This window comes from Nannobrachium achirus, assembly GCF_963921795.1.
Source record: "Nannobrachium achirus genome assembly, chromosome: 2".
Lineage (NCBI taxonomy): Eukaryota > Metazoa > Chordata > Actinopteri > Myctophiformes > Myctophidae > Nannobrachium > Nannobrachium achirus.
Window position 1 is genome coordinate 35,750,398 of NC_137811.1, and position 57,268 is coordinate 35,807,665.

Below are 57,268 nucleotides of genomic sequence, written 5' to 3' on the forward strand. Positions count from 1 at the left end.
GCTTTGTGCGTGTGCACGTGAGTGTCCACTGAAGATTGAGGAAGAGAATCCATTTGTTTACAAACGCCCGCGAAACTAAAATCCAAACCGGGGCCGACCATCGCGGTAAAGTGTCGCCGTGAAAACAATCAGATCTCTGCTTCCCTGGCGTTCTTTGCACCTCATTCATAGATAAAGCCCTTTTTATGTTTCAGCCTAGAATGGAAATCAATGCAGCCTAGTCGCGCCATTTTCTCTCTCTCTGCGAGCCGTGGTGTGACGTATGGACTAGGGCAGGGGTGCCCACACTTCTTTAACTGGAGAGCTACTTTAAAAATGACCAACTCAACATGATCTACCCACCCCAAAGAAATGTACCTGGGGGGGCTTTGGAATAGTAGCGGCACTGGCGTTACATTTAAGACAAACGCACTTGAAATGGGAAATGGAAGTGATACAAACGCACCTGACATGGAAAATGGAAGTGATACAAACGCACCTGACATGGAAAATAGAAGTGATACAAAGCACTTGATGGGTATTTTTTTATATCCCATGTAAATAAGACAAGAATAAATCCAGTTTGGACTGGTGTAGACTTGAACTTGAACTAATGGTTTACTATCAGCCAAATATTAAATTAAAACTTTTCGATAGGAGAGTCAAAGAACTGTATTTCCAAAGGTATTTAAATCAGAACATAATACTATATGAACAACATAAGTAAAAACATTTCAATCACTTTTCAAAGTAGAGCTAAAAGACAAATGACTGTATTTCTAATATATTTTAATTATTATTACCCTTATTATTATTATTATTATTATTATTACCCTTATAAAAAGATTTTTTACAAAGGGTCAATGTGTTCAAGGTTGATTGAAATTCCCCATGCCATGCAAGACGAAACACATCAACACGTTCCCAGGTTATTAAAATTTGGGGCCGATTATAGTCCAAACAAGACCAACTTGACTTTATCTTATTTGTTTACTTTAACGTTTACTTTAGCATAATTTCTATTAAAGACAAAAGCATTCAAAATGTAACTAGACAGCATCCGAAGATCAGGCGTTTGGAGGTCCGAGGTTACCTTACGTAATGAGTGGTTGTCCCTGCAGGTTGGAGGGGACATTGAGGGAGATGTCAAACCGGAACCCTCAAGTGACAGATGCCAAAATGAGGGGTTTTGTGATTTTTGTTTATTATTTCACTTTATATTAGGGGCATGTTATGGTCTACCTGCACAGCCTTTGTGATCTACTGGTAGATCACGATCTACCTTTTGGGCACCCCTGGACTAGGGTCATTCACAGGGCACACAGCATGCGCGCAGAGCTGTACAGTTAACCCTTTGTTGTCTCGTTGAGGAACGAGATAACTCCTTTTGGCAGAGTGACCCCTAGTGGCCTTATCTCGTTACTGAACGAGTTTGGCCCCTTGGGTGTTAATATTTTAAACTTTTTTGTTTTTAGTAGGACAGCACTTAAACACAACAGCAATGAAACAATATAATTTAAAGCAAACACATAATCTTATTAAAACAACAATAGGTAACAACTAGGGCTTCAAAGGATATCAGTGATAAAAAGGATATCAACAATCAAGTGTAGCCGTGAAAAAGAGCGGGTCTCGGCCTTCTCTGCATGTTTGGAAGTAGATTCTGTGACAAAGCCGTTTCTTTGCATCAGCAATGAATGGAGAATACATGCTCTATGATGCTGGCAGCCGAGTTGCATGATGGGATATGTAGTGTTTTCACTCACCAGCCGCTACCACTGCACCTGTTCACCTGGTAACCATGGCAACCAGGTAAGACGTCCCCACACGTCTTCACAGGGAGTCAGCGTCCATTAACCTTTGACCCTAAGACTCCTGTGGACGTCTCAAGGAAAAAGTGGCTTCCATTGTGTGGTAAAAGGCTGGAGCGGGATTTGCGCCCTTGCCAATCAGTAATTATCACTATGTTATTATACCCACCAACTACATCAAATCCCTACATTCGAGCAACCAACATTCCAATGGTGAGACACACTTGACACACTTCAAACTGTATCTACATTTACAATATCTGACAACACCTCTCATAAACACACACACCAGGACAGACTAACCTGGACGCTTTGCGCTGTCAACATTTCATGTTTTCAAAATGCATATTTACCGTACAGTTTGTGTTTGTATGGTTATTTCGCAATACCTATTGCGCAATCCTCTGTAGACCAATGTGTCATTATCATCACCAAGTTCTCAGGTTACAAGAGGGAAGGGGGGGGTCAGCTGCACAGGGGGAGAGAGAGAGAGAGAGAGAGAGAGAGAGAGAGAGAGGGGGGGGGGGTACGGTACAATACGGTAAGATACAGTCGGGTACAGTACGGTACAGTCGGGTACAGTACAGTACGGTACAGTAGAGTACAGCAAAGTACAGTACAATACGGTACAGTCGGGTACAGTAGAGTACAGCAAAGTACAGTACAATACGGTACAGTCGGGTACAGTAGAGTACAGTAAAGTACAGCACAGTACGGTACAGTCGGGTACAGTCGGGTACAGTAGAGTACAGCAAAGTACAGCACAGTACGGTACAGCAAAGTACAGCACAGTACGGTACAGTCGGGTACAGTAGAGTACAGCAAAGTACAGCACAGTACGGTACAGTCGGGTACAGTAGAGTACAGCAAAGTACAGTACAATACGGTACAGTCGGGTACAGTAGAGTACAGCAAAGTACAGTGCAATATGGTACAGTCGGGTACAGTAGAGTACAGCAAAGTACAGTACAATACGGTACAGTCGGGTACAGTAGAGTACAGTAAAGTACAGCACAGTACGGTACAGTCGGGTACAGTAGAGTACAGCAAAGTACAGCACAGTACGGTACAGTCGGGTACAGTAGAGTACAGCAAAGTACAGTACAGTACGGTACAGTCGGGTACAGTAGAGTACAGCAAAGTACAGTACAGTACGGTACAGTCGGGTACAGTAGAGTACAGTAAAGTACAGTACAGTACGGTACAGTCGGGTACAGTAGAGTACAGTAGAGTACAGCAAAGTACAGTACAATACGGTACAGTCGGGTACAGTAGAGTACAGCAAAGTACAGTACAGTATGGTACAGTCGGGTACAGTAGAGTACAGCAAAGTACAGTACAGTACGGTACAGTCGGGTACAGTAGAGTACAGTAAAGTACAGTACAATACGGTACAGTCGGGTACAGTAGAGTACAGTAAAGTACAGTACAGTACAGTAAGTGGATGGATGGATGTGGATGGATGGATGGATGGATGTGGATATGTGGATGGATGGATGGATGGATGGATGTGGATGGATGGATGGATGGATGGATGGATGGATGGATGGATGTGGATGGATGCATGGATGGATGCATGGATGTGGATGGATGCATGGATGGATGCATGGATGTGGATGGATGGATGGATGGATGCATGGATGGATGGATGGATGCATGGATGGATGGATGGATGGATGGATGTGGATGGATGGATGGATGGATGGATGGATGTGGATGGATGGATGGATGGATGGATGGATGGATGGATGGATGGATGGATGTGGATGGATGGATGGATGGATGGATGGATGGATGTGGATGGATGGATGTGGATGGATGGATGGATGGATGGATGTGGATGGACGGATGGATGGAGATGGATGGATGGATGTGGATGGACGGATGGATGTGGATGGATGGATGGATGTGGATGGATGGATGTGGATGGACGGATGGATGGATGTGGATGGATGGATGGATGTGGATGGATGTGGATGGATGGATGGATGGATGGATGTGGATGGATGGATGGATGTGGATGGATGCATGTATGTGGATGGATGGATGCATGGATGGATGGATGTGGATGGATGGATGGATGGACGGACGGACGGACGGACGGACGGACGGATGGATGGATGGATGTGGATGGATGGATGGATGGATGGATGGATGGATGGATGGATGGATGGATGTGGATGGATAGATGGATGTGGATGGATGCATGTATGTGGATGGATGGATGCATGGATGGATGGATGGATGGATGGATGTGGATGGATGGATGGATGGATGGATGTGGATGGATGGATGGATGTGGATGGATGGATGGATGGATGGATGGATGGATGTGGATGGATGTGGATGGATGGATGGATGGATGGTTGTGGATGGATGGATGGATGTGGGTGGATCACTGCTGCAACGTAGCTGTGAGCGCCTGCAAAGCAGGTGCGATCTCTAGATGTGAGCGGCCCGAAGGGCCGCGAACCTCTAGTGCAAATACAATTTGCATGTCATTAATAGGGGTCTGCATACGGTAACATTAAAAATGGATATTAAATATTAAATATAGCTGCAAACAGCAATAAATTGGCCAAGCCAGAAAAAGTAGGAAAGGAAAAAGCAGCGGAAAAAAGCAGTAAAAGCAAGAAAAGTGGGAAAAGAAAAACTAGAAGCAGTGTTCTTCCGAGAACAGGTCTCCGGCTGTCCGGCAGGTCCTTCAGTTCTTCAGTTCTCCCTTAGTATCAACTCCCTTCATTGCTCTATTAAAGGTTGGTCTGAGACTGGGGCAACTTCTCCACTCGTCGCTTGCTAATCTGACTTCTGAATTTTCTTTTTTCTCTGAATAGGGAAGAACAGAGAGAAACAGACCATAAGTCCAGATACAAGGGCAGATAAAAGGCTACTTTCTTGCTGGCTTTTTTTGTCTCGTCAACGGTTAAGAATCCAGACACAATTGCAGATAAACAACTTATTTCACAATGTTTTCTCAACAATGATTAAGCCAACAGACACTTTAAGCCAGTTTAAACCAGGGGTTAAAGTGGCTTTAAGTTCTTGCCGGGAACTCCCAGATATGAAATTCAGGGACACCTCTTGGCCGCGGCTGGATAAAAATCATGAAATATGAAAATGAATGATAGTGATCTACAGAATCATTTTGATAGTTCACAGTTTTTACATAGTATCCTATGTAAACCACACTTCACACCCAAACGTGCAGAGGAAGGAGACGTTAACATTTCCTTCCTCTGCGGTGTGTTTTCAAAAGTGTTGCATAGCGAGTAGCCTTCTGAAAATGTAATTTGATATATTCGTGCCCACATTTAGATCTGCTCCTTCCTGTCAATTCATCTGCAGTTTTGTAAACTAGGCCTCTCTTTCTACGTGACTTGAATCTCACACATGCCTTTCTACTAAATACAATTTGTACTTTTCCATCGTTCTGAGATGACCTTCCATTAAGTGGATTCAAGTACATGACAGCGAATGAGCACAGTATATTTATCTTAATGAGTACATAGTTTATTAATAGAGTTCTCAAATTATGCCCGAACCCGACCATACCCAAACCCGACCCGACATTTAGGGTAGGGTAGGGCCTAAAATGTATGCTAACTAGTTGGGCCGGGTAGGGCCTCGGGCCGACCCAGTTAGGGCCCAGTTAGGGTCGGGCCTTCATTTTCAGGCCCGTTGAGAACTCTAATATGAATGTAATTCAAATTACAGCAAGTTACAGCCACATGTAATTACAATTTTCCCAACACTGCCAATGGGTGTGTATGGGGAGAGGCCTTGGGCCTGGAGGGCCTGGTAACATTTACATCAAACATCTAAATATTAAATCAAGCAACTTAAAAACTGTTCAGGGTGTTCATACATTTTTTTTTTAGTGTTAAGTGAAATATCCCTTTTAAATCCCTGCAAGCTCATATAGTGTTTCTTCAGGAGACTCATATCGGTCCAAACAAAGACAAACTCTTTCAGACAGTCAGAAGATAAGGATGTTGTTTTGACTGGCATAAAATACATTAAACTTATCTGCCACATCACCACAGTGACCACACGTCACAAAATGATCCAATCATGTCCCAGCATGTCATGACCAAGTGATAGTCTAATGTCAGGTGCTTCATGCAAATGTATGATAGGAGGAACCATATAAATGGAATGACTGATATGTACAACAGCCTAATTCAGCTATAGTAGCCTGAGGTAAGTGGCTGATTTCTAGTCCTTCTAGTTTCTAGTCCTGTTAGAGCCTGTAAACCTTTGCATTTATTTAACAAAACCTTTCTTTGCAGATTAATTTAATATACCTTGTGATTATTTTGCTGAATTGTATCTCTTTTTACTCTAGAGTTAAGACCCTCCTAATTGATGCTGATAATACTCCTGGATATGTCTACTGTCAATGAAATGGAATGTGAAGGAGGAAGAACTGTGACCATATTGTCATGGAATGTAAATGGATTTCCAAAGAAAAAGACAGCAGTGTTAAATCACCTTAAATCTCTGCAAGCTGATATAGTGTTTCTTCAGGAGACTCATATTGGACCAAACAAAGACAAACCCCTATCTACTTTGACTGTTGACCCCAAATTGAGTCCAGATTACAGCTTGGGAATCTTCACATTGTACAAAGCCAACAGCCGTGGGGTTGGGGTGCTGATCAGAAACAATGTGGGTGTGGAGGGAGTCAAGATTTCTGAGGACACCAAAGGAAGGTACATAGTCATATCTTGCACAATTTCAGGGGAAGAGTTTGTTTTTATTAACATCTACAACCCAAAAGATGAGAAGATTGACTTTGTTGGGAACAGTGACATCTCTTTCTCGCATCCAAAATCTGGCAATTTGATAATAGGAGGAGACTTCAACACGGTCCTTGAGAAGCATTTTGATAAGACTTCAGATATTAAAAATCGTTCCCACATAGATATGCTAAAATTACTGAGTGTATTTTTAGAAAAGGCCAAGTTGGTTGACACATGGCGAAGTCTTTACCCAGATGCAAAATGCTTCACTTACTTTGGTGACTCAAAAAAGGGGAAATCAAGACTGGACTATTTCTTTGTCCCGATGGAGGTCTTGCCCATGGTGAGAGAGTGCAAAATCCATGACAGACCTCAACATGCAGGCAGGCAGGACTATATTTCTGACCATGCGCCCATTTCAATAAAGATCCAAATAGATAATAGCAGATGGCAATTTAACAAGACTTTATTAGAGCAGGAGAACAGTGTTGCACATTTTTCAGCAACAATCCAAAACTTCTCAAGAAGGGACAGACAAGCAGATGAATGGCCTTGCTTGAAGGCAAGACTGAGCATTGAAGCTGTCAGTTGTGAAAAGAATAGAAGAGAAGAACAAACCGAATGTAAAAGGCTTAAGCGAGATGCAACATTCTCTGCTACCATAGCAAAACATGCGTCAGATGGAACAGCTCATAGATTGATGGTCTTGCAGGAGCAGACAGAATATGGAGGTAATTCAAAATATATACATTTGAGCTTATTTGACCCAGTTCGGTAGCACTTTACAATAATGACCTGTTATAAATAATTCATAAACATTTATATGCAGTTTGTATATGAGTAATAAACATGAACAAACTGTTTATTGACATTTCTAAATGTTTACCTAAACATTTATAACTGTTTAAACCTCGTTTACATGTTATTAGTAAGGTATTAGTAAGTAGTAAACTAATCATGAATAAGCCATTTATATACATTCGTAAATGATTAATAAATCATTTGTAACTAAGATTATGCATTATTTATATAGACTTAGATAAGTAACTAATCATTTACAAGCTATCTATATACCTTGGCAAATGATTATAAATGTATATTAACATTGTAGAACATTTTAGAATCTTTGGGATATTTAGAATCTTTGTATGTTTACTAAATCATTTATAACCAATGCTAAAAATCACATATAATGTGTAGGAATTCATTTACAAATGTCTGTTAAGGTGACCTCCATGTTTGTTCATGTTATATATACGTTTTGTAGATGTTATCAAGAGCCCTAATGTAAAGTAAAGACTATTCATTGCAACCGTCAGGTCGCAATGAACCGGCTGAATAGCAATGAACCGGCTGCCTGTCAGTCCCTCCGTCATGTGACACCACGTCACGTCATGTCACACTTTTGGCCCAACTCTGATCTCCGGCACTGTTGCCCCTATCCATGCCAAACTTGCCAAACTACTAAACATGAACAAACATGGAAGCCACATTAACAACAGACAGTTGTAAATAATGAATAGTCTTCACTTTACATTGCGCTCTTGATAACATCTACTAATGATTTATAGATATTTAAGGAATGTTTTACAAAGCATAACCATGAACAAACAATGTCAATAAACAGTTTGTTCATGTTTATTACTCATCTACAAACTGCTTATAAATGTTTATATATGATTTTTATAACAGGTCATTATTGTAAATTGCTACCAAATATTTTTGTCTAAAACACTGATTGTGCTTTCCCTATAGGCTCAACCTTAATGAATGAAGGGCTTCCCCTAGCACCACAGCAAAGTAAGAAGACAGAGCTTCTGGAGTTCTTGGACAATCTGCACAACAGAGGGAAATTTGAGGAAATAGGTTGCATTCTAAATGCCGTTTTAGTTGAGGACATTTCAAAGAAAGAAATTCTGACAGTCATCCTGTCGCTCTGTGATTCAAATGAACCACACCCAGATGGTTTGCCTGTCAAATTCTACCAACATTTCACACACCAACTCCTTGACTATCTTCAAATATTTTTCAACAAGCTCCTGAATACCAAGGCAGTCGCTTCCAATTTCAGTGAATCATTCGTTATTGATTCTTCTGCATCTGTTGAGCACAGTTACTGCAAAGGTCTGCTACAGCAAGAACAGGTGTTCAACTGTGACTATAAGATTTTGACATGGATTCTTGCAGAGAGATTGCACAGTGTTATAGATCATCTCCAAAACCCAGGCCAACATAGTCCACGTCAACATATTCAAGCTTGCATTGAAGCTTTTGAGAAAGCAAAAGTCAACAAAAGTCCTACTCTAGCAATTAGACTGAAATGTAATCCAGGGACACCAAATTGGGCATATTTGTTACAGAGGCTGCAGTATCACAAGATACCAGAAGGATTTCAAACTGTTCTCGAGCTATTATTAAATGGTCATAGTAATGACTCACAGGAAAAAGGTTTAAGAACTGGGTGTCGTCTTACTTTACTTTTAGTACAGATCTGCCTGCATTCCCTCACTCAAACCATTAATGGAGAGGAGACAGTTCAAAGTAGTGATAAGGTTAGGGACAGTGATAGGATGAGAGCATTGATGGACTCTGATAAGGCCGTGTTTTTCATTCCAAATCAATGCCAAACTGTTGAGGCCTTTGAGGAAGTGCTTGTGAGCTTTTTGGCCAATTCTGGCCTTGTGGTTGATTACAGATGTTCTGAAATCCTCTCCGTTGGGGTTTCAGAATCCTTGGTATATTCTAAGATGTTGAAACAGTTCAAAAATGTTTCAGATGGATTTTGGTGCCATGGTAAGTTGATAGGCTAGAGCAGGGGTACTTAAATGTTCTTATATCAGAATCCCATGTGACCTCACACTTGATAATAAAGCATACATTGTTAGCCTTGAATAGGAATATTTATAAGGAAATACATTTACAATGCTGTGATTCCTTCCTGCTGATTTTATGTCTTACCAATGTAGTTTAAAGACTACAGAAAGATGTTTCTGGAATATTACAGCTGTGCCAGAGCTTCTGCTTTCATGTTCATAATGTCAGGATAAAACATGTCGGCTAAAGTAGAATAAATTCTGTTCCAACAACCGAACATTATAACCAGATGCTTGTATTTGGAAACAAATTGCTGACTGAATCTCAAAATGTCTACCCTGCTATTGTCCACCCTGTCAGCCACTCAGACAGGGAGGATTCATGTACACACATTTGTAAATATACTAAATTACTCTTATTGTGGATGCATGCCTTAGAATTAACATTATTGAATGAATGTTATAATCCTGAAAACACACACGGGAACACACACACACACACACACACACACACACACACACACACACACACACACACACACACACACACACACACAAATACGGTTGGGATGTAACAGAATAGACCTATGTATTACATTTACTAATCACAATGTTGGTTACACCTAATTCTAAAAGGCACCATAATTGGTTTGATCAACAATTATACATATACATCCATGCTCTCTATGCCTATATTGCATTTTTCATATTGCTGGTTTGTGTCATCCATTGGCTGGTGCAGGATTGCGAAGAAAGAGATTTCAAAACTTCTGCAGTGCTTTATTTTACTGAAGAATTTGAACATTGACCATACATGCCACGCCTCCACGGCACTACTGTATATTAACTAATCAAACATGAGCAGAACAGAAAACTGACTACATAACCTGAAACAATTCATTACTGATGAGTTCTCTGTTGTACATATACCAGTCCAGATCATCACTGTGTACATGGCAGACTTAACTCTAGTCTCATACAGTTCATCACAACAAATTCAAAGGTAAGCACCACCTTGTGGTGCTATTTGGAATTGCAGTAATACCATATTTATCAAACTGATTGCTGTTTTTATGTACCAAGGTCAGTGCCTTCAAGGCTGTTTGATTGTTAATAATAGCTACTTTGATTAAAGCATTCATTTGTATACATCTTTAAAACTGATTGCTAAAGATACTAAACATACCTCTCCCCTGGAATGCAATAATCTCAAATTATTTTAAGTATAAAACACACAAATATGTAAGGAAATATCCCTTTAAACACAGTGTTAAAGACTCTTGAATATGCCTTGGTAAACAGGTCAGACCATCACCAGAGTCATTAGCTATCCAGGAATTTAGAAATAAATAGGCCTACATGAAACAAGTTATTCTCCTTTATGCTGAATCATTCTAGTGTCAGCTGTTTACAGTTTAGGCATTTAGCAGATGCAGGTAATACACATCACTATAATAAGCAAGATAATATGTCAGTACTACATTAACAACAATATAAAAAATGCATAGGAATATCAATCTAGAAAAACAATAACATAGGTAGACCACGCACCTAATCAATAAAAAAAACTTCTAAGGCGCCGTCCAAACATTTGCGACAGCTATCGTGTCCGTGTAGTTTGAGAATGAGGGGCGGGTGGGACCAATTCATACTCAATAAAGGTCACATGGTTTTTTGTCTCTTGCAAATCTCTTGGCCAAAAGACAGCCTTCGGTTGAGCAAGAGACACGGCAACGACATGAAACCACGTGACTTACAGAGAAAATGAATTGGACCTTCCCACCCCCCCCCCCCCCATTCTCAAACGATACGGAGAAGATGTCTCACGCATATGTGTGATTGCGGCCTAAAACCTAACAATGCTATCTAGCTTCATGTATGGTCATCGAGGGAAGGTCAGGTCTTCAACCAGCTGTGCGTCTCTGTGATGTATGGTGGAGAGATGCTGAATCTTTCTAGTGTCCGATGTGCTTCTCTATAGTGTGTGATGGAGAGATGCTGTAAGCACATGAGGGAGACAGCTGGTCTCAGCCCCAGCAGCAGAGATGCTGGGATGAAACAATGGGAGATACTGTAGATGGACTACGGTTATAATAATAAACCATAGAGTAGTAAACCAATGGGAGATACTGAAGTGTAAATGGACTACGATTAGAAAACCAATGGGGGATATACTAGATGGACTACGGTTTTAATAATAAACCAAGGGAGATACTGTAGATGGACTAAAGGTTATAATAAACCAATGGGAGATACTGGTCTAGCACCATCTAATGGTCAACATTCCAAGTTATTTACAGGTACTCAAGTTATTTCTACTGCTTTAACCAGACCCAATTTATCATATTTTGTATTCATTCTTTTAAAGCTTTTACCATTATATTTTTAAAGCGAGATTTCACCCCAAAAATGACTTGTTTTCTATTAATTACTCACCCCACGAGGCTTGAATACATGGAGATGTATTGTACAGCATATCCAATATAGGCTGATGCTACGGTAAGAATAATATATACTCCAAAACAACTCATAGTGTAAACACTGAGAGGCCTATGATGATTCAGGTTCAAAAAGAATGTTCTAAATGTAGAATTGCTCCTGTTAAGGATTGGTCTCCTATTAATTTACATTAGATTATTGTCTCAGGAATGCAACAAAGACAAAAATATCTTCATGTATTCTAGGCTACACCTTGTTTAGTTGAAGAATTCCTTTAAAGGTAGTAACATCTGTGACTGTAAAGTCAAGGATTAGATAGACAACAGTAGATAGACAACAGTCAAAATGTCAATCAACAGCTCCATCCTGTTCATTCACAATGTATTGTTCTGGGTTTGATGATGCCCATGTCTGTCATGCTCATCACTGGGCTGTTTCACAAGACAGTTAATCCACCAACAAAGAGGTACTGTAACATTGTATTTCCACATGGCGTGCCATTGTTTCATACTGCCAACTCATGTTACATATTTTCAGATAAGTTGAACCACTTCCTTTAATCTTCGTGCCCAAATGAAACTCGAAACAAGAACAAGAAAAGTGTGCTTCTCATAGCACAGGTCTCTGCCAGGACACCCAGGTTTCCTAATCTGGGCCCAAACTTTGGTCAGAGCCACTGGGGAATGGGACCTGAAAAATCTATCAAATACTTCTTGATCACATGACCCCAGAGATAATGTGTAATGTGTGTCCAGTTTTGGACAATCTTTTGAAGAAAACGCATTATGGCAGAAAATATAATCTGGCACTGATCCAAGGAATCCAGGGGAAAAAAAGACGTTGATTGTACCTACAGTTCAAAAGTCCAAAACGTGAGGAGGGTTGCACGTTTGGGGATAGAGGTTCTTCCTTGGCTTTAACGGGAATCCTGGTGGTGTGCGTGTGTGCACAGCTTCACGTCAATCGGGCCAACGGTGTGAGAGATTAGCTGTACAAAGACAGATGGACATCACAAGGACGGACGGACGGACGGACGGACGGACACACACACACACACACACACACACACACACACACACACACACACACACACACACACACACACACACACACACACACACACACACACAAATCTCTCTCAGTAAATGGCAATCCTCATTTCACAGAAACAAATGGACATGCAATTAAAGAGATGCCCTCGAGTGCTTGCATAGTGTAATGGTTAGTGTGTCAACCATCACAATGTCTTGACATTGGGGTTAATGTTAATGGTAATGGATACATTCCTGATGAAAATGTTCTCATTGAAACTTTGAAAAGCAATAAACAAGTGGAGCTGATAACCAGTGTGCAGACCTTATTGTTTTTTACTTTTGGTAAGGCTCAAAGATTTGTGTTGTGATAGACGTGGTAGGCTTAGGATTTATTTGATCCTACCAAAACAAGGACAGGAAACAGGGAGAGAGACAGGGAGTGCCATACAGCAAAGGTCATCGTCGAGATCAGGACTCAAACCCGCCACCCGCTGTCATGCATTAGAGCCTATATTATATGTGGCATGCGGCCATCCCAGATATCCTAATCATCTATTTCTGCCAAAGGTTTGTATATTCTAGCATCCCCAGAATAGGGATGCTAGGGTTAATGAATACACTTTTAATTAATCTATTGAGCAACTGCATGGCTTATTTGGATATTTCTCACCAAAAAGGTTATCAGAAACAGTTTTTGATGGACTGCAGATACAATTTCCATTGTTATTTAGCTGTTTTCTTACATTATCTGCAGTGCTGTGGTAGGCTACCATAAGCTAGTAGAGTTCAAGTCAAGTGTAGTGAAGAGTTGAAGTCAAGCTGGTACCAAGCAGTAGAAATGTGGTTAAAATGGTTTCCCTACGCAACACATGCCTGAGGTTATTCAAGCAAGGAGATGTTTTATTTCTTACTGCGTTTCCCAGCAAGAAACTCCCCCTGCATTCCTGAGCAATTGATAACAGGGAGACAGACAGACGAACGCATGCACGCACGCACACACGGACACACACACACACACACACACGGACACACGCACGCACGCACGCACGCACGCACGCGCACACACACACACACACACACACACACATTAGGAAAATAACAAAGTATGCCAGCTGTATTTAGCCCGCCCATCCAATGCTGAGTCACATTCTGACAGGGTGTTTATGTGAAAGTGTGTTGTGAAAAGGTACATCTCTCATCACAGAAGCTTTAGGTAAGTTCTGAGGAGTTACTTATTTTTTTCCCTATGCAGACTTTTCTTTTATAGCATTACTGTATATACATGTTAGCTGATACTGTGTGCCATAAATAATCAACACGTTACTATGTTTGTGTTAAAATAGTTTTGTCTAATGGTAAAACACAAGACTTTTGGTGGTACACGTATCTCAAGGACTGTTAATAGTGGAACATTTCGTCATCTTTGATTAACAGTCAGCCGTAGCAGTAGCATTATTCATTCAACTATAGGTAAACAGAGGTTTACAGTAAGAGAGCAGGGCTGTGTATGGAACAAGGATGCTGTTACAACAGGTGCCTTTGGCTGATGCAGGAATCAAGTCTCTGACCAGCATCTGGTGACATGACAAGGTAAAATCATTGAATGGGCATGGTTTGGGGAACACAGTAAGATCGGGAAAGCCTATACGTTGTTAGACTTTAAAACCAGCATCTGTGTAAGTTTTAGATTTTCTGAAAACGTAGGTTAGGATTTAGTAGGGCGCTTTAAAAATCAGCTTAAAATTGGGTTAACTCTGAGAGTGTAAAGATTGAACCAAAAGGGGTCTCCAATACCATGTGTTACTCAATCCACAAGTACTGGGGAGACTGGGGAGTAGTTTCACTACTAGTGCTGCATTTGTGAGTCTAAACTGAGACCAAAATAACGAGAAGCTTATTTGAAAATAGATGATCAACAGGCTCACAGACATTTTGTAAGCTTGTCAATATGCTATTTTTGATATTTTCTATGTTCACCTATTTCTGTCGATGATATGTTCAGAATAGGGATGCTGAGCTTTATGTGGTTAACTCCTTCCAGTGTAGTGGCTTGCAAAACTAAAACATGTAAGCATGAGGTTATTATAGTGGTTTGCAAAACTATGCTTTCAAAATATTGAAGCTGCAGTTGACAGTTGCACACAACTGGATGTACAACACAAGAGGAATTGTTTTGTGTAACACAAGATACGAAATAGACTTGCAGCTATATTTGTCTAACAACGTCAGTGAACACGCAATGTAAAATACATTAGTTACAGTAGGTGACACATTGTTGTCACACTATTGTGAATGCATTTGGGGGGTAAAAGCAAGAGGACTGCCAACAGACGTCAATGATAAATGCTGGCTACAAACAACTGCTGTATTATTTACTGCTGGGTAAATAACATAGGTAATAATGAAGCACTGAAAATCACTGCATGACGCCAACCACAGGACATTAAAGAGAGATATCAGTTTAATCAATGATAAGGTCATTCTGTTTCAAGTCAAAGCACCTGCAAATTCACGTCACAGAATGACGCATACAGTAGAGTTTGGACAGCTGATGATATCAAATCATGCATAAATCATACATCATACAATGAAAGTCCAGCCCACAATTGAAACATATCATACGGTATGTGGTAAGACACTGTCACCCCAATTGGCTAATGTGCACAACTGCAGTTCCAGTTTTCTGAAGGTGGCATAACAATTACTTTATCAACATGTTTGATTATCAGTAGGCCTACGGCAGTACAGTCAAAAGGCTATGCTAAAAGGATAACACAACTAGACTGCACTCTGTCGAGATACCAACTTGCGCCTTTTGTTCTCTATCCCATGTTTGCTGTAATTGTGCATCAGCACAGTTTTGTTTAGTGATGCACCGATAAGGAAATTCTTGGCCGATACCGATACCAATGTTTAAAATAACAATTTAGACAATAGACAATAGTCGATACCGATACCGATGTTTCTTTATTTTGCTTTTAGTGTTATAATTTCCCCATTTTGTGCAAGGGAAACAAATACATCTTCATTATAAGACATAACTGTTCAGAAATACAGCTTGGTAGGCTGCAAATAATCAACACAACAACATAAACAACAACAGATAAATATCGGCTACTGCCATCGGTTAATGTCAGCTTTATTTGCCGATACCGATATTGACCGATACGGCAAATATCGGCCGATGCCGATGGTGTTGCCGATATATCGGTGCATCCCTTTGTTTTAAAGTACTGTATGTGTGTGGGTAAGTTGGTACTTAATTGATCTAACAAAGTAGTGCGTTGTGCAGTTTAGGCCATTAAAGGAATACTTGAATGACACCAAAACGTGCAAGTATTCGATAACAGTTTTGAAACAGTCGGTTGACAGCGTTTGAGGCAAAGTAAAGATAAAGTTCTGGGAAACAGCAAGTTTCCCAGAACTTTATAAATAGTGCAAGTGTGCACTATTTATAGTCTGGATACCCTATTTATAGTCTGGATAGCCTATTTATAGTCTAGATAGCCTATTTATAGTCTGGATACCCTATTTATAGTCTGGATAGCCTATTTATAGTCTAGATAGCCTATTTATAGTCTGGATAGCCTATTTATAGTCTAGATAGCCTATTTATAGTCTGGACAGCCTCCGCAGAGGACGCAATATCAAAACTGAAAACGCCTTGCTTCACTGGCTGGCGTTGTGGTCCATTGAACTCAATTCAGAAAACATTACATTTACATACAATATATTATATATCACTATAGCAACACCTATAGCAGCAAAATACTGTATATTTACAGAGAGGTAGGGAAAGTCCAATTCATTTGAGGATAGTCATACTTTTAGACCAGTTTTAAATGTGGATCAGGAATAGAGCCATTTTCTGGAGGCAGTATAGTAGAATCCAGTTTTCCCCATTCATGAACTTCAAGACTCAAGAATGGACAGTATATAAAATCCAAAACGATTTCTAGAGATCTCTTAACATTCGCAATGTTTCTGAACTTCAAAAGTTGTTTTTATTTCCCATATTCTCTCCAATTAAGTCATTGGCAATTCTTCATTCTTCACTGTAGTCCCCGTCACTGTCACTACCAACTGGTGTGGACCGCCACGTGTTCCAATTGTATTCACTGGACCGCCCGGCTAAGCCAGAGGCACCACAGCAAACCTGGGGTGAGTGAGTACATGCACACATAGACATAAAAGCGGGCTAGAGCCCCTGCCCTTTTGCCTGTCTGTAAAAATTCCCTCAATGAGTTTTAGTGGGCCATAAATTAATAACAGCAACTGCTAATTTAACTTGGTTATCAGTAATTCTAGGCTACTGGGAGGCTGGGGGTTGTTGTGGCTCTTCTTGACCAGTGTTATTATAACAATTTAGTTTATTATAACTTTTGTATGAATTCAGTTTGTGGAGTTATATTTTCAGTATCTTAGTGTTAATTTAAAATGAGATATTCCTCTAAATCTGGGTACACACACACACACACACACACACACACACACACACACACACACACACACACACACACACACACACACACACACACACACACACACACACACACACACACACACACACACACACACACACACAATTCCCTGTGTGCATGTCCCTGGGTGAATACATTACGCAGGTCATACGAGGTTTACTGTCAAATGACACCATTTCCTTTGTCAGGACATTATTGAAATGGATGATTAACAAGATAAAATGTCACTTCCTTTAGTGAGGTTTGGGTAGCTGAAAATGGTCAGTTTTGTGTGTTTTCAAATGGCTAAACTTGTGATGCCTAAAAGTCACTGTTAACTGATATGTTTAAGCTACTGAAACATGGGGTTTCTGTAAGCTATATCTTTGAATGCATTCCTAGTTCATACATCGTTTAGCAGGCATCAGCAGGTTATACAGTTGAGTTAAGGACAAAGCTGGCAAAAAAAAGTAAATGTATAGGACAGTATGTGTATAATGACTATAATGTACATGAGGGAGTTGAATCTAGGGGAGATTCATGTTACAAAATGCCTCAGGCAGTGAGTGAGTGCACACATTCCTCTGTGGTAGATAAATACTTCCAATAAGCAACTGCATAAACGTAAAGGAAATACTTCACATTTATTAACTGTGACTCATCTGTTAATCTCTCTCCAATTTAGATCAATATACCAGAAGGTCAATATATTCTGCGGTTAATGACTAAACAACTCAGTTCATGAACTCAAAAGGGTTCTGCATAAATAGGTTAAGAATAGACAATAGAATGACGGCTACTTTAATTTGAGCTAATCAGCTGTATTATGGAAAGGTCAAGTTTTGACTTCACAACAGTACTGAATTCAAAAGTGTCTAATTAATTAAAAACTACCCCTTAATGACTCTTTGCTTATAGGTTACTGTACTGTACACATTAAAATGAACTTCAAAGGCTTGGAAATAATTGTATTCGTGTTCAAATATTTATCATTCTACAATAATAGGCTTCATATGAGGCAATATTATTGATGTCTATCTTATCTTTTGTTAGCTTCCAGGAACACCTGTCTATTGTTGCCCTGATTATATGATATGGCTGAATCATTATTTTATTTCTCCTTCTTTTAAATGGCATCACTGTTGTGTTTTTTACATTTTATACAACCAGGAAGGAGGAAACGTTTACGGTTCTGCACATATACAGTACAGAGGTTAAAAATAATGGTTCATGGCATATTATCAGTAGTCATCATATATTTACCAAGGGAAACTCTGTTTTTGAAGCGGTGAAAGCCGCTTCCAAGGAGTGGCTTTGTGTGTCCCGTTCATGTCCATATATGGTCATTTCAGTCCAGAATGAACAGGTTAATCTGTCCCGTACATGTGTGTCCCGCGTGTGTCCCGTTCATGTCCATATATGGTCATTCCAGTCCAGAATGAACAGGTTTTATCTGTCCCGCACATCCAGAATATGTGTGTAACGTCCGTCCCGGTCTGATGATTGGATGATTAAAAATGTCCAATGAGACCATACTTTGAGGATTGGTCAAGCTTCACATGATAATTCGGCCCTCCAGATAAAATCATTCAGTCATTCAGAATTGAAAGAATGTATAGATCACAGAGTTCATAGCTCTAGAACACATAGAATAAAGGTTCACCGCTTCACTTCGAACCGAGGTTTGATTTTTAGATAACTACAGATTTTGTAAATACCAACTATGGTCCAAAATTACACCTGTAATTTCCTTCACAAATCTGTGGGCGGGGACAATCTTTTACAAACAAAGCCATGCATGGTAAGGAGCTCTATAGTAGATTGCACCTCCACCGCCTTCACTTCTGCCTCCATAAGGGGCATCACAAAAACGAACAGTTGCACCATCTGTCATACAAACTCTATTTCTCCTCACAGCTTCCTCGTGTTCTGATACAGTAGATGCAACCCACGACTGACACAGCCCTGGGTAGGCAACCAGGCCTGGCGGAGATCTTCACTTGGGGAAGCACACTTTTGTAGATGATTAATCATTATCACCATAATAGGTAACACTGTCACATGTAGTTCATCATTACAGTTTTACATGTCATATACAGTCATTTACAATATAATGATCCATGTGAGGATAAACACGGAAACAGCTGTATATGTCTTCACGGCACATATCCGCCAAAATGTAAATATTTACTCAACTCTTGTCTGGGATGTATACAAGTCTGCTGGAGTTTGCTCAGCATGGTTATAAAGGTGACAGATTGTACACGTGAGCACCATAGCTTTGACCTGGTGACATAAATAAAAGCTCAGACTTTCATTGAGAGTCTTGAGCAGTTGACACAGTCTTGAGAGGGTACTGTAAGTAGGTTGGAAGCAGAACTTACAGTAAAATCCTCAGTGTTTATGGAAAGAATTATAAATGTAAAGATAACTATGTGAGTGATGTGTTTACACTACGCTCTGTACATTTTGTTTGGCTGAAAGTGTTTCTTATTTTTTATAAGCTGCAAATCTTTTATTTTCTTTGCAGCATAATGTAGTTTACTGATACACGAAACTTCATTTCACGTCTTGTTCCCTTGCAGGTCCATGATGATGGTATTCTATTTGATAGGCTTCAGCACTCTACTGCTTGGAGCGCTCACATCTCCACCAGCAATCCTAACATCAGCAGCATCAGCAGCACCAGCAGCAGAATCCTCTCCCAGCCCAAACACTGAGGGGGGACCCTGTCAAGTCCACAACTTTGGCCGCTCTGCAAACTGCCTTGGAAAACAACTTCGCCATGTTCCATGGAGACAGTTTCCTCCCACGCTGGAAGAGATCGATCTCTCCTACAACAAACTTCAAGCTGTCCAAGACTATGACTTCCTTCACCTCCCTCACCTCCGTGTACTACATTTGGAGTTCAATAGCATTTCCCGTATTGATGACAATGCATTTAAGTACAATCCACTACTGGAGTATCTTAACATCTTTAACAATTCCCTGCTGGAAATTCCTGCCACAGCTCTGAAGCCCCTGTTGAACCTGAGGGAGCTCTACATGTCAAACAACCTTTATAAACATGCCACTTTGGCTGACGGCTTCTCCAAATTTATCAAGCTCAAGGTGCTCTCCATGGGCGGCCCACTCGTAATGGGCTTAAAGAAAGGTGACTTCCAGCCCTTGAGGAACATAAAGTTACACGGTTTTGCTATTAAATGCTCATCCAATCTGAGCTACTATGAAGCTGGGAGCTTGGAGGTTATCCATACAAGCCAGATGGGTTTTGATATGGCCATTGATCAAAGGCCATACACTCTCCCTTTGATGCTACATGACCTTGCCAACAAGACCTTCAGTGTCATTCAGTTTCGGAACCTCTTTGAGTTCATGTACTACAAGGGAGATAAAGACATTTTCCAGGGTTTACAATATATTACAGCATATCAGCTCATCTTTCACAGGGGTAAATTCAATGAGAATCTCTTGAGGATGGCTTTGTTGAACTTACAAGTAACTCCTATCAAGAGGCTAAGACTGCAGTATATTGACTTTGCTCGTTCGCCCACCTTTGTTGATGATGGAGCAGATTCCCGTATAACAGACCTAGCACTGGACAAACTAGATCTTTGGTAAGAACCTAATTTATGTCTTCTATTTATGCGTAGTGCAACATTTTGAAATGGAGGAAATTAAAATACCATTCCAAATTGAGATTTGAGAGACCATTTGAAAATGTGTATTATGCTTAGTTAAATAAAATCACACTAAATTCTAAGTTGATAGTTCTGCTAGAATGATAGGCAAGTCCAATCTTGATCAAAATTGAAAACGAGACAACAGCCATAAAATAGCAAAGTTTTATGGCTGTTGTCTCATTATCTTTATTAAAACCATAAAGATAATGAAGCTATAGTAAAGGACTTTAAAAGATGATACTAATTTCCTCAGGCACGTGGTGATTTCCTGGCCCAAGAGGGGGGGAGGGAGCAGTTAGAGGTTAGGAGTCTTGCTCAGGGACACCTCGACACATTACTGGAGCTGGAATCATACCTGGGACCCCCTGGACCTCCCGAGTCCAAGGCGGGCTCACTAACCATTCCCCAAATACTCTGTAACTCTAATTATGACTTGTGTCTTTAGCCTAGACTCCAGAACAGTCCCTTGCCTAAAGCTCTTGTGTAATGCATTGCATTGGCTCTGTATGTGATGAAATGCAAGTGATAATCTTTTTCAAAAACTGGTAAGCATTGTTTAGAAATAGAATTCATAACATTACATTTTCATATTCAGCTGCAGCTGAATATGCATATGCAGCTAATCCTGAAGTGACAAAGGTATACGTTTTTGCATTTTTTTTGAGGATTGTTTTCCTGTGCTGTAGGTATATCAGCAACCCTGATGTGCTGCGATTTGATTGGCGCTTCACCTGGTTCAACAAAGTCCGGGAGCTGTCTATTCAAAACGTGTACTTCAATTCTGTCCCTTGTGATGCCTGGGATGAGATGGGAGGTGTGCAGCATCTGGATGTCTCCAATAATCGATTGGTGGATACAGCACTATTCAACCAAGCATGTGATTACAAGAACAAAATGCTGGGTCTTCGCACCTTCATCCTAAGCTACAACAGTCTGTCCAGCCTGAAAGACTTGTCCTCTTTGTTTGAAATGTTCCCGCGGCTGCAAGTGATGGATATAAGCCACAACGCGATTGGTTCTGCTGGACAGAGTCGTGACTGTGTCTGGAAGCATACCGTCACTCGGGTAATCGCTAACAACAACAAATTTGACAGCGAGGGACTCCTGTGTCTGCCCACTACAGTACGTTACCTAGATCTCTCCCATTGTGATCTCAATGAGCTTGACATGAGATACTTTGAGAGAGCCACTGAACTTGAGGAACTTTTGCTGACGGGAAACAAGATCAAATTTATTCCCTCTCTTTGGAAAAGTCCCTCTTTGCGGGTGCTGGCCCTGGATGATAATTCGTTTGGTCTTGTCAGTATACGATCCTTCCAGCTTATGCCTCGACTCTCTCATCTGAGGGCAGGGAACAACCCTTACCACTGCACCTGTGATCTTCACACCTTTATCCAGGACACACTGTCCAAGGGGACGGTCAATCTTACAGACTGGCCTGATAAATATAAGTGTTATCATCCAGAGGCCTTGCGCGACACAGTCATTTCCAATTACTTCCCGGGCCGAGTGGCTTGTGACATCAGGCTTGTTATTGTGATCTGTGTTGCTACCACGGTGGCAGTGATCCTGATACTGATGCTGCTTTGTTACATTTTTGAAGTTCCATGGTATACCAAAGCCACTTATCAGATCATCAGGGCCAAATACAGGGCTTACCAGGAAAAGGCGGCAGGCCAATCAGAGGACTACGCTTACCATGCCTTCATATCCTATTGCCACTCTGACGCAGAGTGGGTCAGGGACCAGTTGTTGCCTTGCCTGGAGAACAACAGAACCCCATACCGTCTCTGCATTCACGAGAGGGACTTCATGCCAGGAAAGTGGATCATTGACAATATCATTGAAAGCATCGAAAGCAGTCATAAGGTAAGAGCAGAAAGTAAACTTTAAACTGAATAGAATGCTTTAGAATACATGTTTTTACATTTAGATATGATTTCCAACCAGAATTATGCAAAGATTGAGGTATAGCATGGCTCAGAATTCTTAGTTCTGTTTGGTCAATGTGTTCAACAAATTAGTTTTAAGTCTGTTCACACATTCCTCAACCTTTCTTCCTCCATTTGCAGGTCATCTTCGTCCTCACACATGACTTTGTGAACAGTGAGTGGTGCAACTATGAGCTGTGCTTTGCCCAGCAGAAAGCTGTGGGCAAGACCTTCAGTGACATCATCCTCGTGGTAAAGGAGCCTATTGATGCCCACTCTCTGCCCAACAAGTATTGTAGGCTGAAAAAGATGCTGAATAATAAGACTTACCTGGAGTGGCCACGGCAGGAAAAACAACAGGCATTTTTCTGGGCACAGCTGAGGAGTGTTCTTGGCAAGCCAACCCTGGCTCAAGAAAGGAAGCACAGTGTCGGAAGCAGGGCCTCCTCAGTGGGTGCTGCGTCAGTGAAAGAGCCCCCTCTGGAGGACAGGAAGAGAGAAATGAACAGATTCAGTGAAGCTGTAGAGGTAGAGATGCATAAAGACGTTATATACAATATCGCAGCCGAGTTGTACAATCAGAACGCAATCCCAGTCGTATGAGGACAAATTTAGCCATGATTGCACAATGCTTCCTCAAACACCGTCTAAGTAAATGCCTTTAAGCCAAACTGAACTCTCATATCAGTTCCATGGCAGATTTTCGGGCCAACAATTTTGAGGAGCAAAAGCCAGCGTCTCATTATAATGATAAAGAAGAACACGATATCTCTACTGCACCCGGCCCACAGCATTCTGTCACGTTACCCCAGAGCAGGGACGTGCAGAGAATGTTAGAAAAGGGCCTTTTGGTGAAAATATCGAAAATAGCAGACCTCCAAGCTCACAACGCGTTGCGCTGCGACGCGTTGTGAGCTTGGAGGTTGGCTATTTTCGGTGCTTGATACCACACTGAACTAAGCATAATCAAGTCTGTAGATGTGGCGTATGGCATGGATTTCTACACAGAGAGGGCAGTTCTTTCAACATCGCTTTCAACATCAACGGTCGCTCTCAAGCAATACAACGAGACTCATGATGGGCCTAATAGGATTACCTAGGACAACTGTTACCTTGCACTACTGGAACAAAAGTTGTACTGACTCTGACCTCTAACGTACTTTTCCCTGAGAGGGTTGCTGTGGCGTCTTGCTGTGGCTCCCATTATTGCTTTAAAAGGAAAATATATATATATATATATATATATATATTCTTGACTTATTGGCACTGACTTTGGTCACTTTTTTTCTGGCCCTGCACTATTGGGTTGTGTTGGTTGTACTGTGTATTATTGCGGTGTTGATATGGCGGTGTGATACTTGTGTTGCATGACTGCATTGACTAGCAGTGACTGTTATGTGCACTCTTTTGTTTGGCACTGTTTGTTAAGTTATGCTTTGAGTATAGCTTTTTTGTGTGTGTGACGTGTCACTTATGAGCGTTGAATGTTTCGTGGTCACTTTATGTATATATTCTTCTTCTTCTTTTTTTTGCAATAGCTTTTGACACTTTGTTTTATTTATCTTTTTTTGTGCTTGCTCTTTGGACTGTACACTACAGTACTCTTTTTCCTTTTCTTACTTCTCTGTAACTTGTAACCTTAACTGCTGTGCTGCCTCTGGGCAACTGAATTTCCCCCGTGGGATAATGAAGGTATCTATCCATCTAACATAAGATGCTGCATTCAAGTTCAGGAGAGTTTGGACAAGGCAATTCTCTTGAAAGCTGCCTTCAGGTATGGCAGGGAAAGAGGGCATTTGTATTTCTTTCACCATAGTGAAAACTGCATTCATGGTCTGAAGAGGGCAGTTTTTTACAGAAAGGGCAGGGGCTCAAGCCCCCTTTATGTGTGCACGTGCCTGCCCCAGAGGGCTGAGGAGATTGTCCTTGCCCTCAACTCTCGCCTGCCCTCTGAGAGACAGAGTCTGAGAGGGGTCCCTGCATGGTGACAGGCACTGAAAGGCCACAAACTCAACGGCTCGAATGAGATATCCCATGTCGCACTCTTGGTAACAAGCACGGTGCAAGAAAGATGTGGTGACAGGTGTCATGCTGTGAAGGGACCATATTCCATTACAGTCTTCTTGGACCTCAAAGCTTTTGAGATCACAACTAAGCCATACTAAGCCATAAACTAAGTCATACTACAGGACAAGATGTGATGTGTCAAATCAAAGGGCACACAAGTCATCATCATTAGGGCTGTCATGATTATGACATTTTACAGGACGATTAATTGTCACTCAAATAATTGCAATTTACGATTTCATTGTGTTTTTGTGTTGACCATTACATTTATATTTGGCTTGTAGACTTTGAAGTTGCACATGGCAGATATGACACCTAAATAATAAATATACAAAGAAATGACTGATATATTTGACAACTTTATACTTTGACATTGATAGTGGAAATAGCCGATCCACTATTTTTGAAAATGTTTGAAAATATATGAACATTTTTCAACATGGAAATGGATTATGACAAAATAATTATTATATGACAACATTAGTTACATTGTGACATTTTGATTATAATTACAAATCACTTCAGCCCTGTATACATTTTGTCCATCCAAAAGCCCACAACGTGTCGCGAATGGGACATTCTGCATTAGCCTACTTTCTACTTTTGGTACTTTAAGTACATTTTAACCAATACTTTTGTAGGCCTACTTTTACAATTCCGTACCAAACTATTAATTGTAACAGTATTTCTATATTGCAGTATTGATACTATAGTATTGATAAGAGATATTATTTCTTCTGTTTTCCGACAGTTGTTATTTTTGCATAGTAGACCTACTGTGTTTATGTCTGTCATTTAATGTTTTTATGAATTGAGAACAAAAGGACCCCAATGTAAACAAGCCATTGTGCTTTCTTGTAGTTTAAATCCTTATGATAGACGTTGAAACTGTAGGTCTACTGTACTGTACCTTTCCTAAGCGAACTTCAAATAAAGTCAAAAAGCTCATGCCATCACTTTAGAAACATGGAGATGGAAGGAGAGAGAGAGAGAGAGAGAGAGAACACAATAAAGGATATTTATAGGCCTATCACATGCAGCCTCCCTTTGCATCATAAATTACATAATACAAAATATATAGATGATGTTCATGTGCAAGAGTGTATTATGCTAGATAACTAGATTATATACACAAATTAATAGCCTACCGTATTAATAAATTCCCTAAATCATAATCAATCGTTAATTAATTAATATTATTATCATTTAAACATTCCAAAAGTGGAGAAGGGCTACTTATATCTGTGGATGATTGTTGAATCTAAGGTTATTTATTAATTAATTTTCAAAGCAATAACCAAAGCAAAATGCAGATCCCATCCCACAGGTTGATCACTTTCACTTCACCGTGTTCCTCTCATCCACGAATCCTGCATAGCTAAATGCCAAGTGAGGCAATTAAATTGCCTTTAGTTGGTCAAGTGATTTCACCTGTGGTGCATGTCATGACTGCAGGTGTGGATGTTCATGTTGAGCCGACCGGAGGGAGGCGCCTGATTTTTATTTATTTGCAGCAGAGGCGAGAGAAGAGAGCATCAGTCGTCGTCTCCTTCCTCTTCTTCGCACAACCGTTATCAGACGTCCAGGTGAGTTGACTAAAATATTTGGAGATAGACATAGCCTATTTTAAAACAAAGACAAATGTAAACCCTTATGTAGGTTCAGGCTATACAATTCAGTGGAAAATGTAAGGTCATAGCCTTCCTGCTGGATGTGAATGCTTTGAAATTCCATGGGAAAACCTCTAGTAAATAGACTACTTCAATCAAGTGTGGGTTAATGGCTAAATTAAGCCACATCTAGAGGGAATATCGATGTGTTTTACAAATTCTACTATTTCGAGTATCAATGCATGTCCATCATCAAAGCCAAATAGGCTACATAAATTGGTACATGTTTGGTACATGCATCATAATTGGCCTATAATCATGTAGAGCGTGTTAATCTACAATAGTTTCACTCAGATCATGCTGCACAGTGCACCCAGGTCTACAATGGACTCACGTGCATTATTGATGTACAGTATAGGCATTCAGTGGGCTACTGGCAGTGGTGTAGAAAGTACTCGCGTGTTTTACAAAAGTAATCTACAAGTAAAAGTACATGTTTTACATGTAGGCCTACTTTTACATTTATTTTAAAAGTATCAATTAACATAATTTGAAATTTACTTGAGTAAAGTAGGCTATTGGTATCAAATGTAGCCTACTTGAAGTACCAGAAGTAGAAAGTAGTCTACTCATTATGCAGAATGTCCCATTTGAAGTTTTAAAATGTGTAAAAACATATTTTAGCTGAAAACTTTATACCTATATTTACATGGCCAGAATGTATGGTTGAAGTGTATGTATGTATGGTGTCAGGCACAATCGCCTATAACATTTTCGCCAGGTCTTTTCGCGGGGCACTTTTGCCGTGGAGGAGAGTCTTTTCACCTACCTGTCTGAGCCATTTCGCCTACCCTCAATTCTGCTGTCAGACTGTCCATGTTTTCATATTATCTCTTTGTCATTTAAATATTATAGTGACTGTGACAGTGGTGTTACATGTCAAACCTACACACGGCTATCCTATGCACTCCATAGTAATCACATAAATACAGAGCTATTGGAATCAGGTGCGCCCAAATAATTAATTAATCCATGTCCCGATACTATACATTCTTTGGTGCAGTATTGAACAGTATTGTAAAATGAACAGTATTGTAGGCCTATATTGTTTTAACATTAGGCTATACAAAATATATATGTACTAATAGCCTATATAGGTCTATATAAGATATGCTACACCTAAATAGCCTATAGAATCAACCTTGCCTGTCAACAGGCATAAAAATCTATTTTGCCATTTTTTAGGAATAAAATGTGATGTAAATAATAAATGTCAAGTAAACTGTTAGATTCACTTGACACCACTGTCACAGTCACTATAATATTTAAATGACAAAGAGATAATTTGCAAACATGGACAGTCTGACAGCAGAATTGAGGGTAGGCGAAATGGCTCAGACAGGTAGGTGAAAAGACTCTCCTCCAAGGCGAAAATGCCAGGCGAAAGGACCAAATGCGTGTAGGCGAATATGTTATAGGCGAAAGTGCTGGTGACCGTATGTATGTATGTATGTTTAGTAGTGATCAAAATGAATGAACAAACAAACTAAAGTTTTCAAATTGTATTAGAGTAAAAACAATATTTGCCTCTGAGATGTAGTGGAGTAAAACTATTGGAAATATACAAGTACAAATGCCTCAAAGTTGTACTGTACTTGAGTAAATATACTTAGATACTTTAGACCACTGGAGTCTTTTGCCATGAATACAGTAAGCTATGGTGGTGACTATATGAGACACCTTCTTGTTCTGCTACATCGAGTGGCTGCATCAACTAATTTATGTGAACCTTTTTGCTAAATATAAACAGAAGTAAGCCCTGATCCAAAATCCTATTCTGTATCTATTTACCACCACTAGACTAGCATTAATGCCTGCCATGTGGGAGGCGGTGGCTATTGTCCACTGCTAGGACATGGACTTGGAGTGAAATGACTCTGCTCCCCTGTAGCTGCTTCTCATATATCTGTGAAGGGTAACAAGTGTAGGGTTTACAGTATGTGTTGGGCCTACTGGAACAATTTAAATTTTCCCTCAGTTAAACAATAAAATTGAATACATTAAAAACCTACACATGATCATTTATTACAAAGTGATTGTTTCAAGATCACGTTCTATGCAGCGTATTGCAACTGCAGTGTAATATTCTACTGCAGCTTGTGGTTAACAACATTCTATTCCTCTAGTGTGTAATTACCTTCATTGTGTGAGTGTGTCTTTGTGTGATTGATGGGTGAATATGCCTTTGGAATATTCTTTCTAGAACAGAAAATGGGTTCCCAGTTGGAAATGGCCATGGAAGGACTGATCAAGGTGTTCCACTCCTACTCGTCAAAGGAAGGCGATAAATACAAGCTGAGTAAAGCGGAGCTGAAGAGTCTGTTGCAGGGGGAACTAGGTGACATAATGTGTGTAAGTATTCCTATTTGTGCCCTCATCCAAAAAGTAAAATCCCTTTCACAATTATTATGGTTACCTGTGAGATGCTAATTGCATGCTTTTATTTAAGGTATTTTCTTTTTATAAACATGTGATTTGAACATTATTGTCCCAAGTAAAATATTACTTGGCCAAGAAAGTGAAAATGAATGTGACCTTTTATAATCAGACAATTGTATTTGCTGAATAGCACATGCCATTAACTGTATAACTTGTTTTAGGCCAGCAAGGACCCATTGGTGGTGGAGAAGATTATGACTGATCTGGATGAAAACCGAGATGGTGAAGTGGATTTCCAGGAGTTTGTCGTTCTGATCGCGGCACTGACTGTGGCCTGTAATGAATTCTTTATAGAGAGTCTAAACAACTGATTGCCTACCCCAGCAGCGACCTCAGATTTCTTGTACTTTAATTTATAGCCAAGAAGAAAGCACTGGAAAGAAATGAACAGCACTATTTTGATACTTGTCAATTATATTATGAACCTGAATGTTAAAATGGGTACATTTTATATATATACCGTTACTGTAAAGGGCATAGAAGCCTGTCTGTTTGAAAAGCAACTGGGGAAACTGGTTTTCTGTATTTCCAAATATTTTATAATATACCCTCATGTTTCTCTGAGCATCTAGTTGTTTTGTGAAACCCTACAGCTTCTCACTGTATCAAATTAAACAAGAACTTTCTAACAAGAGCTAATTAACTACTGTATATATCTAATTTTGTGACAGGCAGTGGTCTACTCTGCATGTATAACAATGTCAGACAGAATTCCATTGTTTCAGTTAATCAGAATGGGCAGACTTGGTATAAAACAACACATGCAATGAGTTTATTATGTGTTAATTGTTACATGGTTTCCACAGCACCGTCTGGTTGGAGTACAAAAAGGTTAAATTAAGTATTTACAGTGTAGACCAGAGTTTGACTGACAGGTGTGCAGACCCTATTCTCTTTTGACTGACAGAGGTTGTCTTAGATCTCCTGTCTTAACACTGAAGTGGATGAGGTTGAAATAATCCTCAGAAGGATCTAACAATGCATTTTGATGCAACATAAAACTGGCATCCAATAAGCCTTGACACTTTTACAGTTAAGTGACTTGTCCGACAGTCATTTATGCAGAATAAAGCCTCATGTAATCGACACTGTCACCAGCCCAGATGCAGAGACTAAGGTGAAAAGCAAACTGGTTTGAGTAAGATGAGGGTGAAAAGGCTGCCAAATATGGGTATGTTGATGTTCACCATACATTGTTTCATGTGCAAACTTGTAGAGTTTAGTTACTTGATGTGTTAGAGAAGGCAAATGTCATTGCTCATCCTTCTGAGTGCATTTTTTTTTTAAATAAAGACAAGTGCACAAATGCAACTCAAAATGTTGGCCTAGGGTGGTAATCAAAGTCTGGTCTTAAAAATGCTAGGTTAAAGTAAAGGTTGCTCAGCAGTTTCATTGCAATCCAAATCCAGCCTTGGATTTAGATATCTTTTGCATGATAGAGTTAAGGCCACTGGGATATGGTATGGGCTAATTATCTGGGCAGCATGAAGGTGTACAGCACATTTGTAGGTTTTTGAGATTGGTTTGACTGACAGTGGAGTTAGGTTTAACACTTATGTTGCAATGATTTTTTCCGGCCAATGTCCCGCGTTGCCATGGTTACCATAGACTTCCATGTAATTGTGCAAGTGTGTAAAAAGTGCACGCCCATGCCTAGATGATGCACCACGTGTGTAGATGCTGTTCACAGCTTTCAAACAAAAAAATCCGCTTGGAAATCCGTGCAGGCATTCATGATTTATCAGCCATTATGTTTTCTTCAGATGTAAACAAACATGGCTGCCATGTTTGAAAGAATGGGTTGGTATGGGGGTTAAACATGCAATTTCGCGATCATGCCTAATACATTTCTGGAGGTCCAAAAATTTTTTTTTTCAAAAACGGCCCAAACTCGGGAAACTCGGGGTTGGCACAGCACTAGTACCAATACAAACTCGGGAAACTCGGGGTTGGCACCATATGTGTTAATCAGAAGTGCTTTAATTTATTTTCATTGTTTAGAATTTATAAACCCCACATACAAAGGGTGTTCAATAGAACTGATTTATTAAAGAAAATAAAAAGTTTAAAAACAGTTGGTTTCAACTCGACAGTTATATTAGAAATACAAACCAAAGCAGGATATAAAATCCATTGTTATTATGGAGAAAATGTTTGATATTCCAGTGTAGTGGAGCATAATCAAACAGTGCCATCTGGTGTCGGCAAAACCAATCTGCACAGTCACATCATGGTTTGTCATAACATCCCTTTTGCAGCTTGAATAGCAGAACAGTTTGAGCATGGAGCTGCATCAGCAGTGGTTTAGGGTCCCATTCACATAAGTGACACATTTTCATTTGGGAATTGTAAGGTACTTGGGGTAATAGCTGCCACCAAATCGTGTTAGCATCCTTGGTTAAGGTGGGATGGTACATGTACTCCACACATCCACACTGGGCTTCACTGCTACAAGCACAAGGTTCCGAGGAGAGAAGTCGGGGTCAAACAGAGGTACCAAATGACTCTGTATACCTAGATCAACAGAGAGAATGAAACACTAGGAAAGACAGGAATCATTTCACAAGAATCAAAAGAATGCACCAAAACTCTGTACAGGCCCCATTAATAATGCACATAGTCCTGTATTTATAGTATGATGTAACATAGAATGTTGTGTCTGTCACAGCTTCTCAGCAGAATATTCCTTGTACTTGGCAACCGCAAAAAACAAACTATTTGTTCCACAGTTCTCCATAACAGCCCTTGAATAGTAAGTCAGTGAGAAGCAAACAAAATGTCTTCTACAAAGGCTGTATGTATTGTTATTGTCTTACAGGAGAAAAAAGACAAATTACCACTGACCGAAGAACAATATATCATCAAATTGTTAAACTTTCCATACATTTAGAAACGTCATATGTAGATTCTGATTAGTTTACATGTCCCAAAGGCATATGACTACTGTGCTAGATCATACAACTTTAGTTCAACTTAGTAAAAACACCTAATTATATAGCCAAGATGTTTTTCTCTGCTGAACACCTCAATTGTATCAAACTTACCATTCTCCTGCAAGTAGATCATCCTGTCCAACAGTACCAATGTTTCCACCACCGGTGCCAGCAACAGTGCCAGGCTAAAGTAGACCACAACCCTGCCCTGCTTCCTCAGCATGCTCTCCACACTGTCAGGGTCCAGGCTCGTCTCAGCAGGCAGACCCACACGGGCCAGTCCCAGACGGGCATACCTGAGTGCACATGGATGGAGAAGGAGCAGCTCTGCATGGGTACGTTTAAGTAAAATACTAAATGTTTTAAGTGTCATTCCCACCGGGGATGATAAAGATAAAGATATCGCTTTAAAAATCGTTCTTAACTCAAGCGGACGGTAGCGTCCACCACAACGATAACGCTGACATAATTGATGTGAACACCGACATATCATTATCTTTATGGTGCCCAGTGGGAATGACACTTTAGGCCTGTTCTATGCTTTTACTATAGCTATGAAACAACTTTTAAACTAACTATTTTTTCTCACTGAACATTGTTGGACAATATAAAATAATGTGTTATTACTATTGTTATTAGTAATAATGGTAAAAAATGTTTTATTATTGGATGCAAGGGCCATAGAGCTAGACTACCTTTACACATGGGAATGAGGTACATGTAGGTATGACAGTAACTCACTCTGCAAAAGACAGTAAGTGGGCTTTCTTTACAGTCTGAACTCCCGCCCTGCGGAGTTCTGGCCTGGCACCTCTGATAACAGTCTCCAGGGTTGCCCGGTAACAGTGCGTCTTGAGTAGCGCACTGTCCTCCCTCAACCTCTGTATGTAGTCCTCCATAGCATGACAAGCTCCCTCTCGTGCCTTGTAGGACAGCTCATGGCCTTGCAACTCCCGTACCCAGGAACTCATGGGGTACCCAAACTCTGAGTGAGACATCTCATTGGTTGATACAGGTCGAAGGGGAGGAGGGGCTACCAGTCCTGGTGGGCTGGGCTGTTCTTTGGTGGTAATCTTCATGTAGCAACAAGCCACGGACGTGATGCCACGCACATGAGGGCAGTTGACAAAATGGCGCAGTAGGGTGGCACTGAGGTCCCCACAGGTATGGAGACCGGTCAGGATAAATTCTGTGTTCCCTTGTGCCTCGTCTACAGGTCCGCCATCTAACTGATGTACAGCACATGGGCTGTAGCTGCCTAGCGATGACTCCCCTATAACCTCCTCCTTGCACAATCGCTTTGATAAGGCAGGGGAGCTAGGCTGGTGTTTGGGTGATAAATGTGAGTCTGAAGGGGGATTTACTGTATTGTGAGGGGTGTCTGTGCAATCAAGAGACTGTGCAGAAGGCGCATGCTTTTGCACATGTTGCTCAGAGTCTCTTAGTCTCTTTTTACTGTGTCCACAATCAGTTGGTTCTTCGCTGACACACTCCGTGGTACTGAACTGCTTGATGAACATCTCCCATGATGCTTTGGGGTTTACCCAGCCAGCAACATGGCGTGGACTGGGACCAGGCACTGACACCTGAGAAGAGCCTTTCTAAATAATAAAGAAACATTATTCATGTTAAATTCATGTACTGTAAGGCATACTCTTGGCTTGGGTCATAACAAAGGTTTTTGTTTGTGCTTTATGAACAGGTTAAAGGCAAGCGTAATATTCAGATTTGGTGCAGATTGGTTGCAATAACAGGGGTCTCCCTCCCTGCTTCACCTTAAAGGGGAGTTCCGGACTAGCCGTCTTCTGATGATGATAATAATGTCCAAGAATGATCCGTAAAGTTTATTATTTTTTTTCATCTCTAGTCCTCCTCGGCAGCTCAGACCGCAAGTGGTTAGATTTATTGCTAAATCACTTATTTGCATTGCTCGACATTTCCTTTTTGTTTTTTACATCTGACTTTCATAATGGCGTAAATACCTCCAAAAGGTTTCGTGTCTGTGCCACTGCTGCAAAGAGGCAAACTGATAATAGCCCCCCCCCCCCCCCCCCGCCATCTACGGTCAGACCTAACTAGTAGATTAGTAGAAAGTGATTTTTTCCATCCACTTGTTAATGGATGGAATATCATCAGATTGCCCTACGAAAAGCACTCGTCTGAAATTCCCCTTTAAGAGTCAGGCATTATATTAGCCTTTGCATAACCGGTGATTTTGCAGGACCACAATGGAAACAAGAGTTTTATTATGTTTTCAAGTGTATATGCTGGGTTTAAGTTGTATTGTGTTTGTACTCGTATTTCTCTCTTTTACCAAAACCAAATCAAAGCTACCAACCTTTTTCTGCTTTTCCTTCTCCAAGACTGTCAGCAACTGTCCATCAAACTTGGATGCCATATCAACCAGTGTATGATCGGCTTCAATTGCAGTTACAGAGAGTCCAAGCCCAAAAGAAAGGAAACGAGTCAAATGGCCCTATAAGCAGAAGGATTAAGACTGTATGATGTAGATATCTTGCAGAGAGTTGCTATATGCTATAAGGATGCATACATATAAACCACAGTATCATTTCACAAACCAATCTAACAACAATACCTGTCCAGATCCTACATCCACCACACTTTTGCACTCAGTCTGATCACAGAGCTGTTTTACCAGCTAGGAAGAAAAAATAACAAAAAAAAAAAACATTTTTGAACAGCCCGAGACACCACAGTCAATCAGCTTCTAAAATTGTCCCTGTAATGCAGTGAGTGGTTTTCAACCAGTGGTCCTTGAGGGGGTTCCAGGTGGTGTAGTGAATGATGTAGTGTTGGTAACCAAATGGACCCTAATAGAAACTTAACTCTTGAGAGTGTAAAGCGAAACCAAAATTTGGTTTTACACCCGCAAGAGTTAAATTACTGTTAAAACGTCTGCATTACATCATTTGCAATCTACACAATAGAGAATGTAGAATAATTGTAATATGATCAACATTTGCTCTCCTATGGAACCACATCCATACAGCATGGAATTGTGGACAAAATCTTTATCCAACGATGGATTACGTTTTGGTTTTTGGGTCTGAGAGGCTAAATCTCATCAAATGTTGGTCTGTGGCTCAAATGTCTAATAAGTAATGGACCTTGACATGAGAAAGGTTGAAAACCACTGCTGTAAAGCAGTGACTGTAACCGTAACACACAAGTAATTACCGTGCCCAGCTTTTGAATCTCATGCTGTTTCTTAGGTTTGACGTGCTTCCTGAATATATGCCCAAGCAGTGAGCTTTGACACTGGTTTTCCAGGAACTCCTCAGGAACGCCCACTTGTCCACTCTGCTCCTGCCTGACCACCCTGGGAAATGCCAGGGCATGTGCTGTGGCACGGAAAGCCAAGAGGGAAAGTGGCCATACTGATGGGTATCTGTAATTGTCATACAGATTTTCATTTCAAAGTTTTATCATCATCATGTGATCATTCAATGGACATAATTATTTGTGAGATCATCATCTACTGAAAACCAAAATGTTAAACTTGTGTTACCTTATATGTGTTGCGATACTACAGGGTATGTATTAAGCATTTACACTCCTTACTTTTGTGTTTTTGGAATGTCAGTGAAATAATTAAGTGTAATGTTAGAGGTAAAATTTAAACAAATTCTAAAGGTGCACATCACTAATAATATAAGCAAACTGGTTCTAAACTGATGTAGCTATTAGTTTTGATTGATTGATTGGAAACTTTATTAGAAGTTTGCATAGGAAAAGCCAGTAAAATGTACAGTATCATGACAGTACAGTTCACTGGTACAGGGTCAACTAAAAGGATAGGCTACGCCCAAAAAGTCTATGGCTTGTTTCAAGTCAAGCCATAGTTAAAAATCACACCCGTGTGAACTGAGCGGTGGTTGTGTGTGTGTGTGTGTGTGTGTGTGTGCGCGCGTGCGTGTGTGTGTGCGTGTGTGTGTGAGAGAGAGAGAGAGAGAGAGTATTGCAGTTGATGCTCAGACTAGACTCAAGAGCACCCTCTCTGGTCACTGAGTGGTAGTTCAGGCTACATACACACATACATACATACATACACGGATACATACACGGATACACACACGGCCATGCTATGGAGCGGTCTACCACCGCTCAAAAATGAACCAAATCATATTCTGATTTTGAAGACCACCAACTACACTGTCTAGGAGTAGGTCAAGTTACACCATGTAATAGGCTACCTTCTGTCCCCATATGTTCTGTCCAGCAAGAGGTCGGCTATCTGTTGGGGTGACAAGTCCCCCAACACCTGCTGCCATCTGGTAGGCAACGTATTCCAAAGATCTTCACTGAAGAACTCCTGTAAAAAAGGTACAGATATACATTCTTAAAACTTTCTCTAATGCTACTGTCACCTCAACCCAGATCAAGAGATTACTAGGCTGAATGTCATAGGGCATAGTAGAAGTAGAGCTATTTATTGTCAATGAGAATAGCTCTACTTCTCCTAATGACAGCAATCCGGCTAGCCATCGTCCAAAAATAAGTTCCTTTTCCTTTGAGTAGCATAGTCTGTTCTTGAGAGACTACTTTAGACAGTGGTTCTCAAAGTGGATTCCAGGGACTGTGGGTTCCTTTATGGGGGGTCTAAATTGACCCATACAAGTCTGTAACTCTGACAGTGTACAAATGGAACCAAATAGACACGTCAGGGTTTTTGATATTGGTATTTGGTATTATCAGATTCAGAATTAAGGGGAACTCTTGAAATGTAAAAGTTTGAGAAACACTGCCCTATGAAACTCGGCTTTTGTAAATTAAATGTTCGTAGTAAGGACTGTCGGTAATAACGTACAATGATGTAGGAGTCACAGATGTGGTTGTATTTGGTCAGAAACGTGGTGATGTTTACTGCCCACTGCTTTTGTGCTGCTGAAGAAGACATGATGCCGTCCTCGGCTGGTCAGTGGTTCGTTATTATCTTCAGTCAGAGACGCGTGAGACAGACTGGTGGACATCATTACCTGAACATAACCGCATAGTTCTTTCTACTCGTCACTCGTGTACAACAACCAGAGTTGGCGGGTAGGCACGTGAAAATGTGAGTTTATTTATCATGTGTAGCAGGTTTGTTTATGTTTAGCAGCTAGCAACATGCGCTCACGATCAGGGAGGGACAAGTCAACGACGTCACACAAATGAGCAGCGCAGGCGTGACGTTTTCTGGGAGAACCCGCGCTTATTTATGACATCACCGACTAATCCTTGTGAGCATAGTGTGAGGCTGTGAGCCCCTGACCCGGAACCTGAAGTTTAATGATCAAGGGAAAACCAAAACGCATGGTGTTGTTTACAGCCTACAGGTTTGACTATTTTGCTTTGTATTTCATTTTAATCAAATTATTATCGGACACTTTTCACCGCGAATGGTTTATAACGGCCACCCTGGCTTCATCATTATCACACAACATCCTGAAGCCAAATATGTTTTAAGTTAATTATGAATCAAGGCAATAACAACAACACCACTAGCTTAGCACATTGCTTGTAACCTTACCTCAGCGAGCTAATTAATCAATGTTAACTTTAATGAAGGACATTGACATCACATTTATAAACGTCTGTTTAGACGTATACTTAGTTTTATTTAATAACTGGCATACTAAGAATACTGGCTGCCTTTTAACTAAGCCAGTTAGGCAGCTAGCATGTTAGCCCAGTTAACGTTAGTTGTGGAGTGGTTTCAAATGTAAAGGTGTTCACTGTTCACATGGGTAGACTCATGGTACATGAAAACAAAGCCTAGCCTATCCTTATCTCACTCTGACCTTTCTATTTTAAATAGCATTTGTGTTTTACAACTGTTTTTCTGATGGTATCTTCTGCATAGTGCTATGCTCTATCTGTCTGATTTTCAATGTTCTGAGTTTGTTTTGAAACAAACCACAGGCTTTTTTGGGTCTATCCTTTTAGTTGTACCAGTTAGTGAACTGTACTGTCATGAAACTGTACCTTTTCCAGTTTTCCTATGCAAACCTCTAACTAGAACTGCACTCTGTCGAGGTGCCAACTTGGCTCTTGTGCACAAGTAGGCCATACATGGACATACGTACGTTCAGATATCTGGCTCGCAAGGCGACGTAGCGCCTCTGCCTAGCATAGCAGCATTACTCCCTTACCTTTGAGCTTTCACACTTGAGCAGCTAATGTGAGTGTCTTCCTGTGTCCCATTGGTTAGTGGGGGCGCGTCCAGACAGTCAGAGGCCCTGTCTGCATTGACCTCCATCCACTCCCATGTTAAGAGAATAACCCGGAAGAGACGTTTGCTGTCTGACCGAAGGCGCATTATGCCTCTGTGGGGTCACAAGCTCAAGGGTTGAATACAGGTTCATGGTTCAGCACTGCTGTACTCTCACCCGGTAGAGACACTCACTAACCAATGGGACAGACCTAAATGCAGGAAGAACGTCACTTTGTTGACACTCACGTAGCTGCTCAATTGTAAAAGTCTAAAAGGTGAACCTACCTACTAGTGTTTCTACTGGGTGAGAGTACAGCAGTGCTGCTGAATCTAGCTCTGGTCCATCGCGTCACCTCCAGTGACGCTCTGACAGACCCGTCGGCAAATGAATAGACCGCGTTTTCTCAGCCCCTACCAGTGCTCAACTTGAGTAAAAATAAACAAAACTACTTCACTACTCACCAAACCAAAGGTAGTTTTGCATTGTTGAAAGTCTATTTTCCGCGGTGGTGAGCCCCTCAGCACCCCACCTACTCTGTAAAATACATTATTTTTGTCATGAAATAAAACGCACCCACCTCGAGCCACCCAGCGGCCACCGCAGATACAATCAGGTGCGAAAATGGCGGGGGGCACAAGGGGTTTTTGTCACCTTCCAGGTCCAATTTCGTCCCCTCCATTCACTTCCAGAAGACCCCCACGTCCCCCCCAGTCAGGGACCTATAGTGGTCTAAATTCTGAAATCATGCACTAAACACGATCGAAGCGATTTACGATGCTTTTTGAATGATTTATAGATGCTATTATATGAGAACACCCCTCTGTTTTCCTGCAAAATGGTTTGGTCTGTGTTGCCAAGTTCTTAGAAACAAGCAGCCAGCTATATGAAAACCACAATATTCCAGGGTGGTTTTCATATAGCTGGCTGCTTGTTTCTCTCGCAAAATCTGGCAACATGTGTTGTCGGTCTACAGATTTCCTAGGAAATGAAAGTTAACTTAAGGGTTGCCACCCTGGCCTGGACAAGGAAGCTAAAGGATTACTTTTGTTACTTTTGGGCTGTGTGTGAGAGGACTGGAGGAGGAGGAGGAAGGATTTTCTCAAGCCGGTAATGAATGACATTTATACCGTATTGTGTTCTGGACTGGCGGCCTGTTCTAACCTGTGCCAACTGCTTGTGGACTGTATTATTGTATTGTGTGTTCAGTGTTCTGACGGCTGAGCGGCTGTCATGCTTCTGAGTTCTGAGTAGGATACTGTATTTTATTGTGGCCAGTGTTTTGAGTGATGAACGGTCGCTGTGCCAAATTGCTGCTATAGTCGGTGTTCTTGAGGTAAAAAGCCATAGAAACATGAAAGAAACGTTGGTTATGACGAGAGGACTGTTTAATGTCAGTGTTTGTGTTGAAGTGTGTTTTCGTGCCCGAAAACCGATCTCTGCACGCAAAAAAAACAAAATCGCACGCGCAGGTCCCCCCTATGCTTTTATTGGATCTGCGCCGTTGGATACAATGGTTCACAACCCGGAAATAAGCGGCGGTCTAGTTGGATGCACTTTATTTCATGCCAAAAATAGTGTATTTTGCAGATTGGGTGGGGTGCTGAGGGGCTCACCACCATAGAGAATATACTTTCAACAACGCAAAACTACCTTTGGTTTGGTGAGTAGTGAAGTAGTTTTGTTTATTTTGACTGAAGTTGAGCACTCGTAGGGGCTGAGAAAACGCGGTCTATTCATTTGCCGATGGGTCTGTCAAAGCGTCACTGGAGGTGACGCGATGGACCAGAGCTATGCTGAACCATGAACCTGTATTCAACCCTTGAGCTTGTGACCCCGCAACGGCATAATTTATCTTCGATCAGAGACCTAGCGCCTCTTCCGGGTTATTCTCTTAGCATGGGAGTGGTCAATGCATCTGAGAGACAGTCGCTGATACGAACGACCTACGGCCTGGTCGCGACCTAGGCCACGACCTGGAGGTCGTAGGTCCCGGTTCTGGAGGTCGTAGTTCGCGGTACATACTTGTTAGGTCGCGGCCGGTCTAGTTTCGCGACCCCCGGCCGTGGTTGCGCCACCTCGGTCGTCCCCGGGCCGTTGTTGCGCGATCGGGCCGTTGTTCAGCGACCTGGGAAGTCCGCGGTCGTATTTAAAAGGTCTTTTTGCAGAATATTCTAGAGCAGCAGCGCTATTCAACCTTTTGAAGCTTGTGATTGGCTGAACCGGAGGTAGGAAGCGCTCCATTGTAGTCACTTGGACCGCGCGAGGTGCACCAAAACCTATCCTTAACCCTAACCCCAACTCTAACTCTAACCCTAACCTTAACCCTAACCCCAACTCTAACCCTAACCCTAACCCTAACCCTAACCTGCCGACACTGAGTAGCTAACCTGCCGACGCTGTTGAAAACGAGCGCTCCTTCCCTTAGCAAGCGTAGAGTTTCTAAACTCGCGTCCCTTCCCTTAGCAAGCGTAGAGTTTCGATCGCGGCGCTCCTTCCCTTAGCAAGCGTAGAGTTTCTAAACTCGCGTCCCTTCCCTTAGCAAGCGTAGAGTTTCGATCGCGGACTTCCCAGGTCGCTGAATTACGACCGAGATCGCGCAAAACCTCCAGAACCGGGACCTACGACCTCCAAGTCGTGGCCTAAGTCGCGACCAGGCCGTAGGTCGTTTGTATCAGCGGCTCTTGCTCATGCATCTGTCTCTGACTGTCTGAACGTACCCAGCTGAACGCAGTACTTGTACGCTCTGGGATAAGTTATGTTTCTTGCTCAGGGACACTGACACACTGACCAGGTGAGGTTGACCGGTGACATTCTGATTACCACACTGACACTCTACCCACTAATCCAGTGGTTCTCAAAAATGTCAGGCCGCCTGGTCCATGTATAGTTTGTTGATTACTTTTGATCCAGTAATCTTTTTTCTTTTCTTTCAGTTTTTTAAAAGGTATTAAAAAGGTTGTTAAATTGTCACTTCACTGTCATCTAATCTACAGCCACCCATTTGTTAACCTGTTCATTATGCCTTTTTCTTTTTGTTTCCTTGCAGGTGGTGAAAGCCAACTCCAGAAATCAGCGGATTGGAAATTATATTTATTTTATTTATTTATTTTTTATCATAGAGGACTTATAATATGTAACTAGATCTACGTGGACGTTTCATTGGGAAGTGTGTTGGAGTGAACAGCTTTCTCCTTGTATCTGACCTCATCCCGAAGCATTCATCATGTCTGACCTAATGATCAATCTGGTGTCGTCTGATGATGATGGTGGCGGCAGTAAACCCACCTGCCCACGTCCTAGAGATAAGTTCAATACCGTGATCAACTTAGTCTCCACAGATTCGGATCAAAGTATACCACACAAATCATCAGGAAATGATAAACACCAGAGGTTTCTTCAAAAGAGGCAATTCCTGGAACGAAGGGGTCTCCTTAAAGACAAGCAGAACAAATATAAACACAAAAAGGGGAGGCCCTTGCCTGGCCCCAGCAAAGAAGGGCACAGCCATCAAGGCCAACCACCATGGCAAAACGGGGCCCTGCGTCCTCCACCTCCTGGTGCCACAAAAAAAAAAAACGCTTTTCACACACACAGATTAGCCAGTGCTACAAGTTCTGACTCTCAGGCGTCTGCCTCCACTAACAGCCCCGCATCATTCACTGTCACTGTAATGAACACTGGCAACCCTGAGCAATCACAGAAAACCGTGAAGTTCAACTCGACGAAAACACCGGCCTCTCTCCCCAGAGGGTCAGGAAACCCAGTTGGAAACCCAGCAAAATATCTTGCTATAGACTGTGAGATGGTGGGCACTGGCCCCAAAGGTCGTATCAGTCAGCTGGCACGCTGCAGTATAGTGTCCTATGATGGAGATGTAGTGTATGACAAGTTCATCAAACCGCCTGTGCCTGTCACTGACCTCCGCACCCGCTGGAGTGGCATCCGATGGCGTGACCTGGCTAAAGCTACTCCATACCCAGATGCTAGAAAGGAGGTAAGAAAAAGCATGTGAAGTGTGTGCCGGTCAGGCAGTTATGTGTCGATAGGTTCCTGAGCAAGACCCTCTAATTGCTCCCGGAGCGCCACATATGGCTGCTCACTGCTCCTAGTTGTTATAGGATTGGTAAAGTGCAGAGAATACATTTCACGTATGTGCAAATGTACTGTGACAAACAACTCCCCACGCAGAACAGAAGTCTTGAACCCCTGACTGAGATCATTCAAAATTGTTTCATCTTACCGCCATGTTTTTTGACATTTGACAAATGGCAGCTACAGTGAGTAGTACACTAATGAATGTGGTCATTCATCAGACAGTTTATTGAATTATCACATGTATGTCTGTGTAGATACTGAGGCTCATCACAGGGAAGGTGGTGATTGGCCATGCCATCCATAATGACTTCAAGGCCCTGGGCTACTTCCACCCCACTGCGCTGACCAGAGACACCTCCCGTATCCCTCTGCTCAACCAGAAGGCTGGCTTTGCTGACAAAGAGTGTGCCTCACTTAAGAGACTTACTAAGGCTATATTCAACCGTGACATCCAGGTAGGAGAAACAATGACGATATACTGTAGTATACATCAGTTCTTAAATATATCAAAGTAGTAGTTCACCCCCAAAATTACTTTTCTTTTTTTTATTGATTACTCACGCCATGGAGACTTGAATTCAATAATACTTTTCTGTATTTGTCGCATTCCTAAGACAAAAACTTGATTACAGTAAATTTACGCCCATTGATTCAGAAATAGTCATTTTGGGGGTGAACTACTCCTTTAAGATTCTATTCTGTCAATTTATAGACAAAAATAACGTGAATGCAAGGTCTGTGCACTACTCTCCATTATGAACTCTCCGTTACACCTGTCTTGACCTCATGATTTTCCAGAGGTTAAAGAAAAATGGGCAGTATCTTTTTTTTTTTACTATACTTAAAGGAGTAGTTCACCCCCAAAATGACTTTTTTTCTATTGATTACTCATGCCATGGAGAGTAGAGTTCAATAATATTTTTAGTTTTTTGTCACATTCCTAAGACATAAATGTGATAACAATAAATTTACCCCCATTCATTTCGGATGGTGACCCGTTTCGAAACGGGTCACCATCCGGAATCAATGGGGGTAAATTTACTCAAATAAAATTTTTGTCTTAGGAATGTGACAAAAAACAAAAAATATTATAGAACTCTACTCTCCATGGCATGAGTAATCAATGGAAAAAAAAGTCATTTTGGGGGTGAACTACTCCTTTAAAAGTTCATCACAGGTGCGACTCATTAGCTATACAAATCTACAGCAACATCCCATTCATCACAACTATAGTCTATACCAACTCAAAATACATTCAATTATATCATTCATTTAATGTATTTAAACTTAGCCGACGGGTCTGTCAGACGCGATGGACCAGAATTATTTGATTAAGGGGGGGAAAGCATTATAATAAATAAATGGATGGATCAATAAAGAGGTAATGAGAAAGCAAAGGTGTAGCACACCTGTGTTGCCATGTCTACCTCATGACTATTTTGACCAGGATTCTTTTTTCCTCAGGTGGGGAAGATGGGTCATTCTTCTGTGGAGGATGCCAAAGCCACCATGGAGCTCTACAAAGTGGTGGAGGCGGAGTGGGAAAGGAAATTAGTCTCCACGTCATAGGTCAGTTAGTACCAGTAATTAGTCTTTGTTAAGGCAGGTGATACAATGAAGGGGGCAGGGTGGTCTGGTGGAAAGTATTCTGCAATGCAGGTCAATGCTTTGATTCCTGAAAGAGCCACTGTATGCATCTTGTCATTTTGAGGGGTTCTTAATCATTAGAGTTGGCGATAAGGCAGGAATGGGTTGAACACAGCCATCATGTCTTCCATTCCCTGGCTGATATACCTGTTTGTGACCTTCGGTTCTCTCAGTTTTCTTCTATCTCAGGGTTTGCAATGCCTTGCATTTCTGTGGTGCTCTTGCCACTAGGGGGCAGTCTTACTATTTTCTGTCAAGATGTAAACGATTCATTGGAATTGGAACAAAAATAATTACTGTGATCCAGTTCGCTCATTCACTCTAGTGGACTACTTAGAGTGCCTTTTTTAGGGTGTTCCAAACCACAATCAAAAAGGTGTTAAATGTGTAGTCTCTACAGTACACTACGAATTTAGAATGCACATTGAAATGTAGTGAACAAATGATGTACATTACATTAGCCCAAATCCCCCTTAATGAAAGTGAAGTTGTTTTAAGGGTAAAAAAAATAAAAGAAGCACAACAACAAACATGACAGCGTTGAGGGAGACCAATATAAGCACCTTCCTCTTTATGTTGTGTTTCTGTTGATATTTCCTATCGTGTTAATTTTCATTACTGAGGATAAGGTTGATGGCTAACTGCTCGCTTTGTTTGTAACAGCCTAGGTCTTGTCTGTAGTTCATTGTTCAGTCATTGTTTGAACAGACTGGCTTGTGTGACCGTTTTTTCAAAGAAAATCGTTTTTTTGGGTTTTTTAAGCATTGATTTGCATGTTTTTATTTTTAACAATGTAAAAATTACTTGATAATACGTTCTAAAATGACATCAACCATTATGTGAAGGAAACCCTTAGTTTTATACATTATAGTAGTAGCCTACCTAATTTCACACAAATTAACATGATTCAAAATAGTAAAACATTTAAACAATTTTATGAAAACTATTACTTTAAGTTCTTGTGATACAATCATGTGATGGCTGATGTCATTTGAACACAATATTACACGACACCTTCTTTTCAAGCAGTATGTTAAAGGAAAACTTTGCAGATAAATCCTATTGTATGTGAAATTACATGTGACGTCGTTATGATGTGAAAAGGCATGTTTGGCGTTGTTTCGCGGGAAAAATATAAAGAATATATAGGGTATTGTTTGGCAAACAATATTATATTAACCTATATTATTCATCTCTCACATCAAAACAAAAGAATTTAGGCTGAAAATGTAAGTTTCCCTTTAATGTATTTGCACCCATATGGGCTGTGGATGTTTGGACCAATGCAAGTGTGACACTGTCATCAACAAAATGACAAACATGAAAGTAAACCTCTACTTTTACAGGTGCTAGACATGTAGCTATCATAGATTCATGCTTTAGGAGATATCACCTAATTATTGTCAGCATCTATGCAATGTCAATAAAAATGTTACATTGTTATTGGTGTCTTTTTTTGTTGTTGCCATGCAGCAATTCTCAGAAACGAATATCCTAAGCCTCTTAATCCACATCAATTATTTATTTAACAAATGTGTCTTGAGATTTTTGTTGGTTATTGTCATATTTGGCTTGTCACATTTGTGACACAGATGTGATCATCTGGAGATTCTGGACTACAACTAGTAAAACATGTAGAGCGGGGTTGTCAACAGGGGGTCCGGGACCCCTAGGGGGTCCTCAGAGTTACTACAGGGGGTCCTCCAAATCTTTGTGTGATAGAAACCTTTTTCTCCTTTTTTATATTAACCACTTGAACCCTCACAAGCTTGTAAATGGGCTATTTTCGGCAAAGAGTTTTAGTGTAGAGGGGGAAAAGAGCAGTACAGAGTGAAAGCAAGGTCAACTTTATTAGGTACTGACGGTTCAAGTGGTTAAATATCTGAAAACACATTGACATGAATCAAAAATACACTGATGATTGTGCTGTCAAACGATGAAACTAAGGAATCTAAGATAAGGTTGTGGGGGTCCCTGCTTCATCTCTCTCAACTAAGGGGTCCTTGGCCTGAAAACGTTGAAGACCCCTGATGTAGAGCTCCTTATTATGACGACCTCTGGTTTCTCCTAGTCCAAAGAACCAGAGAGGAGCTCCCGCTTCCATTACAGGACATAAAGTGCACTTGGAATCATCACAGGTGAGACTTTAGACCAAGGGTCTTCAACAGGGGGTTCGGGAGGGGTCAGAGTTACTACAGGGGGTCCTCCAAATCTTTGTATGATAGAAAAAGAAAAGAAAAACTCATTGTTAGCCAGATTCTTAACCAGATTCTGAGAACTTTAGCCAAAAATAGCAGATCTACAAGCTATTTTCGGCAAAGAGGTTTGGTGTAGAGGGGAGAAATATTGACAGTTCAAGTGGTTAAATATCTGAAAACAAATTGACATGAATCCAAAATACACTAATAACTGTGTGCTGTCAAACAATGAAACGATATGGAATCTACAAGGTTGTGGGGGTCACTGCTTCATCTCTCAACTAAGGGGTCCTTTGCCTGAAAACATTAAAGACCCCTGCTTTAGACTATTCTACCAGAATATCACTTTCCACACAACTATACAAATTCAAAATCCACTAATGCAACTCTAACATAGCTGATCAGAATAATTTGATGAATAACTTTCTTTGAACAATAAAGCGTGGAAATGAATTGAACCTGAAATAATCACTGAAGTTAAAGGTGTGCCACATTGTCACCCTTTACTCATAGAAAGTGGTACAAACAAAGTGTATGCTTACACTGCACTTTTATTCTATGAGGGCGGATTCTGCCAATGCATTTCAATGGGAATGGAGCGTTTTTTTTTTTTTTTTTTTTTTTTGCAGAAATCGGCTCCATTCCCATTGAAATGCAACGGCAGAATCCGCCGTCCTAGGTATAATAAAAGTGCGGTGTGACAGTGCCCGTATAGGACAGGGCTGTAAGCCTGCCTGCGGAGCTTTATAACAGTCACATTTCAAAGTGGCTGGCTGAGTAAAGACAGCAATTCAGATTGAGATAATTTCTCATGCCACTCCACCCAGCGAATACTAAATTCGCCCCAAAACACAGTCCCCCAGGGCAAATCAAGCAGTATTCATCTCGTAGCCTATTCCTAAACGTAACCTCAGTAAATTATGCCTAATCCTAAATGTATTCCTAACCTTAACCTCAGTAAAACTATGTCTAAACCTAACGTTATTCCTAAACTTAGCCTCAGTAAAACTATGCCTAACGCTAAAATTATTTCGAACCTTATCCTTTGTTTATGGAACCTTATCCTTTGGATTATGGAGGCGAGCATGTTTTGGGGTGAGCCTTCTGGGTACCCACCCAGCTTGTACACTATCAGTCTGTGTGGACTTGGCAACGTGGCCAAAGATGTCTTGCAAGGATGTGTAGACTCATCGTTTAACACCGTTCCTCCTACAGTAGTCACTGGCCGTGTCTAGCCTTCAAGGTGAGTGAATCAGCAGTATTTCCCTGCTGTGAATTCAACACTAGAGCATTAATTATGCAGCATGAATAGACAGAGTCAACACACCAGGTCTCAGTGCGGCACAATAAAGAGGGGCTGTGCCACAAAGTCTTAATAATCATACAATATTGGGGTGGCAATCATTGGCACGAACCTCTCCAGGAAATGTATTTACCAAGATACAGATTCTGTTGAAGCAACTTAAAACTCTTAAGAAATGGAAACTCTTGAAGTTTCCCTAGCAAATACAATTATTTGAGTGCCCAAAGAATAGTCTAACGCAGCAGATCCTCTTTGTTCTACCAGTGGTGCTCATTCATAGCCCATACCGGTCAGTCTATTTGTCCAAGCAGGCAGCTGAAAACCAGTGCTACCACTGAAGCAACTGATTGCTCAATACAGAACTTTACCCTCCCGTCAGTGATGATCAGTGGCAGAGCAGAGAGCAGTGTCATTTTTGGTTAAAGCTCTATATTCCGATAGTAAGCAGGGGTCTCCCCATTCAATACACAGAAAATACATTTCCAGGTGGGTCAGCAGTTTTTTATCCAAGGATAGAGAATATATTATATTAATAAATTAATTACATTTATAGTCTTTAGCTTATTTCTCCTGATTGTCTCTCCTGACTGGGTAAAATTGAAGCAGAAAATAGAGTATTTTAACACTACTTAAAGAAAGAAAATCACTCCCCCTTTAACATTTTGGAAACAGCTCAGTGGCTAAATCATGGTGAATGATTGTATGATTCAGTTTATTTTACAATATTCCATGGGATTGTCTTTTATGTCAGTGATTCATTGATCATGAGTATATTTTTCCATCCCTACAGCTCTTGGTCTTCACACTTAAGCAGCAGCATCAAATGTATTACTTCCGAGTCTAGGTGGGCAAAGGTTACATCATAGCTGACTCATTCAGATGATTATTTGTTTGTCTACTTCAAAGGAGACTGTGTATCTAGAGCCAGACTTTTGACTTTAGTACAAAGAGTGGCTGAGAAGTGACTGTAAGTTACTGGACCAGTTAAAATATGTTGCTTCAACCACTGACTGACTTGTTAATTAGACCTCTTTCTCATTGAACAATAAACGTAAAGGTGCTGTAAGTGATGTTCTAATATGTTTAAATAAGTGTTGAATAGTCCTATATTCCCATGGCGATCATAGCTATGGTGTATTTGTTCAATAATCAGCCACAGAGATCATCCCATTTATCCAGCTCTTTAGTAAACAGAAAATGCATTTTCAGGTCAGGAATGTCATTCCATCACAAGAGGGAACTCATGAAGGATAAACAAGTGAAATTGGAAGTGAATTAAAAAAAAACGAGCACACAAATTTTATACTGGAACACAAACTGATAAATGATCTTTGTGGGGTTTTCTCTCCTGATTGGGTGAATTCTGTAACCCACTTGAACATTTATTTAATTTGTATTAAAGATCTGGAGAGATGGGAACAAACACTGTATAGCAACGTTGGAAATCAGAGCTTTGCCAAAATATAACGCTTACAGCGCCAGCAACAACTGCATCCCTGGAGTCCACATATAGGAGTAGATCGTTTTGATACTGTATGATAAAGATGAGGATGAGATCTTATAATAGACTTACAGTTGCTGTACTTTCAGATCGATTACAACTTTGGCCACACATTGCAGTGGGCCAATACAGATAAGATAGATGTCTCTTAATGCATTACAAATTCATAATGAAGAATCTTTATGCCAGTGGTGTAAAGTAACTAAGTTCAGTAGTTAAGTAACATACTTAAGTAAATTCTTTAGGTATTTGAGTATTACTTGAGTATTTCCAATACCTTTACTACTACATCTCAGATCCAAATATTTTTTACTAGTGACTAGTTACTTTGTAGATTTTTATGCCAATAATTCTGGACTTTTACTCATAACAGAGTATTTCTACATTGCAGTATGAGTATTGATACTTTTACTTAAGTAAAACACTTTTTCCACCACTGGATAGATGTCTCCTAATGCATTATGTCTTCATAATGACGAATCTTTCTGCCCAGGCAGCCTCTGCCCCGTGGCGCTCACCACCACTCTTGTGTCTGCCCACCTCCAGTGTTGACCATCCTGCCCTGTGCCTGGATGTCAAATTCCTCCACTGGCTGCCACTCAGCCATGGCTGCCAGCTTAACAACTCTACAGAGTTCCATTCACCTCCCCTCACATTGAGACCTCTTGCTCAGCACTATACCACTACTCCAGTCCACACCTATTCTCTGATACCCGCGAGGGCCTTTAAAACTTTACCCTTCATGGTGGTCAACACCCACCCTCTATCCACAAGTGTGGTCAGCATTACAGACATAAATCACGGTTCATGAGCAAAGGCTCAGTTATACTTTGTCGGACAATATTGTGTCAGTCAACGGAAATGAAGTTTCATTGGACGATGGGTTCCCTGATTGCATAGGACCTAAATAGCTTTACTCACCAAAATATTATTACACACCCAATATTATGGTCATGATGTTTTTTCAGTGTCTTTCAACATTTTCATTGTGTAAGTGCATGTTTTAGTTATCCCATCTCGTTTAACCTCCTAGCGTACTGGTAATAATGTGAGTATTTTAATTAAATAAATTATGTTGTGTGTTATTAGCTGCTTACATAAGTGAACCATCGTTTTTAATTTCACAAGGGGCTTTGGATTTCCTTGTGTGGGTGTATTGGCAGTGAGTGGAAGGCTTTATGTAAAAGAAAAAGTATTCAAAGCTGCGTGAGACATGGCAGTGAAACGTATCCCTTCTCTTACAGATCCCTCTTGCTATTTGGCCTTTATTTTTTTAAGTACTACCATGTGATTGCTCTCAGACTCACCCTTATTATTGCTATTCTAAACATTTGAAATGAGAGATTAACAGGTCTCTTCTGTCTTCTGTAAATCCCAATCTTGGCCATGTTTGCCACAATTGACTACTGTTTTATTTAAGCTCTTGTTCCTGCGTAGAATATAAAGCATATATGACTGATGTGAGGTGAGGATCAATGCTGTCAATCGGAAATCATCTTTTTAAATCCACTATCTCTATCTCTCTCTCTCTCTCTATCTCTCTCTCTCACGCACACAAATACACACGCACGCAAACACACACGCACGCACGCACGCACGCACGCACGTACGCACGCACGCACGCACACACACACACACACACACACACACACACACACACACACACACACTACATATTTGCCATGGCATCAAACATTATGTCCATAATACCTTTTTGATTATAAGCTGTGACAAGTCATTGGGAAGGTTTTGTTTGTGCAGATTATCATTTTCCATGGTGCTGGTAGCAGCATGTTGTAAGCTCAGTAATATGATTTTTATTGCCCACTTGTTTAAGCTATTGGCATCTTGTTTTTGAGCTAAATAGAGTTGGCTCAACACACTTTCCAACAGTGCCCTCCTTAACATGGTGGCGTACACTTGTCTGTTTTACAAACATAATTAAAGTAACAGATTATTTGACTGTGCTGAGGTCAGGAAGCCGCTTTACTTAATCGTTTTCTGCATAATGAAAGGGTTTGAACCAGAAACCTTGAAGTAAACTTGAATTTCTTAAGTTCTCATTTTCATTTATGATCCTGAAATAGACAGAATACGTAGAACTTGTGTAAGCTAACGGAGAATTTCAACCAGCACTCACAAAATCCATATAACTTGGACCTGGGTTTGATTGCACAACCGATTGCCCAGCCTCTGGTGCCGACACTGACAGTACCAACCAAGTCCAACGGATCTTACGGATGAGACACACAAAGCCTTATAGGAGATGTATCAACGGCGACCTCTCTTCCACACAGACCAGTTATGAGATTGGTTGATTGATTGATTGATTGATTGATTGATTTAATACTTTGAATACTACTATTAGTCATACATTTAAACAGCACATGGTACAGTAAGACATTAAGGCTAAAAGGATAACACAAAAAAGTCCTGGGGACAAATGTACACAATAATACATGTCATCAACAAATACAAACTATACAGTTTGTACAAAGGAGGAAAAGGTAAAATACAGCAACAGATCAGAAACAGCAGTTTTTGGTTTTGTGTAGCTTATACACCTCTAATCTCTCTCTCTTCAGTGTGTGTGTGTGTGTGTGTGTGTGTGTGTGTGTGTGTGTGTGTGTGTGTGTGTGTGTGTGTGTGTGTGTGTGTGTGCGCGCGTGCATGTGCGTGTGCGTGTGTGTTTGTACTGTATTTACAGTATTTAAAGGGCATGTCAGCTATATGACATAACATGGAGGAGATTCCTGTTGAAAGCAACCTCCCTCTGGGACAATAGTCTTACTTAATCTGTTGACAAATCCTGCTGTTGAATGAATGTCATGTTTAAAGTACAGGAGGACTGTGTATGTAAAGTATAAAATATATGAGACTCATGACAGAAATATATACAGATAAAGTCATGATCTCTCTGAAATGCCATCTAAAAGACAACAGTTTTCCTTATGGAGAAATGCTGTTACATTTCCTTAATGAGAGAATGAAGAGTAAATACTAATAATATACACTTGGAAGATTTATTCAATACAAAAGATGACAATAATTCCTATGTAGACTAATATAATAATGAGGAAATAAGAAGAATAGAAAGGGAAAAGGAAAAAGAGATGGGAAGAGGGTCCAGTTGTCTCGGAAGGCAACAGGAGTCTGACCCCAATCTGGATGTTGGGACAGCTTAAATATAGTTTCTGCAAGGATACACATTGTTAGGATAATTCTGAGGACTGACATTCCTTCTGTCTGACCAAAAGATGTGTTCTCCTACAGCACTTGAGTGGAAGGTCAATTCTGCCTGACTATTAAATGTGCTGCTCCACACTCAGCGGCTGAGAGCGGTGACACTACCCTGAACAATACTGCATGAACTTGTGTTCCATTCTTATCGTCTGAGAATGGAAGGCCCACTGCTATATGCCGAGGCCATATAGGCACTGCCATAGCCAGAATACTGACGCCTGATACGAGAAACATTATCCTTGCGTTCATAACACCTTATACACTAACTTGTCTTGCTGTCTGGGTTGCCGCTTGCCTACAGGGGAAAAGCTACTGTAAGCTACTGTAGGCCTACTTGACCTTGCTGTAGCCTGCTACTTCATAACTACACAGTACACACTTCAGACTCATAAAGGCCCATTCCCACTGGGCCAGATAACAGATAAAAAAATCTTTCTCCAGATATTTTTCCATTCAAAGTGGATGGTAGATCTATACAGATAAAAAAACAAATCTGCCACAGATATTTCTTTTATCTGTGGCATTTTTTTTTTTTTTTTGTATCTACCATCCACTTTGAATGGAAAAATATCTGGAGAAAGAGATTTTTTGATCTGTTATCTGGCCCAGTGGGAATGGGCCTTAAGAAGTATTATCATACTCATTTACTTCCCTTGCTATGACATAATGTAGGCTACATTCAGACACAAGCATACAGTCAAATATAATCGAAGTAAGATGAATAGGCCTACTAAATAAATAATTAATAACTCAAGAATTGATAAATCAATAGCCTAAAAAGGAATATAAATTGTATTTACGTTACAAATATGCTGTAATATTACAACACCTGATCTAAAAACAAAATTTAAACACATTTAAGCCTAGAATTGAGAGACGGATGGGTTGATGGGTGGCTGCAAAAGTCTTGGCCATGCCTCATGCCTACCATGTCTTTCTCGCCTTTCGGCCTGGCGGAGACAAAACTATGGTCAGGTGGTGTGTGTCTTTTTCCAGGGGGCGTTTTCACTCGCTCTGTCCTGCCCTTCAGCTGCGCGCTGTCCCATCATGTGGAGCCTTTTAAACGTTCAGCATCCCACCAGCGGTCATCCTTGCAACCCAGCCTATAACAATTTAAGGTTTTTCTATCGAAACTGACTCCCCGATTATCCCTCAACATTTGATATGTGGGACACTAGGCTATTATTTAATCGGCAGATAATTAGCAATTAGTGTGACTTTCTCTATCTCACTCGGCGTTTTAGACTTTCAGGAGGGGGAGAAAAGATCAGAGGACTGCTGATTAGTAGGCTACCCTGATCATTTACTACTCAAACCACTTTGTCGCAACGAAACATGGGGATTTAGCTCTCAGCTAAAAAGAAAAAAAGTCGAACTATTTTGTATTTATTTTTTTACTAAAACATTAGGCTATCGTCCCGACAGTAAGCTGCACCTGTTCGTGGGGGTCTCAAGAACGTGTGCAGTGCACACGAAGACCAGCTGTGAGTGATGACAATGAGGTATGTAAGCTAATATGATTGTACACTATACCTGCATTAATCAAATGGAATAAATGTCATTTTCGTATGGCCTATTGCATTTGCATTTTACCATGCCCCTTCCAAGCAAAGGTTAGCGCCACCAGGTCCAGATCGTTTAAAAAGGTTAGACAAAGTTTGAAAGTGTAGACCTGTGTGTGTGTGTGTGTGTGTGTGTGTGTGTGTGTGTGTGTGTGTGTGTGTGTGTGTGTGTGTGTGTGTGTGTGTGTGTTTATTAGTATTATAGCCAATACGAGACACTCAGGGCTTTCTGTACTGAATAACCATATAGGCTATAATTTAATGTAAGAAGATAGAAACTGGCCAATGTGGCCATGCACCTGCTGCTGTGAACTGAGCAGTTTCACTTCAAACTGATGTTCTAGCGCATATCTGTGAAGGCTGCCATGTAGAATATGGAATGATATGGAATATGGAATGATATGGAATGAACATTGTGAACTGAAACAGAATGATAGGCCTATATCGCCTCATTGTTATGGTGGTTGAGGAACTTAATTGACCTCCTGTTAACATTGCAAACCTCAAAACTGATCATCATAACCGGATTGCACCCTTAATGCAAGTTGTTGGCATTTGTAGGCTGTAGTCAGACTATGTGTGGACATTTCCATTGACTAATGTTCACAAGTGATTGTTTTTAATGTTGTTTTGGGGTTATTTTCCAGTAGCCTAATATCTTCATCCGTCAATAGATTAACATACCAACATAAATCATTTGTTTTCAGTGAGCACTCCTTACTTTAAAATGGAGCAGTGGGTCAGACTTTTGTGTGTGTGTGTGAGAGCACACTCCACCTTTTGTCCCAGACATGAATTAAGCTGCAGACCAGAACTGACTCACTGCTTTCAATTCAATATAGCCTACCCAGAGACTGGACTCATCGTTTAGGACAATTTTTGCTCGCCCCTAAACTAGTCGCCTAACCTCGGCTAGGTCAGGGCTAGTTGTCCAGTTGTGGTAGTTGGACTGGGCAGTTGCCGGGTATTGATGTGGGCAACTGTGTGAATTAAAAGTAAACACAAACAATTACCAGAAATAATAAAACAATGGACATAGTGTAACAATTACAAAAGTTGTTGACACGTTGATTTGGCATGTCCTTTCGCAGCAATGACTGCAAAGGAGCGGTACTGCAGGTACTTTGAACAAAAGCATCATCCAATTGGTGTGTCAGCAATTTTGCTTATACAACATCACACAATGATGCCACCCTGTCATGGTACTATACTTACTGTATGATGTAAGAGCAAAATGGCCTTAGTGTGACTGTGAACCTGGTCAGCTAGAGTGTGTAAATAAGCCGTAAAGCTTACTAGGATCTCCTTTTAGTTGACCTTGTACCAGTGATTTGTGTGAATGAAATGAAACTGTACTTTTTTCTATCGCAAACTGCTAATAAACTCTTCAATCAATCAAGAGCTGGAATCCAGACATAGGAAAGGAAAAAGAATGTGTAGCCTACTTCACTTTGTCCTAGCACTCTGTAGACCAGTACGGTATAACATTCCCAACATCAATAAGACATGCGTTTTCACTTTTCAATGTCACAAGAAGTTGTCAATAACTTTCTGATATAGTTTCAAAGACCTTTGGATAATAACAGTGTAGTAAATGATGCATTTTTTATAAATGTTGCATTTTTGTAGCACCTTTATCCAAGGCGCTTTACAATGTGCATTTAATTCACACACACACCCACAGTGGAGCAAGCCATGCAAAGCCAACCTGCTCATCACAAGCAATTATGGGTTCAGTGTCTTGCTCAAGGACACTTCGACAGTAACTCTGGGGGAGCCTGAGGATCGAACTGGTTCCCATGCGGCTGCTCTACCTCCTGAGCCACTGCCACCCCGTGTAGGGTATAGATATTGCAATTCCCATGTGTGTCTGACCTTAGTAAATAAGTTAAGTTCAGTAGCTCCTCCAAAATGTGACTCTCACTAAATACTGAGGTTAGACCAGTATTGTATGTGTACTAGTGTGGGATTTGCTATTGTTTCTTGCCAAGTATAATCCCTTTAAGCTCACAGCATTTCTGCCTAATCAGCTTGTAGCATACAGACTAGAGCTGCTTCGACACACAACAACTCACCTACACACACTCTGCCAGACACCCACACCCAGACGTGTCCACGACACGTACGCACCAGTGTGTAACCATGGCTAGCAGCTGGAATCTCTTGGCTCAGGGATGATTTTTGTCACTTCTTTTAAAGTTCCTTCCTTCCACAGTGGCTCTGCTTGGGTGGCTGACACCTAATAGGTCACGACCATTGCCTGGCTGAAAGTGACTGATGATGATCCTTCTAATCTTGAATCATTCCCAGTGACGGACCATTTCTCACTGCACTCTGCTCATTCTGTACCGTGCACACAGTAAAACCCTCAGACAGTGTTAATCTAACTCTGACAGTGAACAAATTTACTGTGTGTATGCCTTCCATCTTTTTCTCTCCCCCTGCCTCTCTCTCTGCCTCTTTATTTCACTCCTTTCGCACTATTCTTTCAGAATTCTCACTCACTTCCAGCCCTCCCCACGCAGTCCCTTGCTTCCTGTCAGCTTGCGTCCGTCAGGGGGGGTTCTGGTTGCCCCTGGAGATGGGCAGACCAAGTCATTCGAGGTGAGGCGATGCAGTGTTAGTGGGCCAGTGTGTGATGGAGCAACAGCTGAGAAACTTCAGAGAGCTGGGCACTGTGGCGGTCCTTCCTTCGCCATGAGAAAGGAAGGGGATACAGCACGGGGGTCGTATGCTCACTACAAAACCCAGCATGTTTGAGCAGTGCTCCTGTAAGGAGCCGACTGATCCTACCTCTGGCTTTGTCCGTTTGTCCAGAGAAAAGGATCGACCAGGTTCACATTGGACGCTTAATGAAATTAACTAATAAATAGCAAACAAAAACTCAAAAATGGCCCCATTTGGGTCAAAAATAGGTTGAATTAAAAATTAACACCCAGGTGTTAACAGTGTGTAACAGTGTAGTCAGGTTCATCCAGTGAGGCTCGACAAATATCTTTTGCAACCCAAGCTCAAATCTGTGGGAAAGAGAAAGTTTGATCAATCATTTGAATATCAGACAAGGCTGTATTTGATATGTCTGTAATAAGCACAACAAGCTTTACTAACATCATTCATCATTTAGAGATCTCTGGTTCTCAAAGTATGGTCCTGGGGTCCTTTAGGTGGATCCAGGGGTTCCCCATATATATATATATATATATATATATATATATATATATATATATATATATATATATCAAATGGAGGCATATGAAACTTAGGGAAAATTGAGAATCATTATCTAGATCAAGGTTTTTAGACCCAAACCAATGAAAATATCCCAGATACAAGCTCACAATGCGTTTTGAGCTTGTAGATCTTCTCTTTTCACTGCTTCTTAGTTTATATATTTGACATTTCTTTTATTCTTTTGAACATTTAGGGCATTCTTTTGAAAGATATTACTTGAATGTTGTGTGAATGATGTTCAAAATGTTGAAATTGAAAAAAAGAAAGCGACA

At 40.8% G+C, this 57,268-nt stretch overlaps 4 protein-coding genes across 4 annotated transcripts; 3 read left to right on the top strand and 1 right to left on the bottom strand.

Annotated features, from left to right (window-relative positions):
• Positions 1–19,873: 19,873 nt before the first annotated feature.
• Positions 19,874–23,495, top strand: tlr18 (toll-like receptor 18; the record flags this gene model as incomplete). The annotated part of the gene is made up of 3 exons (XM_080741597.1): positions 19,874–20,895; positions 21,648–22,830; positions 23,034–23,495. 3 exons carry the CDS (start codon positions 19,874–19,876, stop codon positions 23,493–23,495), a joined length of 2,667 nt encoding a protein of 888 aa, XP_080597723.1.
• A 5,345-nt stretch (positions 23,496–28,840) lies between these two features.
• On the top strand, positions 28,841–29,379 carry s100a1 (S100 calcium binding protein A1; the record flags this gene model as incomplete). Its single annotated transcript, XM_080753020.1, has 2 exons — positions 28,841–28,981; positions 29,230–29,379. The coding sequence occupies 2 exons, from the start codon at positions 28,841–28,843 to the stop codon at positions 29,377–29,379; spliced, it is 291 nt and encodes a 96-aa protein (XP_080609146.1).
• Positions 29,380–31,148: 1,769 nt separating this feature from the next.
• Positions 31,149–37,097, bottom strand: mettl25b (methyltransferase like 25B). The gene is made up of 8 exons (XM_080752924.1): positions 36,830–37,097; positions 36,216–36,334; positions 35,200–35,410; positions 34,598–34,660; positions 34,340–34,477; positions 32,743–33,602; positions 32,113–32,297; positions 31,149–31,582 (listed from the first exon to the last, which is right to left on the bottom strand). Exons 1-8 carry the CDS (start codon positions 36,917–36,919, stop codon positions 31,467–31,469), a joined length of 1,782 nt encoding a protein of 593 aa, XP_080609050.1. The 5' UTR covers positions 36,920–37,097; the 3' UTR covers positions 31,149–31,466.
• Positions 37,098–37,299: 202 nt separating this feature from the next.
• isg20l2 (interferon stimulated exonuclease gene 20-like 2) lies at positions 37,300–45,358 on the top strand. The gene is made up of 4 exons (XM_080752974.1): positions 37,300–37,337; positions 41,263–42,210; positions 42,566–42,766; positions 43,776–45,358. The coding sequence occupies exons 2-4, from the start codon at positions 41,440–41,442 to the stop codon at positions 43,878–43,880; spliced, it is 1,077 nt and encodes a 358-aa protein (XP_080609100.1). The 5' UTR covers positions 37,300–37,337; positions 41,263–41,439; the 3' UTR covers positions 43,881–45,358.
• The last annotated feature ends 11,910 nt before the right edge of the window (positions 45,359–57,268 follow it).

Coding starts and splice junctions, on each gene's coding strand:
- mettl25b (XM_080752924.1), bottom strand. CDS start 36,919: ATGTCTTCTTCAGCAGCACAAAAGCAGTGGGCAGTAAACATCACCACG. Junction 36,335..36,829: donor TCTGTGACTCCTACATCATT/GTACGTTATTAC, acceptor CCTTTTTTACAG/GAGTTCTTCAGTGAAGATCT. Junction 32,298..32,742: donor CACTTACTGTCTTTTGCAGA/GTGAGTTACTGT, acceptor ATGTGCACTCAG/GTATGCCCGTCTGGGACTGG.
- isg20l2 (XM_080752974.1), top strand. CDS start 41,440: ATGTCTGACCTAATGATCAATCTGGTGTCGTCTGATGATGATGGTGGC. Junction 42,211..42,565: donor ACCCAGATGCTAGAAAGGAG/GTAAGAAAAAGC, acceptor ATGTCTGTGTAG/ATACTGAGGCTCATCACAGG. Junction 42,767..43,775: donor TATTCAACCGTGACATCCAG/GTAGGAGAAACA, acceptor TTTTTTCCTCAG/GTGGGGAAGATGGGTCATTC.